This window comes from Pelecanus crispus, chromosome 1, assembly GCF_030463565.1.
Source record: "Pelecanus crispus isolate bPelCri1 chromosome 1, bPelCri1.pri, whole genome shotgun sequence".
Lineage (NCBI taxonomy): Eukaryota > Metazoa > Chordata > Aves > Pelecaniformes > Pelecanidae > Pelecanus > Pelecanus crispus.
In genome coordinates, this window is record NC_134643.1 from 122,860,911 (window position 1) to 122,932,190 (window position 71,280).

The window sequence follows — 71,280 nt, forward strand, 5'->3', positions numbered from 1 at the left end:
GAAGGAGGAAGGCGGGCGCAGGCCCGTAGCCGCCGCAGGAGTGAGGCGGCGCCCGCGCCGCGCCTCGGCCCGCCCGGCTGGGGCCCGCTCGCCGGCGGCGGCGGCGGCGTCCCCCTCCCGCCCCCCCGTTCCCCCCGGGCCGGGGCGGCCGGGCAGCGGCCGGGCAGCGGCGGCCCCCCGGCGGGCGGGCGTGTGCGGGGCGGAGGCGGCGCTTGGCGGGGGCAGGGGGCGGCGCGGCGGAGCCTGCGCAGCTGCTGGCGCCCTTTAAGCCGCGCCGCCCGCCCGCCCGCCCCGGTGTCTGTGCAGCCTGGGAGCCGCGCGGGCAGGAGCTGCCGCCGGGGACGCGCCTTCCTGCTCCGGTTCCCCCCCGCTCCGGCATCGCCGCCGCCCCTTCCTCCCCACCCTCTGCCCCGCCGCATCCCCGCTCCTCCCGCCACAGCCAGCTCTAAGATGCCCCGCTATGAACTGGCTTTGATCCTGAAAGCCATGCAGAGGGTGAGTGAGGGAGGGCGGGATGGGAGAGGGGAGGGAGGGAGCCAGGTGGGACCTGACAGCAGCCCGGCCCCCGGCGTCCCCTCGCCGCCGCCGTGTGCCGGCCTCCCCTCGGCTGCCGCCCGCCCCGGGCGCCCGGCCGGCCCCTTCCCCCGGGGCGAGCCCTGCCCTTCCCGCCGCGCTCTGAAGCGCAGTTGCGCAGCGTGCTTCGCGCTCCTGTGTGTCTTTCGCTGCCCTCTCGCCTTCCTCTTTTTTTTTTTTTTTTTTTTTTCCCCCTCCGCCTCCCGCTCCTTTGGAGAGTTTGCTTCGTTGCTCCTCTAGAGCCGCAGTCCCCATCTCTCCCCCCCCTCCCTTTTGGTCCGCAGGTAAGCAGATGCCGCACTTGGCGAAATAGATGCGTTTCCCCATCTCCCGTTCCCCCGGCCCTTGCCTGGTGCAAGTGAACTTGGACCTTTCCTTGCCCCTGTGTACATGGGTGCCAGCACCGTCCCCCTCTCCCTCCGCAGCACCAGCGCTTCCCACGGCCGTGTGCCTCGCTCCCCCCGCCCAGCACCTGCGGTGGCTTCGCTGGGTGCCTTGCTAGGTCGCAGCAGCCCCACGCTGGGTCCCCTCGCCTCTGGGAGGCCTTGCGGTGAGCCTGGGTGGGGGAAAGCAAGGACTTGCTCCGGCAGGCAAGCATCCTTTCGCGGGGTGCCAGCTCCCTGCCTCTCCAGCCCCCCCCCCCCCCGTGCCAGGGAAGTATATATATATTTTTTTTTTTTTCCCCTTCTTTTTCCCCCTGCCGTTGCTAACACCAGTTGAGCTCTGCTGATATGGCTCGTCGTATCGCCCACGGGAAGGGTTGCTAGCCGTTGCCGCTGTTTTTGGCGGCGTGATGATAAGCCGTGGTGTAAGCAAGTGAGGTTATATGATGCTCTTTCTATTTTACAAGAGCTGAATCAGTGTGGGGGGTGTGTGTACTTCTCGGTAAAAATAATAATAAAATAGAAACATCTCTGTGTAGATGGGACCCTTTATTTGGAAAATAATAGCTGATACTAGCCCTTCTCTAGTACCTTCCATAGCCTTGTTTATCTGCTACTTTCCAGCTTAATACCCAGTGCTGGTGTTGGAATGTAGCAGCACTTCTGCTGGGCTGTAACCCTTCTGATCTGACCCAGCGTGGACACGCTTGCTCTCACATTTAACCTTCATTTAAATGAACGTGTGTATTTGTCATAGAATAGCAGGAAGCTTAATAGCGTTGCTGTGTTTCTTTTGTAGCTACCGGAGCACGTCTTCACGTATTTCATGTGCTACATATACTAGTACATTTCCATTCATTTTACATGTACCATCCACATGTCAGGGTTGGCTTTTTTTTTTTTTAACTTGGCTTAACTGCAGAAGCTGTAGTGGACTTCTCAGGTGAGTCCTCTAGTGGAGAAATACAGCAACAGGGGAAAAAATTTGGTGACATTGCCGCACCACCTCACAGAGCAGCATTTGCTCTGACAAAACATGCTGCTTTTAGACTTGGGTTGTCAACATGTGATGTTTTTTTTTTTTTCCCCACACACACATCCCTCCCCATCAGTGTATAAGCTATAGGTAAGGTGATGAGATGTTTTTTGTATGCATGCTGTTAATGTGAGAGATGCATTTGCTATAAATACAGAGCAGGACAGAAAGCGTAGCAAATCTGACATAATACTGAGACACAAATAAAGTGACTGCTCTGAAAGGATACCATGGAGTGCTGCCTGGTGGAAAGGATCTTTGGTTCCTAGGATCTGAGCACAGACACGCAGGGATAAGCTTTTAGCTGTAAGATGCTTCTAATGAGCATCAATGCACTCAGGACTTAACATCTGCAGCCTTTTGCTCTTTGAAGTGTGACTCTTTAGTATATTCTTTCCTGACAGATATATCTTAAGGTGCTTTTTATCTCTGTTATTACATTAAAACACTTAAGTTTTGGTTCAGGTGTACTGCTGTTTTTAACCTACTCTTGTTGTAACTCTACAATTTAGAGAGTCTATCTCTAGATGCTGGTTTTTTGTTGCTGTTGACAGTACACCAGACGTAGGTGCTTTTTTGTGTTCTAGTATCTTGCTACTACTACCTTTCTTGTGTAATGAGAACGCTTGAGAAAAATTTCTGTAGTGGTTATATGCTACATGGTGCTGCTGAATCCTGGCGAAGGGGTTGCTCTAATGACCCCCATAGCAGTGCATGATCTCGTCTGTAATGCTAACTTAAATTAGTCAAAACATGGAGACCTGAATATGGGGCTAATAAAATAGTCTGAAATTACAGAGTGACTACATAACTGTTTCGTGTAGCAGCTGGAGAGATCATACACAGTCCTGAAAAAAAATTACATTGCTTCTTAACACTAGTGCTTCCTGACGAAGCTGCCCTAGGCAGGTGTTACTGTCCTGCTGTGTCAGTCCCTCTGCGGTGGCTGCGTGCTCCGGTGCCTACTTGAGTCTGAGGCCCGAGCCAAGTGCTTACTCTTCTCTCGGTGTCTGTGGCATCCTTCCTCACCTCTGACAGCTCCCCTGCCTTGCAAAAAAAAAAAAGTAAGCCCCTGCCGCCTGGCTTTCTTGCGCTTTAGCGCTGTTGTTAACTCCTGTGAGCTCCCTGGCAGCTTGAGCGCAAACCTTCTCAGAGCTACAGTCAGGTAGACTCTCGTGTCTCTCTTCAGAGGCAAACTTTGTGATTGTGGGGTTTCCCCCACCCACAATTGTTTTTAACAGTTACCTTGGCATTTTCATAGATCTAGGCAGCATAAATCCCTCAAATTAATTTTTGTTGCTGTAAACTCCGTTGCTCCCTAGCACTGCTTATGTTCAAGTCGGGGATCCTTCCTCACTCTTTTCTTGCATGTGGCTTCTGTTGTGAACCATGGAGTCTGTTGTGCAGCTGGTCTCCTCCCTACCCAGCTAGCCTCCACATGGTTACAGGGCGAGCATGACCCCTCCGTCCTGCCTGGTGCTCCCATGTCCCCTTGCTTCTTGGCAGACTTCCTCAGGCCCTCTTCAGCTTTCCTTTTGTGTCTTAAACACGCAACACCCAAGAGCTGGGGGAGGGGGGTTGGGGGGCAAGGGGAAACTTTTTACTTTCAAACTTTGTCACCAGCCATCTGCATGTACTTTTCACAAAATCTCATGACTTTGTTCTGAAGTCAAAGCTGAACAGCCATTCTCTGTCCTGTTTTGTAGGTAGTGTACGATCAATTAATTGACTTGCGCTAGAAATACTGTATTTGTAAATTGCCTGTGGACAGAGTCCTTGATCGGGGAGACCCCAGTCAGTGACTCTTAGGAAAATAGTAATAAAAAACCCCTAGAAGCCCCCCCAAAATAAGTAAGTAAAAAACTGCTTCTCTTGAAGTATCACTGTATTTGAACAGTGGCTGCAGTGAGGGACTTGGGATGTGTTACTCTGTGTGTGAGTATATAGAGGAGATGCTTTGGGAAAAGAAAGGTATGAGGCCAGTGAAATGACTGGAACTTAGGGTGGAAATAATGAATTTTGCCCACGTGTATGGCTTTCTACACTCCAACATGCAAATAACAAATAGTAACGGTGAGCTTGGAGTTTGATACCAGACTTGTTATCAGTAGCGTACAGGTGTATGTAAACACCACGTTGCGTACCCTCAAGAGCCTGAGTCAAAGACTACAGTTGTGGTGAAGGTAGAGGTGCAAAATGAAGACACAGCTGTTCATGCTCTGAACTTTACTATTCATAGCAAAAGATGAACTTCTCATTATTTCTGACTTTCTCCCAGGAGAGTCATCTTCAGCTTTCAGCGGGGGGATTATGGCAGAGCAGGACCTTCAGCAGGAGAGGGTAGTGACCCGCTACTGAATTAGCAGGAGTTCTCGCTTGCTGGAGAAAGGAGAGCTCTTCAGGGAGGCTTTCTCTTCCTGCCCTTGTCCTGCTGAAACTCCCTTGAGAGCCCGGGGAAGGAAGTGGGGGGGAAAGGGGGAAGGAAGAGCTGGAAATGGCTTCCTATTGCTCTGATGCTGTTTTGCAGACTGACCACAGGGCGGCAATGCGAGACACCCTCCAAGGAAAATTGGCAGCCTGGGGAACCTAGGACAGAGAGAAGGTGGCGGTATTCCCATGCTGTTCTTGCTGCTGCTCGACTCTTGCGAGTTGGGACACCCGTCTTCAACAAAACAACTTTGTAACTGGAACTGAAGCGAATGGACAGTTTGAAAATACTTTTGTATAAGAGTATTTCACCAAAAATGAGGAAGCATATCAATATTTTATTAGCAGCATACTCTTTTTTTTTTTCCCCACTTCACCTGTAACAAAGGACAAGTACATAGTATGTGTCATAGTCTAAAACCTAATTACCTTGTTTCAGCAAATACCTGGACTAGGGGACCCATCCACCCACCTCTGTAATACTGCAGTGAATCTGGGCTCTCAGTTTGACTGGTGTGTTCACACAACGTAACTTGTCTTCAGCATCTGTTTGTTGCCTTTGGAGTGGGTTGCCATGTTTCAAAAATGCCCTACCTGCTGTGGAGATCGTTAGCTATTTTAAGAAAGCCAAAGTAATGGGCAGTAGTGTTGCTTGACATCTTGACTATTACGCTTAATTGCTGCGTAGGCAGTTGCTGCAATTGGGCTTTTGATATCTTGGTTGCTGGGAAGAAGGGGGGGGTGAATGAAGGGGGTAGTAAGCAGGCAGATACTGGTTTTGTTTTATTTTCTTTCCTTTCTGGTGAACCTTCCTGTTGTTACAGCTGAATTGTACATCTTCCCCACCCCTCTTCCCTACTTAGCAGGTTAAAATTACACAAAAGTTTTCCTCTATCTCCTTTGACTTTTTTAGTAGGCTGAAACAGGCTCTTTACAGTATTATGCATATCAGGGAAGGACCCTTGTGTTGGGGCTGGTGCTGGAAAGAAGACCAAAGAGCTGGAACTAAAAGACAAGATTGGAAAAACCACAAGGTCTAGTGTTGCCTGTCCTGTAGGAGTCAGCTTTTTGTTTTCTGCCTTAAGCATTTCCATAAGAATAACTGGATTTTGAAGTGTGTGATATAGACAGCATTTGAGAATGATACCCTCTTGGCTGACATTTGCCACTTTACAATCTTAAGACTTGAGAGCGGTCCTCTTCTAACTTTCTGCCAAGTGTGGGATATGTGCCTGGCTTGGGTATGGGGACAGGTAGAGGATTATTGTCTTCTACAAAATAATTTAAGACTTTTTATAGCAGATAGTTGTTAGCTAGGTGAATTTGGCAAAGTTGTCCAAAGTGAGTACTAAGCTGATGGCAAGAATAAGGGGCTCGAAAGCCTCTTGGTTTATACAGGCTTCTGCAGTGTATTGAGTGATGTGCTTGGGTGAGTGTATGTAATGGTTAACTTTGCCACTCTTGTTCCCTGAGCTGTAGAGCTGCAAGCCTGAGTGCTGAGGCAGGGCTGAGGGCAGGCCCTTGTGTCCATGGCTGGGACTGGCAGACTTCAGTGGGATTCGGCTGGCCCCCCTTCAGTGGGCAGGAATGGTGGTGTAACCTTTAAGATACGACTTCTCCTCTTTGCCCCCGTTACCAACTTAGCAATGTGCTCTTCTTTCTTGGCTGTGTATCTCTCATTTGTTCACTGTGTGTATATATACATGTGGATGCATCATGTATATGAACAGGGAGATGCCTGTAAACTTCAGCATGAGAGCAGATTGTCTATCCTTTAACTGTTGAGAAAGAAGGAGAACCTGTTGTGATTAAAAAAACATTATTGCTCTCCATTGTTGTAAAAACCCTCAGAAGTGACTGACTCTTTAAAAGATGTCCATTAGATCACTTAGAATAAGCTGTTAAATTGATTCAAGTATGAAGGTGTATATATGTTTGCTTTCTTCAAATACATCATACGTAATGTATCTTGTAATGATGGAAGTTCTTGCTTTCTTTACGTATTCTTTCAGGAGCTGATTTCTCCAATTCCCTTGTTCCAGAGCCATAACGCTGGCAATTTCCACCCAAAAAATTACTTTGGTGATTGTTGATTATTGATCAAGTAACTTGTCTTGCTTTTTGTCAGGCTCCAGCCAGAGCAGGCTGCTAATCCTTAGAGCCACAGCTGTCCAGACCTCCTCTGCTACAAGTCTGTGGCAAAATAAGAGTTGCTTATGTGGAAGCAGTTGCTTGATAGAGCTGTGTATACCAGCCTTTGTGCAGCTTATCCAAGGGCAGCAGGAACCACTGGGCACCAGGTTGTTCCCTTCAAAACTGCGTGCCCAGTGGACCAGCAGGAATATATCTGGTGTGCATTCTGTAGAAGAGCTGATAAGAAGGTGAAGGCGGGGGGGCAGCGAGGAATAAAAGGGAGGGCAGATGGGCAAAATATAACTACTTATGTAGAAATGGAACAGGAAAGAGGGGAAGTAAAAATAAAATAAGGCAAGATCTGTGTAAGTGAAGGATGTGTACTGTGGGAGCACTAGTGCAAACAGTGGTGCTGGAAATGAGATACTAAAGAAAATGCATCACCCTTGGTGAGGAGAGGGGAGGGAAAGGAGCAGGTGGTGTAAAGGAAGGGTCATGAACCCTAGAAATATGATTGTGAGGAACTACGTAGGAACTATTGTTCTGCTGTTTCTCACTTTTTTTTTAATCGTGGTTTGTCCATTTGCAAGCCAGTCCTTGTGCTTCAGTTATGTAAATAATAATTAAAAATAAAGGTAAGTGCAGAGCATGGTTATGGGAGGGGAATGTGTTCAGTGGAGTTGATGTGTTTGAGACTATTAGAAAAATAAATCAATGTTTGGTAGCTTTTAATGTAGGTAACTGCAAAGCTTGACGTAAAATAGTGCTAGTTGTTTTATAACCAAGATAACTTTAAGCCTTGTTTTGGTGTCTTAAAATACCCAAGAAGAATCAGAAGTCTTGCAAGAGCACCCAGCAGACTAGGAAGCTTGCGGGGTGCTCAAATTCTAGGATTACGTATGCCCCTGAAACTTCTGTCTCGCCTTTCAATAAAAGTTGTGATGCTTTATGTCCTTGGAAAGATTGTGAGCAGCCATAAATGTGATGGGAACTTGGGGAAGTCCTAAATAAGCTTAATGAGTTTGCCCAGTTGCATGGAGATTGACAGTTCCACTCTCCTTTCTTACTCCCCAAGTATCTTCTGAAGTCTATACTCTCCTAGCCAAAATCCTCTTTGAATGGGGGTGAACCAGCACATTTTTCTAGGCTAGGAGTATGCCAGTTACATCAGTTACTACTGAATGGTGATAACCACCGACTGGATCACATTTTATACCTTGCAGCTGAAGAAAATGGTCATCTTCGGTAGTGGTAGAGATCTTACAACAATTTCTAATGCAGTGACAACATTTGTCCTCTAAGTCCAGAAAACTTGATTATGTGGTCCCAAGTCCTCTACAGAAATCAAATACTTGCGTGTTTATGCTTGTGTTACCCATTCTCTTGCTGTTGCTCTTAGTGACTAAGTACTTCAACAGACTTACTTAGGTAAATAGTACTTGCCAGTGGCAGTGAAAAATGTTTGTGCTTCTGAACTTTAGGTTGCCACAAGAAGGAATTTGAGGCTCAGTGTCCCTCTGCAGCTTCCAACTTAGTATGTCAGCTGATGTCTTGACACACTTACCTGGCAGGGAAAATTCTGCATGATGCCAGAATCTTCTTTTTCTTTTTTGCCATCTCCTGGAGGAAACACCCCCTCACACCTTCATTAAAATGGCTTGCTTTCCCTGTTTGCCCTGTGTGCTATTTACTTACTGTTGACCACAAGCCTCTGCAGTACCCTCTTTCCTCTTCTGCTTCCAGTTCCTGTGTAGAAGGAAGAATGTCATCTGTCTACAGTTGCAAAGAAAAGCGTGGTTTCCTTCCTGAGGGATGGAGCTGCTTATAGTGACAACCCATCTTTGGACATCTGAGCCTCTGGTAGTTATCTGCTTGAGGTATGGCAGAGGCAAGAATGATTCTGCCTGCTTGCCAGGGAAGAGTGGCCCAGTTCCTCAGCAGTGCTGAGCAGCAGCTGTACTTTCTGCCCTCTTCAGAGAACCCAGATGACATCTGTCACCTGTGTAAACATAAGCCAATTCTTTGGGCTGACAAGGGGAAAAGGAAGTACTTACCTACATACTTTCTTTAAACTAATAGTTTAACTTAGACTTAAGGTGATGGACTAGTTTTTCTTAAGACCCATGTAAGATGACTACAATATATCTAGGTAGGCATGGAGAAGATAGTCTGTCTTTCTGGTATCTGTTTACTTTAACAAATAAAAAGGTACTTTCTATCTACTTTCTTCTGTCCCCAGTTTAACCCCCTACTTCCCCTTTAGGTGTTTGGAGTTTTTGGAAGAACAGTGGAAGCAAATAAATCCACTATTCCTGACAGAGTGCTGGGGACTGACTCATGGGGAAAGAAACCATCTGAAAGTGAATGCCACAGGCAGTGGCATGAAGTGGCTTGCTGAGGCACTGCTGGTGATGTAGATTTCGGAAAATAAGCCATCTTCCTCTTGCTTTGCAGTTCAACAGTACTGCAGCTTCTATGGAGTGTTGAATGAGCACTGCAATAAAGCTGCATTCTCTTTCTTCTGCTCCTGCCCCCCCTTAATTTGTGACTTGGTGGGAGACCTAAATAGGTGTATACACTTGGGATGGGGGGGAGGAATGTTTAAAACAAAAAAAACCAACATCTAAATTGATCTACTGGTCTAACACTGCCAGTCACAGTGCTCTTCAGCTTCAGTTGGCCTTACAGTACTCCAGTTACTGCTTCTGTAATAGTCCACAGTAGCATTACATTTCTGACAGGCAAATGTAGTGTAGTTTTCTGTTTCTGCTGCTGAACTGCATGCTCTGAGGTCACTTACTTCTCTCATGTCTCCTTCAGCAGTCCTTTAGAAAAGAATCGAGAAGAGTGTATTGTGGAGCAAGCTGCTTTTTCTGATGCTGCAGTAAAATGAAGACCAGAACTGGAGTGATTCCTGAAACCCCAGAGAAAAAAAAGTGCATTATTTGTTCATAACAACTCCTTTGACTGACTGACTTGAACCTTGCACCTCAAATTGGACTTCCGTGGTAGTGATGATGAAGGGTTGCCTCTGTGGCACCTGTGCTCTCCAAGGCCAGCAGAAGTGTTGATGCAGCACCACTTTGGGGCAGCAGAGCACATGTGGCAAACAGGTTAGTCAGGTTGCTGCTGGTCCAGGTAACTTGTAAATGTGGTACTTTTCTGCTCTAGCCTGTTGAGCTGCTGGAAATGCCAGTCCAGACCTTAAGTCAAGTTATTTTTTAGATGCTATAGGTCAACTTCTGTCTCGGAGCTTTCCTGCTTCCTACGACATACCCTGTTTGTATCAGGTGGGATTTCTGCTTGGCTCCTCTGCCCCAGCTCCTGGTTTACAAGAGGAAAGTCCTGAAATGTTTAGGTCCTGGATGTTTAGGACTCTGTTGAACAACTGGCAAGGATAGCCCCTGCTTTCTCAAGGGCATGTACTACATATGGATATGTTGATATATATCAGTTATTCCGTGAAGAACATTTGTGCTCCTTTGTTTGTGTTCTAGAGTGCTGCAATAAATGGAATGAAGCTTTTTCCTCTTTTTTTTTTTTTTTTTTCCTTCTTTCCCCACTTTCCTCTGAGAGGTAGGCTACCTCAGATGACAACCCTGTGTTTACTGTGGAGCAGTGGACAGGTAGGAGCTCACTTGCGTATCTGTAGTAGGTAACCTGCAGTGTCAGCAGGCCATACAACTCACTCAAGGGGTTGAATGTTGTACAGGCCTGCTCAAGGCATGAGACTTTTATTCTTTTTTTTTTTTTTTTTTTTTCTGGGAGAGGGATTGTTAATATTTTTACATGTAGGTGTTGAGCCTGGCACTCTGGGTACACTTCTTCTGGGCAAGTGAGTTTTTCAGTAGGTAAAATGCTACTAGTATGAGTTAACATACTCCTGCTTGAGGAAGGTGGTGAAGAAAAATGTTGTTTCTAAGGAAGAACCTCAAAACTACTTGGAAGTCTATGAACAAAGTTAAGTATGGACTTAATTTGCTAACAAATGATAGCAGCGGACACTCCTGTGTGATGTGGGCATCTGCATCCTCAAATTAACCCTTAAAGTGTTGGTCATTGGGACTGACTCTTTAACTGTTAGAGAAAAGGGAAGTCAACTGAGAAAATTGCCATCTGCTGAGAAGAGAAATAGACTAAGCAGAAAACAAATAGTTGCTTTGGGGCTGGAGCAGTTTGATTCTGGCATATTTAAAGACCCATCTTATTAGAAGAGCACTCTGGAGAAAGTTTTCCTTTAAAACAATCGTACAAATTTCTCCTAAAAATCCCACCCTAAATCTGCTTCACATTATCTAATATCTCTTCAGGGAATTGGTTGAGACTTTTTTTTTTTTTTTCCCCCTCCCCCCCCCTTAAAGGACAGGCTGCCTGTTGGAGAGACATATGCATTGTTTCACCAAAGCTGTAGCCCTCTATCTTCAGACAAGAGGGAAGCACATTGTTTTGTGTCTTTGATATGATCCAGCCAGAAAACAGCCTTAGGGAAAAAAATTCACAGTCCTTGGCAGCAGCGCTGTCTTTCTGTCTTTTTTCTGTCAGTGCCACAATGTACGCCACTCTAGTAACTTGAGATTAAACTCGCATGGGGTGTCTCAAAAGTCCTTAAGACTTGAGGTCATAACTTGCTGAAAGTTCAGAGGGACGAGTCTCATTTTCATAATGAAAAAAAAGTTCCAGGGTTATTTTAGAATTAGGTCTAATAAGAAACTGGTGCAAGAAGCTACTTTAGTACAGTAATTTAGTGACAGTGCAGCAAATTTGTAGCGGCTACTGAAAACTTTCCACCTTCCTGCTCAAGCAAGCTGAACCCTGCAAAATTCAGATGTTGATTACAAAGGTGATGGTTCAGGTCTCTCTAGACCGCTTATTTCAAATGCATGGTCTGGCTGTACGTTCCAGTGGAAAATGCTCAAGAAACTTGACGTATTGTTTATTTTGGTTAGAATGAGCCCATTGTAGTTTGGCAAGTATCCTAATTGAGAAATGTCACAATTTATTCAAGGGCAGCTGCATCTTCTACTTACGCACTTTTCAGAGGGATTGAACATGCTTGTAATACTATGAGCTGGGTGCCTCTTCTATCAAATAGATGAAGTTTTAACAAATATTTTTTGTGATTTATGTGTATTACTATATAGTATAGTTTTGCAAGGTCATTGATTAACCTACAGGGAAGATGGTGGGAAGTGAACTAAAGTTCAAGTCTAACATTTTTCAGTAACAGAGCAGGACAATAGAAGAGGGAAAATATCGGTTATTACTGTTTCTTTAGCTTGCCCATTACTCTAATTTTCTGCATAGTAATTTTTCTTCTTTCCACCGTGTCTGAGTAAAATCTCTTCTTCTCCTTTCCTTAAAATATTTATAGTTTTGGTATAAACATTAAAATGTAGTTGTATTTGAAAATTTAGCTGAATGTAGTAAAAGATGCAACACTATTAAAGTGTTACTCAAAAGTACTTAAAACTAAGAATAGCACATTATACTTGTATTTGATGGCGTCATATGATCTGAAGTGTTTATAATTTTGTGTTGGATTAAACTAATAGACCATTTAACTTCTGCTGCATTTGTGGGTGCGGATAAATGTGAATTCTTCTATGGAAGAATTTAAAATACATCTGTGGTTTGAGGCTTATGATAAATTTAGCACACTACTGTAATCAGTCCATTTTGTGCCATGTCTCCGTAGTCTCTCATTATTGGCTATAATTCCAGCAGAATGAATATCTGTATTCTCATGTGGGTTTCTGGTGGTGGGGAACCCTTATTATCTTTTTTGATTCTGAACTACTTTTGAAAAACAGCCAGCTCATACAAATAACATGACTCTGAATTTCTCCTTAAGGCTGAAGTTGTGGTTTGCTGTAAGCTATTTTTAAAATACATCTGCCTTAATGAGAAGTGCACATTCTTAGATTAGCACCGTTGCTGCCTTCAGTAATGCACAAAGTAAGGCAGAGGGGGGAGTGTGTGCATTTGCAACTTTAATGATAGTTTTTATTATGGTCTATCTGAGAATCTGTAATGTTTTTATTTACTCTTCTTTAAACAAAATGTATATGCTACAGGGATGCTAAACAGGAAATCACCCAAATGCTAGAATATGTTATCTGGGTGTTTGTATTAATCACAGATGAATTAATAGCAAAATGTGAGCTTCAGTGGCAAAGCACTTCTCAAATGAAGTGGGAGGGGGAAATGCCTGAAGCTGATGCTTGTAAGACTTCTAAGGCTGGTGGACCCTATGGTCAGAAAAAAGATCCGGCAATTTATTTTTTTTTTTTTTTTGGCTGGCATTATCTTCACCAGTGGGTGGGAAGGAGGAATGGAGTCAGACCCTGTTCCTTACTCTGCTGTAATAATCTTGAATACTAAAGATTTGTGTTCTGATCTTTAGACTAAACGGGTTCTTTGCTTTGGTCTTCCCTTGCTGTGCCCATTTGGTGTAGGAAGTAGAAGAATCTTATGTCCAGCACTCTCTAACCCATTAAATGGTTTTGGGTGGGTATAGGTAAATGATACCTCCCAAGGTATAAATAGGAGATAGGAGCATCCTATCTCCATGGCCAGGGTAGGAGCCACTGTGCAGCTCTTCAGTGCCCCTTCCTTTCCTACCTGTCTGGTTGTCTTGCCAGTAAGTGTTTTTATTGTCCCCTTCCCTCCACTTTGAGCACTTCAATCCTGCTGGCCTAAATGAGTGCCTGTATCCTGACATGCTTTGGTAGAATTGGGTGTGATTGGGGATTCAGGAATATGGCAGCAGGGTATGCTTTGCCTCAAAACCTTCTACCTCTGATGTTAGTGCTCTTCATGCTTGGATGCAAATGGACAGTGCTGCGAACAGTGCTTCCTGGCATCCTAGCAACTGTGACTGCTACCGAAATCCATCCGATTCTCCCTCCTGTGCCTAGGGTGCTCCCAAAAAACCCTGAAACCACTCAGGTGTGGGTATCAAAAGGCACATGGCAGACAGAAATACCCTAAAGCCAGGCGTCAAGTGTAGTTTTGCCTTTGTCACTTGCTTGAATGGGACTTTTTCTTCACTTAAATTACATGGGGTATGTATGAAGAGCTTTCAGAGTAAAATGTAACCCTGTGATCATCTGTACCCCAGACAGGTGCAAACTTGTTTAAATAACCTTGGAATGGAATAACCTTGATTCTCCAGCTGATCTTAAATTTATGTTGTTTTTTGACAGCATTGTGACTTCACTTTGATTTTTAGCTCTAGCAGCCAGCTGGCATCTGAAGTGCATGCATGTGATGCCAGGCTCTATCAAGATTTGTGGGGTGCAGCGCTAGAGCAATACAGGAAATGACTAGCCAGGTTAATGCTCCTTAGTGGTGTTTTTTTGTTTTTGTTTTCCAAGGATTGTTTGAAAGAGGAAGGCCTGTTTAGTGGCTTGAGAAATAGACTTGTGAGACTCTGAAGAAAAATAAAATGTATTTCTGTTCCTTGCCTTGTTCTGGGGAATTTGGGTCATTTAATACTCCAGAATTGCTGCGTCCCTTAAGGTACTTGTAAACATTGAAGTTGACTTGTAAAAGGCATTACTACTTAGTTCTACAAATATTTAATAATGTGTACTATGGGTTGCATAAATACAGCAGGAAATATAAGGGGGAAAAATCTGTGGTGTTCAGTTTTGTTTACTAGACTTCAAATTTTTTCTCATTACTTCATGAAATTCTTCTCTAATTCAATCTTTGTCTTTTGTCTTTGCTGCCTTGCAGGGTTGGTACAGTAGGCCTCACTAAACTTAGCTGCAACTAAGAATTTCTCCTACATCAACTGAGTTAAGGCTGATGCTCTTGTGGAATGTGGATTAAAAGTGCGTGCTAAGTTCCAAATTTCCATTTGAGAAGCGGAGAAAGTAAATGTACCACAACCACCAGCATCAGGACAGCAAACCAAGGGACAAAGAATTTGATCCACAGTGTTGATATATGTTAACTGGTTCACGTGTTGCTTAAAAGACGTTTGCTGGGGGGCGAGAAGTGGACGTCAGCTGTGCGAAGTCATTTTGTTTACAAAAATGAGGGCTTCTTTGGAAACAGCAGACATTGCCATTGTGGCACTGTACTTCGTGCTTGTAATGTGCATAGGTTTTTTTGCCATGTGGAAATACAATCGGAGCACCGTAAGTGGCTACTTTTTGGCAGGGCGTTCTATGACCTGGGTGGCTATTGGTGCATCTTTATTTGTGAGCAATATTGGAAGTGAACATTTCATTGGGCTCGCAGGATCTGGAGCGGCGAGTGGATTTGCAGTGGGTGCATGGGAATTCAACGCCTTAATGCTTTTGCAGCTTTTAGGATGGGTCTTCGTCCCAGTCTACATCCGGTCGGGAGTATACACCATGCCTGAATACTTGTCCAAGCGTTTTGGAGGGCATAGAATTCAAATATATTTTGCAGCATTGTCTCTAATTCTTTATATCTTCACCAAACTCTCAGTTGACTTGTATTCAGGGGCACTTTTTATTCAAGAATCGCTAGGTTGGAACCTCTATTTGTCAGTTATCCTCCTTATTGGAATGACTGCACTGTTGACTGTGACTGGAGGTCTTGTGGCTGTCATCTACACAGACACCCTTCAAGCTCTGCTTATGATTATTGGTGCCCTCACACTTATGATCATAAGTATTACGGAGGTTGGTGGGTTTGAAGAAGTTAAGAGAAGGTACATGTTAGCGTCACCAAATATTACATCTATCTTGTTAACCTACAACGTTTCCAGTATCAATTCCTGCAATGTCGACCCAAAGCCTGATGCTCTTAAAATGTTGCGCGAGCCAACAGATGAAGATATTCCCTGGCCTGGATTTCTGTTGGGACAGACCCCAGCTTCTGTCTGGTACTGGTGTGCTGATCAAGTCATAGTTCAGAGAGTTTTAGCTGCAAAAAACATTGCTCATGCCAAAGGATCCACTCTGATGGCAGGCTTCTTAAAGTTGCTGCCGATGTTTATTATAGTTGTCCCAGGGATGATTTCACGAATACTGTTTGCAGATGATATCGCCTGCATTAATCCGGAACACTGTTTTCAAGTCTGCGGGAGCAGAGCCGGATGCTCTAACATTGCCTACCCACGTTTGGTGATGAAACTTGTGCCGGTTGGTCTGCGGGGACTGATGATGGCTGTGATGATCGCTGCACTGATGAGTGACTTGGACTCGATATTCAACAGTGCCAGCACCATATTCACGCTTGATGTCTACAAACTCATTCGGAAGAGCGCGACGTCTAGAGAACTGATGATTGTAGGAAGAGTCTTTGTTGCGTTCATGGTAGTTATAAGCATTGCCTGGGTCCCAATAATTGTAGAAATGCAAGGTGGTCAGATGTACCTTTATATTCAAGAGGTAGCAGACTATTTGACCCCACCGGTGGCTGCTCTGTTTCTTATGGGTATCTTTTGGAAGCGTTGCAATGAGCAGGGGGCTTTCTATGGTGGAATGGCTGGGTTTGTTCTTGGAGCGGTGCGGTTGATACTGGCATTTATCTATCGTGCTCCGGAGTGTAACCAGCCGGATACTAGGCCAAGCTTTATCAAAAACATCCATTACATGTATGTTGCGACAGCTCTGTTCTGGATCACTGGGATTGTGACCTTTGTGGTAAGCCTCCTCACGCCTCCGCCTACGAAGGAGCAGGTTCGGACAACCACTTTCTGGGCTGTGAAAAACAGGAATGTAAAAGAGAATGCCGCAAAGGGGGAGCTGTACAAAGCGCAAGAAAAGAGCATCCTCAAGTGCAATGAAAACGCTAACCATATCATTCCAAATGGCAAATCGGAAGAAAATATTAAAAATATTAAGCCAGAGGATATCAATCTTCTGGTTACTTGCAGAGATGACAGCAACCCAGTGAGTTCTGTGAGTCACTCTGAAGTTGAGACACCAGTTGATTGTTATTCAAATGGACAAGTGGCTTTGATGGGGGAGAAAAAGCATGAGGAAGAGGCTGATGAGAGAGACAGACATTTGAAATTCATAGATTGGTTCTGTGGCTTTAAAAGTAAAAACATGAACAAGAGAGCTGTTCGGGAGATGGAGGAAGAGACTGTTTGTTTACAAATGCTGGAAGAGACTCCAAAAGTTAAACTATTACTAAATACTGGACTGGTCTGTGTCTGTTCGCTTGGAATATTCATGTTTGTCTATTTCTCTTTGTGAGTGAATAGTGAACTTTTTAAGGGTATGGCTAAACATACAGAAGTTGATACAGGTCTCTGGAGATTTTTTTCGGGGTTTTTTGTTTGTTTTTCTGTTTGTTTGTTTTTTTCCTTTTCAAAGAACATAACTGCAACCCAGGCATTGTTTACGCTATAATTGTAAGATCAACTCAACTTTAGCCTATTTAGAGACCATTTGAGACATGTTTTCCTATCTCTGCTGAAGGCAGAATGTGTCGTGTGGTGTCTTTTTTTTCTTTTTTCCATTTTGTCTTTTTTTTTTCCTTTTGCAGTACTAACCTTTTGTATTTCCATGTATAAATATACCAAAGGCAGGCAGGTGGCTGTGTTTGAAGTCAGGCAGTTACAGAGCCCAGTCAGCATTAGGGTGCAGATAACAAGTAATCATTTACTGATGTGTAAAATCTAAATGATTAAAGCTGTGTTGAAAGATTTTTTTAAATATTAGGCTGCGATGTATGTCATAGTGTAGTTGTTCTTTGTAACATAGCTATATTACTTGGCTATCTTAGCACTTTTTAATTTTGCTCACTGCTTCTAGGTTTTTTCAGTTTCTCATTTCTCTTATGGCAACAACAGGATGATATTTTGTCTCATCTTGTAGCACTGAAAACATAATAGCTGTTAGTAGCTTTCTATAATTTTCTCTGTAAGAAAATGCTTGTAGCTTCATTTTTATCCACTGCAAATTCCATTACTGAAAAGTTGCTGTATTTAAAAAAAAAAAAAAGCAAAGAAAAACCAAACCAACCTGGAGATGACAAACTGGCAATGGAGGAGAGGGGAAAAGGAAAAAAAGAAATACTCTTTATTTGGGTTTTGTAGAATATTGAAACAGAAGAGTATATATTCAGCCTCTTCAGTCCCTAAAACTTTAGGACACAATTAGGGTTAGCCTCTTTTTACAGAAAAATCTGTATGTAGGTTCTACCACATGAGGAAAAAGAGAAGTGTGAGACTTGCATGTCTTCAGTTTGGTAAGCACACTGAAGAACAACTCTTCCTCTGCTGCGTACGTCTAGAAGGAAATACTCTGCAGCCCTACCACTGCTGCATACTGAGTCTGTAAGGGGAGAAAAACAAGTGGGAAGATAAGAGGAAAGGGAAGTGGGGGAAAGAGGTGGAAGTGGTCCTTATTTTCCAGAGCCCTTTTGCCTCATGTCTTCTCACACTTACCCTTTCACCCTGTCAAACATTTTTTTTTTTTTTTAAGGAATGACTCCTGAGGGAGCCAGGAGATAAGGAGCGCGTGTGGTTGTAATCTGTGTCAGCAATTGAGGTCTGCCCTTACGATTATTCAAAAGAAAAAGTGAAACTTTTCCCAGGCGATCACAGATGATCCGTGGGTCTTGAGATGCTGAGGTTCTTTTCTCCCGAAGGATGGATGCCCAAGGCAGGGATGAACAGTTTCTAGGTGTGCAGGACATGTGCGTGCAGTAACTCTGTGGAGCTCAGCAGACTGAAAGGTTGCAGAGCTTGGTCCACTTCCCCCTTGGTAAAGCAGGAGAATGTGTTGCCATCCTGGGTGCTCTCGCCCCTACACTAAACCAAGTCAGGGCTTGTTTTTGGGCGCAGAGGCCAGCCAACAGTGTGTGGCTGCACTCGTAGTGTTAAACTCCCTTACCCTCCAGGACAGAGTGGTCATATCCAGGCTTCCCATGAAAATAATTCCTCCGTTTGTCTTTGCTCCTGAGCTCATCTAGGGAATTGTTTGTGAGAGCGTGAACTCGCTGGGCCAAAAATGGTCTAAGGGACCGTGCTGACAATTCAACAGCATCGATTCAAGGGTCCAGAAACATTTCCTTGGCACAGTATAATTTAATAATATAAACAAGAACCAATACCTGTGGGTGAAATAGTTCTGTAGAGATGAAATTTGGGTTAATCCTGCCATCAGTTGCTGGAGAAAGTCTGCTTTTCAGTACAGTGGTGCTGTAAATAAAAACAAGTAGTTTTTAGTAGTATGATGTACAATACATATTTTCAGATAAAATCATTAACTTCTTTTGTGGTTTGTTTGTTTTTCTTGTTTTTAAATCATTTGAATCCCATTAATTCTGAGACTTCAGACAGAGGCCAAGATGTCCTACCTTTCTCCCCTTTGTTTAGTTGCTGCTGCTGGAAAGTGGACTACTCTAACTGGAAATACAGTAATAAGTGTAGGAGCAGTGTTGCAATATATGTAGAAGAGGAAAGTTACCATACCTGAGTCTTGATGTTAATACCAGTGTGACAAGACACATTTTCTTATTTGTGTGGCTGGCTTCATTCAGAAAAATATTTAAAATTCTTCATAGAATCATAGAATGCTTTGGGTTGGAAGGGACCTTTAGAGGTCATCTAGCCCAACCCCCCTGCAGTGAGCAGGGACAGCTTTAACCAGATGAGGTTGCTCAGAGTCCCATCCAACCTGACCTGGAATGTTGCCAGGGATGGGGCCTCTACCACCTCTCTGGGCAACCTGTTCCAGTGCTTCACCACCCTCATTGTAAAAAATTTCTTTCTAATGTCTAGTCTAAATCTATTCTTCTTTAGTTTATATCTGTTATTCCTTGTCCTGTCACAACAGGCCTTGTTAAAAAGATTCTCCCCATCCTTCCTGTAGGCCCCCTTTAAGTACTGGAAGGTCGCAATAAGGTCTCCTTGCAGCCTTCTCTTCTCCAGGCTGAACAACCCCAACTCTCTCAGCCTGGCCTCATAGGAGGGGTCTTCCAGCCCTCAGATAATTTCTTCTTAGTGGTAAAATTGTAGTATGTGAAATATGGTAATGGCATCTCAAGTTAATTCATTAGTGGGCTGAGCTGGGAAGAACGGTACTATAAGGAAGATGTAAAACATAGTTAATTGTTTCTGTGCAGGATACAGCAATCTAGGGCACAATTTGATCGTAGTGGGATGAAAAATAGGAGCTTGTGGAGTTGTGTAAAGGAGCGTAAAGTAAGTCTCAGTCCAACAATACCTTCTTGTAAAGGCTTTCAGAAAGCCTTGAAAAGGTGAATATGCCTAATTTGACACAGGGAAAGAGAGACTTGTGTGCCTGGCACTGTCCCCTAGTAACTTGGCATGTCTTTCTATCAGTGACTGGTAGTTGTATTTTCCAGACCAGTCCTCTTTGCTCTCAAATATTAACAAATGCGTTGCCACCTAACCTGTGAAGCCAGGTTAGCTCAGGGACCCTTTTGCTTGGCTGCCATTGCTTCATCTGTGCTTGCTTTTTTTCCCAGGGTGCCTTACATGGTTATGAAACTGAAGGCATGGCTTTTATTGCCACCTGAAGAGTGGTTTGCTTATAATGGCTTTTCCCAGCTTGTTTTTCCTCCTCTCCCCGCCCCCCCCCCCCCCCCCCAGTCATTTGCTATTTATAGAGAACACTGTTTAAAGAGTTATTACACAGGATGTCTACAGTCAGATCCATGGTGAAATTACCTTTTGACCGTGGTAGGGAGTCATGATCCTTTGCAAATGTACAGTGCAGCCTTTGACTGATCTGAGATACTCCGTCTCCCAGCTAATGTATTCTCACTTTTGCTGAACTAACAAGTTGCCACATTAATCACGGTGGTAACTGGCAGTCAGGCAAGATCTTAACAAAAATACTTTGCACCCCCCCCATCTTTAGACCTGTTATTGTGAAGAAGCTTTTAAGAGAAAAAGCACTGGAGAAATAATTTGCTTAAGTTGTTTGAAAATGTGTTTCTATGCTACTCTCTGCCTAATGCCGACCTCTTCAGTTGTATTCTGTTTTCATGTCTTAGAGGTCACAGAACTTGCTAATGTTCTTTGCTGCATATAACCACTCAATAAAAGGCCTTTATTAGGGGGGAAAAAAAAACATCATAAGGCTTCAAGCAAACTGTCAATTGGTGAGCCAAGTACCTTGCCCTGTGTTATGGACCTCAGTATAAGAAGTTGCTTGAGGGTTTTTTATAGCGTAAACAAGTCTTTGCTAATCTTCTGATCATGATCTGCATGGAAGAGGTGTTAACCCAGGTTAATACATTTTGGTTTAAACACCAACTTTTTGGTTGGGTAAAACTACAAAAGTGTCTCCCATAATGGACAATCAGTTCCATAAAGTTTAATGCCCGGTCTCCTCCTTGGTGGGACTGGCTAGTCGTGCAGGGGTAGACCCAGGAGGACATGTGCTTCTGTCTCACAGCGATTGGTTTATTTATTGCCTTGAGCTTAGAATGAGAGCCTTGAAAAACTTACTTTGGAATGACACCTTTTTTTGTTGTTATTTCCCTTAACTTATTTTTCTGTCAAGATATTTGAGTTTTCTCCCAGAAATTTGTTAGAAACCTTTTATTTAAAAATGAAAATAAAAATAAAAAAGGAAAAGGCTTCTTGAGAGCTTAATAGTACATTCTGGGAGACTATTCTTATTTAGTATTTTTTTTTAAATGAATGATTTGATGCTATTCTCTACCAAAGTTTGGGGTGTTTTTGTTGTTTTTGTTATTTTTCCTGTTAGCTTTTACTAATACCTGAAAGGAAGCGGTGAGAGATTGTGAGAAATTAAAATGGCCTTCAGTATATGGCTTGTGTATTTTCTACTTCTCTTCTGTGTTCCCCTTTCCACTCTAATCCCAGAAGGGCCAGCATGAGACTTCTGATGCAAGTCATGAGAGTACTGTAACTGAGTAGTGAAAAGGATTTCCCACAAGGTTACAGTGAAGCAGGCAGAGCCATCAAAGGATCTCTGTGCGAACAGTTAAAGCAGAAGATGCTTACAACTTTAAAACGTACAGCTTTATTTTTTTTATATATATATTTTTTTAAATCCTAAGATAAAGGAGGTGTTGGGAGATGCTCCCTTTCAGAGAAATACGTGGAAGAAGTTAGAGTTGCTAAGCTCTAGCTTTCATGAGGAAATCTTTGGATTTAGCATGTACAGTGAAGCAAAAATACTCATATGTTAATTTGGTATTCTGTATGTTCTGTGCCCTTAAATGTAATCGTTTTGAAAATAAAACTAACCTTGTTATGTGATGTTAAAAAGCAGACTTGTGTGCAATGTTTTAAATTTTTTTTAAGAAAATGTTTGTATATAATTAAATGGTTTAATGTGCTTTAATTGGCCTAAGGTAAAGAGTAGTCCTAGAATGTAAACATATATAATTAGGATTTCTGATTTCACTGTGAGATCTCTGAACTCTTGTTTTGCAAAGTGGTTTGTTTTGTTTACAAAACACTTTCTATTATTTCTTTTATGGTGTTGGTTTAAAGGCATTTGCTTCACTTCTGTTCTAATATTGAATTCATGGTATAGTGACATCTGGTGACACTTAGCATTATCAGTTTCACTGTGTAAAGTCAGACACTTTGAGCAAAAATGGTAATGATATGACAGTTCTCTGTGTCTATGAATACACGTTTTTAAATGAGGTGGTTATAAAAATAGTTGCTGTGCAAAATGTTAGTAGTCTTCTTCAAGAAGAACGCAAATTTTCTAATATCACTAGAGCAGTCTCTTCATTCATCTTCTTGTTTTTAAAGCACAGTGTCAAAGTGATGCTGCTTTACCTTGTATCTCTGATATGTTTTTTTAGATATCTGTGAAGTATTTGTTTTTTGTTGCTGTTGTATTTTTCTGCAGATTTTATATAAAATACCAGTTAATGAACTGCCTTTTTGTGTTTTTAACTATTCAACTAAAATACATTTCAGACCAAAACCAAATGATATCATATAGCATTTGAAACCTGCCTTTTTCCTTGTCCCTTGTTTTTTTGAAATAAGCCAAATGGGCATGTAGATAAGATCACTATAATGGATCCAGGTCTCTTTTGGTAAAGTGTTATTTAAAGGTCTGTCAAGATCTTATAAGACAATATACTGAAAAAAATTATTGTAGTAGGAATATAGATTTAGAAGTGTTAATGAGATTAATACAGCTTAATTATATTGTAAGTTGCTACTGTCCATAATGACAAGCTTTTTGTCATAGAAACGATGTATGATAAATTAATTTTGGTCTAGTGTATAGAATTATCATAGTGCTATAAATCTTTGAAGTAAATCTGATGCAAAATTTTCATAGTTAGCGTTGCTGGCCCTGTGTATACTGTTCTTTGTATACTGTATGCATATTATTTTGCCTACTGCATTAGTCTTCAAACTAAAACTCTTATTAGAGAGTATTTGGATTTGGACTGTGTTTCTTGCAGTTTACATTCCTTTACCATGGCATTTTGTCCTGTCTAAAAGTATTGTATGGAAATGTTTAAAACTTCTGTACAAAGTTTCAAATAAAAATAGAGGAAAAAAACCCAAAACAGAATAGATATTTGTGAAGCTATTTTGGAGAACTTGTCCATAATTACATCATATGTATTCTTACTTGCAGTCAGTGTTGCATCCCTATAAAGATACTTCTTGTTTTGCCCCCATTATTAAAAGGCAGACCTCTTGAAGCAGGGCATGGGCGTTTGGTTAGAGAAGTAAAAAAAAAAAAAACCAAAAAAAAAAAACCCCAACCAACCAACCAAACTAAATTCTTCTTGCAGTTTTAAAGAATCTAAGGATCCAAAACTTGGTTGTGGAATCTGGCTGCAAAACTTGAGGCCAATTCATGTTGTGGGGAGGTGAGGCTGGGGGTGGGCTGGACTGATCTTTCTATGACCTGAAGCTCAGGATGCTGGCAGAGCAGGGCTAGCCACCTGAAGCACCTTGCAGAGGAGCAGCTTGCATGCAAAACAAAATACAGGTGAGCCCTCATTTAGGAGAGTAGCCTTGCTGGATATTGTGCAAAATTCTGTGGTGCTTCCCACCCCTGCCTTCTTTAAATGCCATGTTCAGCTGCTGCTTAACCGATTCTTGAGTGGGACAGGCACCTTCTTACTTGGTTCTGGAGTGTCCTTAAATACCTCCAGTTGTGCTTCGGTATCCTTCTGGGACTGCCCCAGCCTGGGTGCCTTGGTGTCTGTCTTGTGCTTATTTCTGACTGCAATCTAGGAATCAGTCCTGGTGCCCCAGTCCTCCAAGGAGCCTGTGCCAGCAGTCATGCTCTGAGAAGGAAGTGTGTGATGCCATCTTCTCCCTTGTAGGAAGCAGTTAGAGCTTGTGGTCGTCAGTGCTTAGATAGTTGCCTTTGGGGAGGGAAGGATACCTTCTCATGATTTTTATTTAAAAAGATTGAAACACTGGCATGGTTCTGGAAGCAGAGACCAAACATGAGTCTTCCACTTCCTTCTCCCCCTTGTCCCTCGCCCATAAGGATGTATTTGAACTCATAGCCATGGAAAGTGCAGTGTGAATCATGACTTCTTCATTGGCCAGTGGTGATAGTTCAGCAAGGAGGGGGGCAGGCCTGGTGGTTAATCACCTGTGGATTGGGGATGAAGGTGTCCTTCTAGAGATGGGATGTTGGCATCTTTTAGAGATGGGTACGTTGGCAAAAATTGTGGGAAGGACACTAAAGCCAGATTTTCAGCTGCAGAGGAAATGTTGCATCTGTCAAAATTATTCTTGGTATTCTCTTCTTTTGCTGCTGTGTTTTAAAAGAAAAATGGAAGCTGTTGGTTGGTTGGTTGAAGGAATGGGTACAAAACATCCTTGGAGAGGAAGCTTTGGATTTGGGATGAAAAAATAAGCAGAGCTTCCGGCCTGCAGACTTGGTTTGGATTTGTGATTTCCAGGAGTGGGAGGGAGGGAGTGGGACTCCTGTGTTTTTATTAGTTAGCTGTTAATTAATTGGTTATCTAATTAGTTTATTGGGTGATTCTCTCTGTTCAGTGAGCAGCTTTCCATTTCATTGATTTTAAAAGAGGCTCAAGAAGCCTCTTTGTCACCAGCTGGTTCCATTTGTATTAGTTAGCAAAGACTCTGCCAATCCCTAATTTACTGATGTCTGAGGCTTTAATGCTTCTTTGGGTGTGGAATCCTGGCCCAGGCAAGTTGTGGGCAGGTTCAATAAATGCTGTAGCAGCATTTATTTTGAGGGTTCACTGGAAAAAAACCCAAGGAAATGGTGGTAATGAGTACTCTTTGCCTGTTGGCTCTGCAGTGAACTCTCCCTCCTTGGATGTGGCTGTCCCAGTTTGCCCTGTGCTTGTTTCCATGCCAGGAAAGTGAACCAGCCAGGAGGTTTCAGCTCTGTGATTTCTTCCTGCCTGTCTAGCAAGCACGTTTAATTAGATTGTGCATAGTGATTTTTCTTTTTCGATGTTGTTGGTTTTTTTTTTTTTGAGGTGTTCATAGCCTGATAGAAGTGAGGTGACAATTTGACTTTATGGTTGTGATGCTGATAACCCTTAAACTTGTCAGCAACTATTTTTAATACTTATCAGAACCATGAAACTAGTTTTCTAAGTTAATTTTGGGTATCCCAGTATATATGCTGTGGTGCACAGGAGAATTTGAGCAAGAAATTGTCAAGGTTGACTTTCAGTTGTGCATACCAGTTGGTCAAAACAGTGCAACTTCCACCCTGAACACTATTCTGGTTTGGAGCTGAAGAGAAGTTGCTGTTCTGCAAAAGCATGAGGATTTAAAAATTACGGCTATGGTCCTAACACACTCTTTGGAAAGTTTTTTACTAACCATGTTCAGTTTTTTCTTAGCTCTGACTTTTCTTTGTTCTTCTACAGCAGTAAGGATGTGTGTGATAGGTATAACAGCAACATGTTAGGAACCAGATCTCTAGTCCTTAAAAGATTCTCTCATAGAAGGGAGCTCTTCAGTGGCTTAGACTAGTCTGGATGGTGCTAGTGGTACACCCTAGGTCTGGAGCATTGGGGACTTGGTTGGAATATATCCTGACACCCGACTGCTACAATAGATGCTTTGGACAGTTGCAGGTATTTCTCCCAAGTCTGGACTATTTCTGGCACTCTGAGGCTGGACGCCTCCAACCCAGAGAATGTGAAAATTAACTGTATTTGGCCTTCACAGCTGTGACTCTCAAGCAAACTAGTGTTTGTCTTCTGGAAGCCATGCCGTTTCCTTTGCTGCCGTGCAGATTTCCCCCAATTACAGACATGTGAAAGGCTATTTGAAACATGCTGAAAGTGCCCAGAGCAATTACACTGGAATAACCTCTGCGGGTTCAGAGCTGCCTGTGCCGTGAGCAAGCTATTGCCTGCAGGGGAAGAGTACCAGGCTCAGTATCGCATGGCAGGGAGGTGGCTTGGGTTGCGAACTCTGGTCATGTTGTGTGCCGTTTCCAACACACTGAAGCCCTTCTCCTTCTTCATACCACTGACTTTGCCCCTGAAGCATCCAGGGAAGAAAACGGTAACAGCAGCAGGGTGATGGTGGTTTGATTAGTGTCCCTTCCCCAAAGTGCACAGAAGCTGGTGAATGGAGGTGCCAGGCAGCTGAAGGAGCGATTAGCTCTGTGTCCAGGCAGCCTTTTCTTGTTGAACACTTGGGACAAGGGGATGATGGGCTTCAGCTTACCTTGGAATAGCAGCCATCACTTTTGGACCCTTTCTGTCAGTGTCTGTAAATCTTCCAAGCTGGTGTTAAGTATGTGGGTGAATAGAAAAGCTTAAAAGGAAGTTGATGAGAGAAAATACTAGGGGAGACATACACACAGTGTGTGGAGATGGAAACAAGGCTGAGTTAGAGGGGAGAGATTGAAAGAGCGAGCTTATTTGGGAATAGATACCTTATCCAGAATTAAAATCCTTATTTAAAATTAGTCTTGAGAAATTTAGTAGTATAGGTGACATGCTTGAGAAGTAAGCTTCCAAACTTAAATTCCAACTTAATTCTGGTGCTGGGTTGTATGCGTTATTTTTCATCCACAGCCTGTTGTCATAGGAATTATGTCATATTAAACATCTTACTAGGTAAAATTGCACCACAAGACCTCTTATCCAGAGGAGACATAACCAGCTTTCTCAAGAAAGTAAACTGTAAGTCAGCTGTAATCTTGGAAGATGGGGAGGAAGAAAGAGCAAAAATTCTGCTCTCCATGGTGGTTAAAATCCTGAATGCATCTAAAAATACTGTTGTGCACAGGTTTTCTTTTTTAAACTTGTCTAAGGATGCTTTGATGCAGATCTTGATTAGACTAGGCTGTGCGGTTAAGTCTGGCTTTACATTTTGCTTACCTCGGGGTCTTCTGAAGGTGGATCTGTGAGGTTGGGCAATTGCAGTCCAAATGCTTGAGGAATCAAAGGGAAAGTTTGAGAAGTCAGAAGACGTTCCAGGGTATCTTAAAACTGGCCACTCATTGCTTTGGGGAGAGGAATTGGTGACCTGAGTTGACAAACTGCAACCATGTATGCCTTCGCGAGGTGCTGAGGAAGAGGTTTGTCAGCGAGAAGTACGGAGATGGTGAAAGAAGCACTGGCTTCTTGACTGTGGTTCCAGCTTCTGTATCACAAGACTGGAGAAGGTTTCTTTTCCTGTCGCCTTCCCCTTTTTCTGCTCCTACTGCTATCTTTGTCCTCTTCATTGGGATGTCTTCTGGTTTTCATCTTAAAGACACCAAAGGTGGAAACAACAGGAATTGAATGTGAGTGAGTACGTGCGTGTGCATGCATGTCAAAGGGCAGGGAGAAAAGGTGTTTGAAAATAACTCCGTCCATGTTTGGGTGGTTTTCTTTTTTTCCTTCCACTCTTGATTATTTAAGCTTAATGAGTACATAAAGTAAGCTTGATGAAATGTATTCACATCTAAAAGTCATGAGAGGAACAAAACGTACTTGTAATTTCTGGTAAGCTTGGTCTTAGCAAGTTTCTGGTAAGTGGACTTCAGCTGACCAGGAGTGTTAAATTGAAGTCCATGTTATAATTTATTGTGGTTGAGAAGAAGAGGGCACGTTTCTAAATGGAGTTTGAAGGAAGGTGTTTAACTGATTCTGAATTTGTGGCCAATTGTTACGTTAACTGTTTCTAGTAATAAACCTTGAAATGGCCCTGAATCATGAAGGATTTGGTTGCTGTTTACTTCAGCTTCTAGAGTTCTTCTTAGAAATTACCAAGACTATCAACTCTAAAATGAATTAAATTCAGCTAAGTTTAGTGTTGAGACTGATGTGTTAATTCAGCTGTGACTTGGTATTTATAGGGTACTTGTATTGCTTGGTTTTTAGTTCACTTTCTTTAATAATTTCCTTTGATCTTAAAAGTTGAGTTAAAAAAAAAAAGATATATTGTGGAATTTAGATTCTTTGAAGAAAGGTGGATTTCGGAACAGAAGAGATACTAGCATCACTGTGATTTTAAAAGTTGCTGCTGCTTCTGCATCCAAATCCCTGGGCTTCATATTCGCTTCAGGTGAAGTTGCTAGTTCCTTGGCTTGTACCCTGTTAAAATGCAAATTAAAGATCTGTTTTGAGGATGGGGTGTTATTTTTCATTCAGACTGAGTCAATTTTGATTACTCCCCCAAACTTATTTTTGGTGACTTGCCTGCTATAACTTTCTCACGATTTGCCAAATCAGTTTCTAGAATAGTATCATGCCTTTTTGTTCAATGTTTGTTGGAAATACGAAATGGTTATCACGTCCTGGAGCACCTGGGTTTCCCCCATTTGTTCCTTACTCTGTATCAGGAAAATTGTACTGTCATAGTTAGCGAAACCTCTGTCCCTCCCTAGTGCTGCCCTATGTTCAGCTTTCCCTAGACAGATCCCTCCCCACCCCTGCCTGGGTCTGAAATTCCAGGCAGGTGTCCAGGGTCCTCACATTTTTGTTGCTCAGTTTCCAGACATCCTGATTGTGCTCATTGGTCACGTGCAGGCCGTCTTTAGCAGGGGTGCAGCATGGCTCCCACATCTTCTGTTTGCTTGATCTACTGCTTTTATCTTTATTTTGATCTTTTCTGAATAGGATATCTCCTTCAGTGGTTGCACCCTACCTAGGACTGCTGTTCTGTGTTGTTTATGCTTTTATAGTAGTTGCAGCTTTGCATCTTGCACCCAGAGTTCAAGTTTGTTTCCTAGGCAGATGAAAAACAACCCTGCCACTAGCTGTGCTGTATGCCTGGCTATGGTTTTTACTAATATTAGCACTAATTTTTTCTTTGCTGTCCATTCTTAATCTGCTGATTGTTTTTTCATCTGTTTGCTGTGTCTTCTTGTGTACTAAAACAGGGTGTGACAATTAAATGACTCTTTCCAGCTTTCCCTTGTTTCTCATTGCAAAGCTCTTCCTCTTTCTTATGCCAGTGTTGATCTTGGAGAGTTCACAAACGTGTGTGTGGTGTTTTTTTTTTTTTCTTAATAATTTTCACTATTAAGTTTCTAGTGTTATTATTTTGTAGTAAATGACAGTAAGGAGTTGTTTTTCCCCCCAGTTTTGCTGCTTTTGAATTGCAGTTTTCTTCTAAACATAGATTTTGCATTCTTTGATTTCCACCTCAAGTAAATAATCTCAGAAGAACCTTTTGTAACTGTTTAACAACCAAAAAAAAGAGACATAATTTTATCCTACTATTACTACATTGAAGGGATAATCAAGCTAATTATGATGGATTTCTTTCTGTTTATAATTTAAGGAGATGGCCCACTGACTTTAAATGCTTCCTGTTGAACTGAGTAAGTGGCCAGAAGAACTTGAGTACAGTCCTAGCCCTAAAACTAAGTATTTGGTGTCTGCTTCCTTTTCTCTCTCTAAAGACTCTTTTTGAAGGAGCTTTCGTGACTTGAGAAGTCTTCTTATTTAGCCAGTTACGTTTTTTTCTGTCCCTTTGACTTTCTGCCTTTCGTGTGCTCCCTCTGGCCAGCTAATGAGATGGAAAATTGAGCAGTGGTGCAGAGTCCTTTCACGTGGCTCTCATTCCAGCCGCAGCATTGTCCTTCCCTTTACGATTGGGCAGGTGGCTCCATGTTTTTTAGGAGACATCAGCATTACAAAAGCTTTATTTCAAGCCCTTGCCATGTTTCTGGTCTGTCTCCAAGCTGTTCTTTGCAGCTTCGTGGCTGATGACCTCATGTCTGTTTGCCCTCCGGTAGAACAGAAGATACTTTTATCGTCAGAGTATTCCCCATCTTTTTTCTGTTTGCCTATTTTTAATACACTTGCTGGTTGCTATGTGAGTTCTGTATGACAGATAAAAACCATGCTATAGTTTTTATTCATGCTGGTGGTGTATAACTTCTCAAAAAGAGGTGGTTGGTGCAGTGTTGCAGTACTTGCTGGTTATTACTGTGCATTTGTGGCTTTGATCCTGGGCAGTAATTGATGGTGTGCCCCCATCCATTTCCATTTGCGCGGTCTGGTGAGATGCTGAAGAAGGCTGTGCGTTAAACAGCTTTGTGCTCACTTGGGTGATGATTATGCTAAGCTGAAAGACTGGCAAGGAGAAGGGAAGGAGCCAGAGGTATGGAGGAAGTGCTTAGGGCATGGTGTTCAGCTGTAGTTTGCATGACACCTGGGGCTATGTATAACTTCATAGGAATAGTGGAGTTTTAAATAAACTGGACTTTTTGTGGAAGGGTGCCTGGTGATCTCGATGCACGTAGTTCCGGCGGCATTGGCAGCAGCTGCGCGCGGTCTCCCTGGCAGTGCCGCTGCCTGGTGAACGTGGCTGCAGTGATCCTCATCTGTGGAGAAAGCCAACGATACACAGGAAGTGTGTTTTGTAATGTACCTCTGTTGTGATTGTTTTGCCTGGTAGATACAGGGTTGACATGCTAGTTAACATGTTTCTTCTGAGCAGCTGTAAGTTTAAAAAATGTGGGGGTAGAGGAATGGGGAATTTTGATCTGTAGACAACAGTCCTCCAGTTACTTCTTTTAGGTGCAGTTTTCCAAGGAAAAGCCCTTGGACAGTCTGCAGTGACCTCCCTCCTCTTCCTTCCATGGCTTGATCCGGTCCGTAGGGCTGTACCTTTCTGAGAACAAGGTAACTACTTGTGGCCGAATGATAGTGAACTATGTTCACTAACAAAGTTCACCAAGTTCATTAAGGGTGAAGCCAGTTGAAAGGGATCTGGCTTGACTATGCACGCAGGAGGGGGAACCAGAGCTAGAATTACATACCAGGGCTTACGCACACTTGTTAGCACTTTCTGCTCTCCTCCAGCATGGATATCCTGGCACTGGCTTCCATTTTCTCCTTTTCTCTCCCCCATCTTTGCTTCCCCACATCTGTGGTACTGGAATTAGTGCTGGCTGTTCAGGAAAAAATGTTGTGGCTCCTGGGTTGGGAGCCAGGCAATACCATTTCCTACGTCCTCAACTGGTCTGGCTCTGAGGCAAACCAAGGAACCTGTGTCTGTGGATATTATGGTTAGCAAAAGCTTGCCTATATATAGTTTGGTTGATGGCTTTAGGCAAGCTATGATAAACCATGATCTTTTTTGGAGTGGAAGAATGAGAGGGATTACAGTGACAAGCTTTCAAAACCAACAATTAGTTTATGTTTTCAAAGTATGTCCACAAGTGGGGAGGTTGCAAAAACGCGTAATATTTTACAATCCTTAATGTAGAAATCTGTGGCTTTCTTTTCTTGTTCTTTTTGTTTTGTTTTGTTTTTAAATATATGGGACTTGATCTTAGGCTTCATTGTGTTTAGAAACTGCACATCATGTTGGACATGCAGCCACTCAGGGAATGTGCTGATCTGTTGGCATGTATAAAAGAGACAAAAAGCTTGTGTGTCATTTGAGGGTATGAGGGATGTAGAGGAGTAAGCTTACCCAATAACTTTTAACTTCAATGTGCATGGTTGTTAAGAAGGGTATGTCAGACAACTCCACCACTAGACGTACAGCTGCTTGTCTAAAGGTCTCAATTAATTAAGATCTCTATTGAACAGAGCTCTGTTTATGGATCAGCATTTTTTATGCAAGTGGGAGACAAGTAGCAACAGTAAACTTAACAGTATTTTTATTCATTGACCTGACAGATTTCTCCTGTGTAATTGTCTGAGCACCATGGAGGCTTCTGCAACCTAACCGCACACAGCAGGCACAGTGGGAGAAGACTTGAATGGCAGATCGTATTGCTTTCCAAGAGTGTATTTTCAAGCCTAGGGTTGGAAGCACTACAGGTGTGCTGCAGTTCACAAAATATTAAAGCTCTTAGGTTAGCTGCCCTTCCTCTCCTAAAACCGCTCATTTCCCTTACTAATGTGGGCAAGTAAAATCCTAACGGTCAGTGTCAGATTCTTGTTTAAAACGTAAAACCTTTTAGACAGTAATGCATACCTTGGTGCCTGCTTCACAAACTCAGTTGTTCTTGTTTTTCTCTTCTTTCTTGAAGCCATATTTCTGGTTTGGTTCTTACAGCATTAAACTATGGATATCACTAGCAGCTCTGTTACCCTAGTTTTTGGCTTGTCTGTGTGAAGCTGCTGCTTCACAACAAATGAGGGTGTCTCACCAGTAGCTCCTGATTTGGATGGGTTTGAATGCTGAGATCCTGTGTTGATGGAAGCATAAAAACTGTCTAGAGTTTGGGCCAGCTTCTCTCACTTTAGTGCCGTGTAGGTTGAGCTAAAACAGCCATAAGGAGTTTGGGTAGAAATTCTTCATGGGGAAAGTCTTGAGAAAAGAGCCTCTGCTCCCCACTCTCCCCTTGTGTTTTGGCATTTGGGGCGGGACACAGTCAAGTAAAGCCGAGCTGCTACCTTTCTATGGCTGTTACTGATGTTTCTCCAATAGCAGAAGTGTGAAAGAACACTTTCCACTATGACAAAACAACACATGGGTATGACACAGAAGAAGAACTTTTGTTCTATGCTCTCTCCTAGTTGCTGGCATTATTGTGAAGACACTATTTGATCTTACTTGGCTTTTTTTGATTCTGTTCCTCACCTTCAGTCCTGTCAGCTCAGCCAACGGATTTGACAGTCACCCTTCGCACTCCTTGAGTACTGCTCGAAGTGCTAAGGGAGTAACGTGCCATAGCTGCTGCTTCAGAGTTCTTCTGTGATGGTATTTGCTTGTCCTTGGGTTTGTGGAAAGAGAGGACTGCATGTGAGTGCTTGGTGGTAGTTGTCAGACATATTAGAGGATGAAAAGTAATGCAAAATATGAACATAGAGAGAAGACTAAGAATCCAGTCTTGGAAGAAAATCCTTGTGGGATACTCCCTAGTATTTGAATCTAGGATGCAGAAGTATTTGAGAGATAAGATAGATTTAAAGGGGGGAATGAAAGTATTAACATGATCAGCATCATCAGCTGTAGCATCAACATGCGAGTGCCTACATGATTTTACGGAATCAGTTTTATGCTATTTTTCTAGCAAAGGGCTGTATAGTTGTGGTCTGCCTGTCCATCTGTCAGTCTCTCCTTCCTAAATTTTGAACACACTGGTTTTGTTCCAGGTAAGCTCAAACGAGTTTTGGAAATCTCAGAAATTCAGACTCCTGTAACATTTGTGGGAATGGCTTGCTTGTGGCAAAAGGCCAAAAAGAGAGTAAGGAGACATAATTAGTTCTGCAAACGTTTTGGGGAAGGAGGTCCTAAGCATGAAAGGTGCTTACTTGAAAGTCTAATGAGTGATAATGGAGGCAGCCATCCTAAGTCAACTGAAAAATAGTGTTATTCCTGATTTTGAGCTAATATGATTTAAATTAATATATATAATCCATAAAATCTCTTAATCCCTTCATCCTAACTTTTTGCACTGTGACAAGAGATACCTTTAGTATTTGTCTGTTGTGAGAAACAATGCATTGAAGAATTTTGGCAAGGTAGCAATATTTCTTCACATGTGGACATACTTGTCTGGTCCCTGCAATTGTTTTACAACACAATCTAAAAATATATTAAAAAAAAGCCCAGGATTTTTGCTGACCTTGTAACTGTTTAGGCACTTTGTGTTGAAACGAAATTTCCCAAACAGTTTATACAGCTGGAGAGAGGGGGATAAAATTTCTGATTGATACTGAGGGGGCAGTAGGTGTGATCACGAGATTGACTCTTGACTGCCACAGGGCAGTTAGGCCATGGAAACAAGAAAACGTTTCAGGCCGTTTGTACTTCAGGTCTTTCAAAGAGCAGTCAGTGTTGCAAAACCTCATGCACTGAACATCTCTGCTTTGCATTTGGAGGCTCTTTCATATCCCCTTGTATCCTCAGGAAAAGGAAAGAGAAACTTCACACGCCGGAGCATGGGCTGCACTGCATGTTGTGAGATTCTGGTATCACCTTTTCCCACCAATTTCCATTAAGGGATCTGGATATTAAACCACCCTTTTTCTTAGTCAAGTTGTACATCTCTCCCTTAGACTTAGGAAACTAACTTTCAGTCATCTTACACATAAGGTGATTGAAGGCTTACACAGGTTTTATTCTGGCTGAGAAGGGACGGTGAAATGATTATGGTGGTCTGATTTAACAAAATCTGAATAAAGCTGAAAATCAGCTCTTTCATTACTTTTCCATTTACAGCTGTTGCAATCTCACCGGACAAGTAGACTTGGGAATATATCTTCATGTGAAATGTTGCAAGGAGCGCAGAAGAAAGCTATACAGTTTGGTTTGTGTTCAGTTGGACATCCATTTAGGTTCCTTTCTCTGTAGGAGATCTGTTTCTTAAAATACTTCTTGTTGCTGAGAGTGTATAAGTTTGCAGTTGTTTTCAAAACACTCTGATTTGTACTTTATTAACATTTTCATAGATATTGTTGAGTGTCATTACTGAAATGATTCAGCACTCTGAAGAGCTCTGATATGCAATGAGCAAGAAAACGTTGCATCTGTTTTACCTACTGTTTTTTGGCTTCCTGTCCCTCAAACTTGTTTTTTCTAAGGAGTGAAAGCTCTGCATGTTAGACTAATTAGTGCACATCAGTTCCTTAACTCTTAAAAAGGCTTGGACGTTGGCTATGGAAAAGTGATGAGACGTGCAGTGATGTAGCCAAGGGTCCAAGTATCTATTACGCACGTGCAGTTGAAATGAGCATATAAAATGACTTCGGTGCTAATTGCCTCTGTAGCAAGCCATGGATTAGTGTTCCCCCCACACTGTTCACTTTAAATATTGCAGTGAACAATATTAATGAGCATCGATGGTCCAGGGACCTTAAAACTGTTGCCAATTCATAATTGCTCTTTGCCACATATATTTACTTACACCTGTGCAAGGGTCAGCCAAAGTGACACCAGGTGAGTTAAATTCATTAACTATTTCCTTTTTCCTGTTGTTGTTGGGGCCTGACTTTGAAATTGGTGGAAACTTTGCTGTTGCTGTAATTCACAGAGGAATTGCCTGTTTGTTCTTAAAAATTTTCTTCCTTAGGAGGAGGTCTGCTTCTGCTTTGCCCTCCCAGGTTACGGAATGATCTCTTCCAGCGCTGAGCTTTGCGAGTACAGGTGTCCCTTCTAATCGCATAATAAGAATAACTAGATTTGTGTACATTTCCCGCTCTTTTTTTTTTTTTTCTTTTAAAGCCTGAGACTGCAGCTGTGCTGAAGCGCACTGTTGAGGCTCTTATGGAGAGAGGAGCTGTTGTGAGGAACCTAGAAAACCTGGGAGAAAGGTCTCTACCTTACAAAATCTCCAGGCACAAGGAGCGCCACAGAAGAGGAGGGTATGCCTGATGTGTTTTTCCTTAAAATCTTTTAAGAGCTGCTTTACAAATGTACTTATGTACCTCTCATTGTTTGGTCTTCCTTGTGCTTTTTGGGAGCACACGTCTGTGATCTCAGTGAGGTGATGTGTGGCTGTGTATGCGTGCATTCCGCTTCAAGTGGTTTGTGTTTTTTATTCTGTGTGGTGTTGGCTTTTTGTGGGTGTTTAGTCATTGTGTTATGAGTAGCCTGAGTCCAGGCCTGCAGAACTACTTCCCCCAACACACACAATGTTATCTTGTTAGTTAATTTTTACGTAACTATTTTCCAAGCCAGTCAAGCTGTTTACTGATGAAAGCCATACTTAATCTGCTGGTTGCTAATTGGCAGGATTGATTCTTTTTCTCTAATGCATCTGAATTAAATGTTAATTACCATGTGTACCCTGTAACACTTGCTTGTGTTTCTGATAAGTTTTTGTAAAAGGATGTTAAAGATGACTGTGTGGCTTACGGGAAGTACGATAAATGTAAGTGAAGCTGTGAATCGGCATCTCAGATGTCGGGCTCCCCCCGCAGTGCAGGAGGAAGGTGCCGTGGACCGCACCCCCTGCTCGCTGACGCCAGCGTGTTGTTGCTCCTTGAGGCTACCTCCGAAATGGATGCTGGCTCTCGCAAGGACTGAGACATGTTGCTAGGCAACCCGCACTGCGCTGGGGCTGCCTGTGGTAATCAAAATAACAATTAGCAACACGATCCTCCTAATCCCTGTAATGCAACTGTGCATAATTGGATGGTTGGCCAACCTGCCTACCTACTATCTTCCTTGAGGGGCGTTTGGCACTGGGGAAGGTGAGGTGACTCCAGAGGTACACCTTTTGTGAAGCCCTTCTTGGATCATCTCCACAGGGGTGGCTCATGGTTGTACTCCCTCTTCTGAGGACCTGTTCGTTCTCCTGCGAAGTGGGGTGGTGACAGCTGCCAGTTAAAGCAGACTGACAGAAAGGGTAGGGGAGGAAACCTCCACCACATGCCTGTTACTTAACCGAAAGCAATGTCTTGCACTCCTGCTGCATGATGTCCTTCAAAACATGGCTTGATCCTACCAGTATTGCATTTTAGGATGAAGTCTTGTTGCCTACACATGGGAGCTAATCAAAGCCTTGTCTCAAGACAGAATTACTAATTACTTCAACCTTCTGTTGGAGTAGAAGCATTCATAAACGTTAACAGCTTTTCTGATGACTTCAGCAGAACAACGAGCTGGTGTTACTCTCCTTGTACAGGTGGGGAGCTAAGGCAGAGGGACTAAGTTCCACCAAATTTGGATGCTGAAGTTAAGACTTTTAGCCTCTAGATTACACACACACACACACACCCACCCACCCCAGTATACTTAGCACTCTCTAACATTTCACCAGTTTGGTTGACAGTTTCCTCGTGGCTTGGGTGGCAGTACTTCTGCAGATCAGGTCTTGGGTTCTTCAGCAGGGAAACCAGGACAGGAAAAGACAGTAACCAGAATCACAAGAACTATGTAGCAGAGATGAATAGAAGCCATTTCTCCAGGGGATCTTTCAGACGTGTAAACTAGCTTAACTCATTTACTGTAGCAGATTTACCTACTTAATGAGCAGGATGAGGGGATCTGTAGACTATAACCCTCTTCTTTGCAGAGTCCCCAGAGCAGACATATTTTGTGTTCTGAATGAGGCAAGGTTTTAGTAGCAAATAATTGCAATGCATGTCTTGAAGCCATCAGATTAATGTCACCATCGCTATTCCTCCTCCACCTCCCATTTCAAGTGTCTCTAAATATTTAGCAGTCATTCTGCTTGCCCTGGTTTTGGATCCTCTGTATTTGTATATGACAGTTCCCTCCCCTAAATTGCTTGGCTTCTTGAAAGGGAGATGTGATTGACAGAGGGTACCACAGGAAATAGTTGTTTTGTGTGCTTTTAATTGGAGAACTCAAATTCGGAAGACACAAGTTGTTACAAGGGGAAGCAGCAGGCAATTTCAGTACCTGGTAGTGTGGGAGAATTGTATTTCTGTAGATTTTGCTGGGGAAATTGCAGTTCAGTGTACGGGTATGGTGGGTTCCTGGTATACCATCCAATATTTTATATGGTCTGGAGAAGAAGTTACTCAGGATATTAAACCTAATCTAGGAATAGGAAGTGAAAAGTCAGTTCTTGATCCACCTTATAGAATCAGTCAGTTCTACTTTACAGCATCTGTTAAAAGGAATATTTTTTTTTTAACAGGACAAAGTTAAAAAGACAAAAAAAAGGCTCTTCAAGATACCTCACTAAGCTGAATATAAACCTGTACTTCCTAAGAAATCCTAAGGTCTTTTCTTCTTCTTAGCCAATTTTTAATTCTGTCTATGTTCCCTTTCTTAGCAAGTTGGTGCGGAGTGGTGTATTAAGTAGTACAGAGTGTGTCACCTTTTCCTTAGTCTGGGCCTTTTCTGAAGTAACTGAAAGGGTTTCTGTGAGAGTGCAAATGATACTGTGTGTCTGGGGGGAGGAGAGTGTTGAATCTTTCAAAGCTTTTCATTTTGTGGTTTTTTTTTTGTTTGCTTTTTAAAATTTTATTTTATTGTAGTTCAGTTTTGTGATTCTCAGCAGAGCTTCAGCTGGCTTATTTTCCAATAGTATGTAGATGGTGGGAGTCTTAGGATGTACGCTCACTTTGTTACTTCCTTGGACCTCCTGGCTGGTGAATTCTATGAAAATTAGCGGAACACAATATTCGTAGCAACAAATTCTATGAAAATTAGTGCAATACAATAGTCGTAGCATGGGTCACAGCTTAATAGCGTGTGTCTTAGAGACAGCTCTTGTCCTAGTGACTGCTGCACGAACTGTCTTCCTGTCACTCAGAATGCCATAGAATCCCCCCGCCTGCGTGGGGTGTTTGCCTGAAGAACAAAACAAAGTGATCTTCCTCACCAGCGTAGCGAGCCTAGATTTGCTCCCTTATAAAACTCCCAGTGCTATCCAGGCTGTCTCTTAACCTTAAATCAAGGGCCATCAATAGGGCAGCACCAACTATTTGCAGGTCAACTGAGACGTGCTCTTTGGCATGCCTAGTAGTCATCCCTCTCCCAGACTTCTGCTGTACATTTTCTTCATTTACTTAATTCCATCTTCAACTACAATTCAAGTCTTTATATACAACGTATCATAAAACTGAGGGATTGACAGCGAAAGGACACACAAGTGCGATGTGCACAGCAAAGCTACTGCTGGACTTAGCCAGGTTTTGGTAGTGTCTGTAATGAACGGTAAGGAATTAAACTGGAAAATACATGTTCATAGGTCAATAGGGAGGATAGTTGTCTCCTTAATAAAGCACTGTTCGCCTTCTGAGTTCTGTAGTGCTTCAGCATCATCTGTCTCGGATATACTGCATTACAGATACATTATAAATTTAAGAATATCCAGGAGACGTTACAGAGAATGAGAATCTTACTGCCAATTGATCTGTAAAGCTGAGATTTTTCAAAGCCTGCCATAGGGGATTGTGGCCCACAGCTGTCACTGGAATGAGCAGTTTTACTTTGCCAGGCAGCTTTGAAGACCTCGGATCATAGATATAATTGACTTGTTTCTTCTCAGGAAATTATATTCACTGAGCAGGTGGTGCATGTGCATTGAGACAAATTCAGGTCTTTCTCTTAAATGCATCTCTCTTGGCAGAAAACACCCTCCTTTTTTTAGAGACCTAATATTGACAGCTTTTGCATTTAAGTAATTATGGAAATAGTATGTTTCAGGAGCTGTGTGGTTATGTCTGAAGAATCAAACTTTTAAATCACTGGCTTACTGATATTTTAAACTGAAGTTGAATTGGCTACTAATTCACATTTATGGTATTAATTACCGTAGTAGAACATTAACATTTTGTTTTTAAAGTACTTAAGAGTGCGATTCAAGTAACATCTCACAAAATTGTAACAAATACTATTCACCTTATAGATGAATAAAATGTGACAAGGACACATTGGTTCCAGTGTGGGTTAGGTATGTAAATTTAGTTGAGGCATTGAGCCTGAGAGACTTGCCCCTGGCCACCGTGTCTCTGAAAAAACAGTGGAAGAATGTAAATAAGGATTCCCAACTTTATCTCCTAATGGGCAATAGATTTGTGCCAAATATTTGTTCTACTAGCCACTACTTGTTTATCATTTTTAATGAGTTGTATTTAAATTGCTTTTAGCATGGTGCATTTTTTTGTATTGTATTACATGTGTCAGGAGGTGCTTATTTCTGGAACAAACAAAAGTGAACTGATTTAAATAAGGTGTGTACTAGTATTTGAATTCGGGGAATGTTAAACTCGGGATTTGTTGGCTATTTAAGATGATACAGAAGCATTGAATCCCTCAAAGCAGCTTTCAAATAAAGGGTCCAGACTGGGGCTGGGCGATGACATTGCAGAGCCATTGCTGCATATTTGGTCAGTGCTAAACTGGAGAATATTGCAACTGCTTGTAAAATGATAGATCTCAGTAGCACAGTCTGTGGGTTTGCACTTTGTGGCATACCTGTTTTCTTTGGCCTTGCCAGGCTATGCCTTAATCATATGCTTGTGACACTTCATGCTTCAGGGCATCAGATAAAGGAGGTGGTTTGGGGGACGTGGTTGATATGTGGGATATTTTTACTTTAGGGAAGATGGTACAAGGGCAGCTGCAAAACAGATCTTTAAAAAAAAAATAGGATTCAGACACTCCTTTGGGAAGGTAGTGGCTCAAACTTTTTGCAGACCAGAAATCTATTAAACTGGAAGGAGCTATGAGAGGGGCTTCGAGGAGAAGAAAGTGGCCAGGTGTAACTGGGTTTTGAATACTGGGTATCTTGCTATCCCCTAGAGATTTGTTGCTAGTGATTTTATTTCCCCTCCAAATGTTGCTTCCATTCTTTTGTTATCTCTGTTGTAGAAAAGATGATATACATCAGCCTTGTCAGTGCTCAAACTTAGTACGGTTTTGTAAATCCACCGGTAGAGCGCTGTGGCCTTTCCCTTCTACTTTGTTTTGTGTATGTGTGTGCTTTCCCCTATTAAATGTACTGGTAATACAGTAATGTTTTTAGACCTTTCTCCCCACATTTTTATTATTTCGTTTGCTTTATTTGTAAGTTCTCCAGCTAAACTGTGTGTAATTCTGATTATTCATAACAATTTCCATGTTCTATTTGCCAGTTTTTCATTGCCTTGTTTTTTTCCCTTTCAAATTTGATTTTGAAAAGATGGCAATTTTCTTTTGTTATTTGCTTGCTTGTCTCTTATTCTTTTTGTTTTGCTGTTCACTCCCAGTTATCTCATCAGCCCACTTGTTCTCTGTAATAGCAAACTTCTCAGGTCTTACTTTTGTTCTTGCTGAATTGCATTTTGGGAGATTATCTTAACACGTGCATGGGAAATTTTTTGTAGGAGGTGTGCAGGGACCCTGGTGATTGCCAGGGTCCACTGAGGAGCACAGGGTATATATACCAATAGCATTTAATGGGATCAGGGGTCAGAAAATCCAGGTCATGATGTTGTGCTGTGGTCTTGTTTGTGTGATGGGAGAAGGTGGCAAGGCAAAGAGGTCCTTTCCCAAGGACGCAGCACGATGAACTCAATTTGGCTTCCAGGCCCTGCAGTGTTGCGATAACTCCTCAGGAGCTGGGAGCACCAACCTTCAGTACTGGCTTCCCCTCTGCTACAGCAGGGAAGGCTTGGACGCTGTCCTGGCCTTCCCACAAATCACTCCCACCTCCTCTGGGTGGTTTAGGGTCTGCAGCAGTTGGCCCTGCTGTGGGAGCACCTTGTGTTTTGCCTTCATTACATGGCGCTTGACGTAACATCGCTTTGCCAAAGCGCGTGCTCAGGAAAGGGGGCATGACTCTCCCATTTCTCGGTGACTCGGTGGCCCAATGCACGAGAAATAGATAGTTATTAAGAGGAGTATTCCAGTAATTGAGCATCATGTTGTTTAAGAGATTTGAATATTTTTGAAACAAATCTATGTAAATTATGTTACATGTTCAAACCTTTCCTCGTTCCATAAAGTATCTGAGCTTAGGAACTGTACTTGCACAACAGATTTTTGAACAAGCAGCTTGTGACAGAATAGTATTCCATGCGGACAAGAGATGCTAAAGTGTCTTCCAATAACCCACGCTGTCTGGATACAATTTTGTTTACTTTAAGAGTAAAATAATAGTTACCCATCAGAACTGTTCCCTGGAGTGTTTACAAGTTTTAACAACCCTTCTCTTCTCCCCACCCGCTAATAAAATACAAACTATTGCATAGTTAAAGGACTTCATCCTGCAGATAAATGTACTGATGTGTTTAGCTTCGCTCAGGTGGACTCTTTTTCATGAGAACTCTTTTTCAATTTTTTTTTTTTATGGCTATTGAAGACCAAAGAGGAGGAAAGAAAAACAGATGAAAGAGGTTGCAAACAAAAACAGATGAAAGAGGTTGCAAGTTTTCCTTTCTTAGTGCCACCAAACTAAATTTATAGCTAATCCACAACCTGTGTTGTTTGTTTCTGTTCAGATTTTAGAACATCTTGATCTGTTTCAGCAAAAAGGAGTTCTGGATCTGTAATGCACTTGGATGAGAACAAAACTGGTTTGAATATTTGAGTATTACGCACATTTGTAGTAGTTTCTGGTAAATTGATTGTCTTCTTCCACTAGATGGGGCTTTCTTCATTGATGAGTTGAACCATTACTTTTCCTTAAAATGCTTTTGTCCACATGCACATAAGCGTGCATGTGCCTCAGGTATCAGAGCCCTGATTTTTTTTTTCTCTGACTGTATCTGTGGGAGCGCAATTTGCAGTTTTGGTGCTTTTCAGAAGAAATGGCACAGAGCAATAGTTGGTGATGTTGAGGCGCCAGTATTGTTTTCTGATGCAGTAAATTCTGTAGCATCCTTGCGCAAGCATATTGATTAAATGGGATGGCCGCTCTTAAATAGTGGGCTTGGTGGGATAGGAATCGGTCACCATTTTGGTGGTTTTTAAGCTGTGAATTATACAAAAGGCAGAGAATTGACACAAGCAGAATTAATACTCACTACATAACTTCATCCCTGCTCATAACAACTTTGCAAACTTTTCAAATGCTGCCCAGTGAGCATGACTTTTCAAATACTCCAAATGTGTCAGGCTGGTTTACTCTTTTGCAGTGTAACAGTATTTTTTTTTTATTTTTCTGCAATGCTGCAAAATATCTTTCCATTATTTAATTCGTTTAGTAACAGGTATCTACGTATAGAATTTGGCAGATGACATTTCTGAAGACTGTGGATGGTAAAATGTATTCTTCCCCAAAGTACTTGCTCATTATGAATTATTTGCATCATTGCCATGGCACAGTCTAGTTACTAAGGTACCAGCTTTTGGTTTTGATCTGGTACTTCCCAGTTGCTGTCCTTGTGACTTTCAAGGGACATCCATCTATTCCATACCTGTTTTTAAAACCTAAAAAGTAACACATGTACTAGTCCTTCCAGCTACAAAATGATAATCCTTCTGAGCATGAACTTGCCTGTCTGCCCTGCTGAGGAAGGGTAGCTACCGCCAGTGTTGAGAATAAAAGCAAACTACCTCTCTTCAGACCAACGCAGTGGTCCCAAAGATGAAGTGATTATTCAGGTAGCAAAACAATTTCATTTATATAAGATTACTTTAATGAGAATGAATGTCCAGCGGTGCTCATGCGAGTGCCACAGCTTGCTTTCCTCCAGGCAGTTTCCTGTTCCCCTGTTCGATGCTTCACCTCTGCCTGTTCATCAGAACATTTTCTTTCCATTGTATCTTCCACCTCCTCACGGGGGAAGCTTACAGAGGCTTACTGCCACTATGTAAAGGAGAAATTTAAGCATACAGACATTTTTTGGGCACAACCACGGGACCACACAGCCTCTTCCAAGTCCACCATACATGTGTTTTTCCCTCTCCTCCCCAGGCTGACAGAGTCGTATTTCAGGAGCATTTGAAAGTGAATTTTGATCCAGGTGCTTTTTGGGGTCCTTTGAAGCCCTAGGCTGTCCATTTGAAAGCAAAATATTTGAGTATCTTTAGGACTCAAGGTTCAAACAATTTCTGGCTTGAATATGTTAAAAAAGATAAATGAAACCTGGCTTTCCCCTCCCCCCCCATATGCAAAGGCATGTTCTCCTTTGTTTGCGATCATACAATTTAAAAATTTTTTTTTTCAGTTATTGCATTGTTTTAATATGTTTCAGTCTGCTCTCCTGTATTTAAATCATCCTTCTATTTACAGTGTAGCAGGATGACAAAAATAACTGTGGTCTCGTAGTGAATCAGTGGAATTTTCCTGCATTTCTCCCCTGATGACTCGGCTGACTCCTAGAGAGCCTAAATGCTTTTGCATTTTTGCTTGCAAGAATTAGGTGGTTTCCCTCCTGCATTCCTGTATTTTTCCCTATCTTTAGGTCTCACTGGGATTTGGTTTTGTTTACTACACAAACAGTAGTAGCTACAGCGTTGTGTATTGGGTCATAGATCACTGCCTGAAGTTAAGGTTGCTGCATGCCTTATTGAGGGTGGGTTAAAAAAAAAAACCCAACCATGGCTCATGACAGCTGATTTAAATGTGTATCTTTGGGGGGAAGGGGTTCCAGATCTCCTCAGGGATTGCATTGTCAATTGTGTTTGGTTGTTGCTTTTGTAGCAGTTAGTTTCTTCTCTTTCTTTAATGAAGAAGTAGTATTTTTTATGCTGGCCCTCTTTTCCTTCTCTCTTTTTTTGGTGCAGGAAGGCAATCGTTGCTTGTTAACGTTGAAGAGTGGTGGTTGTTTTTAAAAACTTGCATTGTCCCCAATTACTGCAGTTTTGTATCCTCACATAAAATACCTATTCAGCGAGGAGTCATAAAGATATGCTGTAACAGCTCATCCTCCCATCCCCCCCTTCTTCAGTTATCAACAGTGCGTCAGTGGAAATTTCCACCCTTTGCTAATGTGAGAGAAAGCACAAAGTTGCAAAGCAGCCTTTGGAGAAAAAAAAAAAAACCCTATTGCCGTTTTAGGAACACGATGAAAAGCAGCATACCACTTGCAAGCAGAAATGAAATTAAATTCTCGAGAAATGGTGGGACTAAAATGGTGCAGCAAAGAGCACGGTTTGCAATACGAATGAATGCTCTTGCTAAAGGAAGGGGGCATGAAAGTGGTGGTGGATCACCAGCGAGAGTTTCTCCCCCCATCCTCCTTTCTGTTAGTTGCAACTGTGAGAGGATTTGGAAGGCTTCTTCCCAAGGAGAAGAGTTAAGTGTCATCTGTTAAATTTACCAGTGGCTTTTAATGGCTTTAACAGAAAATACGACTTTCCCTTTTTAAGGGGCGTGCATCCTTCAGAAGTTGCTGTGCAGTATTTGTAACAAATTGTCCAAGCTTAAAAATTGTTTCTCTCCTTAAACATTTAACCGGGTGGCATCTGTTAATTCTGGAGACCAGAGAACGTTCAGTTTTCCGAATATATTGAGCCGAATCCTGTTCCCCATTGAAGCCTGTGAGGATTTGCAAGGAGGACTGAGCCCACCAGAGTTCCTCCAAATCCTTCCTGAGGCAAGTTATTCCTCTAGCTCTCAGGAGCCCTGCTGCAGTCAGAGGAGCGGCAACTTCGCTGACGTGACCTGGCACCGGTCCCTTGGCATCAGTGACGCTCGGCCACAGCCCACACGAGCTGGGCATCTCTTCTGGAGGACTCGTTGCTTTGGTATGGGCTGCAGGGAGATTTTTTCCATCATACCCCTCACATACCAGAATTCAGTGCTTCAGTGTGGCCTTTCTGAAAAAGGCTTCAGAGCTGAATTGTGGCTATTAAGATTTTCAGGATCAAGGTGTCTGGCTAAGGAGAAGTTTCTTCGCTGTGTTTTCCACAGGTGGATTCCACCCCTGTGCAGTAATCCAGCACACGCTGCTTGAGTCATTTCTGGCGCAACGGGTCTGCTCTGTGTGTAACATTTTTGATGTAACGCATTTAGCTGGATGAAACTGAACTCCATGCAGCATGAAGAACACAAGGGTGTCTGTTGTTCGTGACCCCATCCTCCTGTATTTCCTGTTCAGACTCACTTCAGCAGAGTTCAGCTTCTGGTCCTGAGGACTTGCCATTCAAGAGTACCTTTATGAAAGTGGACTGTGAAGTATGATGTTCACGCTATAGTTGACTTAGTAAGAATCCATACCTCTTGCAGAACAAATTCCTGTCTGTTAGGTACAGTTTTTAAATCAAACTGGGATGCTTGATCCTGCTTGGGTAATATGACATCATTTAAGGCATATCACTTTCAGGTTATACCAGTGCTTCATGGGGAGGTGTGCTTGAGTGGACTAGGAGGAAAGGGGAGCTTTAATAAGAGGATGCGTAAAGGCTAAAATGAAATAGCTAGGTGGGAAGTGTACTGTACATTTAGCCTTTAATGCTAGTCTTGGAAACGAGGTGAACAGTTAGGTCTCTTCAGTCGGATTTCTGAGACAGTTGTGCTGTCTTTTTACTATACTATAGTTAGTGCCATGCCAAATAGAGACAAAGTGATTGAAAAGGGTTCTGGTTACAGCTCCATTGACCATGCTGGTTCATTCACAGCATTTCAAGGGAGGAGGGATGACCACTGACACAGCTCACTCATTTTTTGCATTAGTATGATGGCTGGCATTAGGTCGCTCATAACTTGCAGGAACAATAGACATAACATTGCTAATGAATTTAAGGTACGTCTCATGGTAAGAGACGGGATCTGAATCTGCATATCTGAGATGAATTCAATGCGCAGTGGTTAGTTGTGTCCCATGTCTGAAATGGGGCTCTTGAAGTGCAGTAGACCTCTTTGCTTGTTTGGGTGTGCTGGTGTTTTAAAAGCCTCTTGCAAAATTATAGTTGAGCTCATGAAGAAGGTTTAGTTCTTCAGCAAAGAGTTTATTGCAGAAGTGGACTGAGTGACCTAAGGTATTAACAGGCAGCAACGTTCTCCTTGCCATAGGTAGATGGTCAGTTTTTTCTTTATAGATGTCAAAGGCAGCTGTGTGGTGGACATGAAGTGCTTACATGGGGCAGTGCGTTTTATACGTGCTGTGCATGTGTGGAAGTAAGACCTTTTCAGTCCCGCCAAGGTCAGCACGACAGTATGTTCATGAAGTGCCAGCTGTGCAAGTGGGCATTGCCTGTATGTGGCTTCAGCTTCCACCCTCAGATTGAAAATTTAAGACACGTTCACATCAGAAATGTGCCTAATTTGGGATAAGTCGCTCTCGCTGGGTTTCTTTTGCTGTTTTGTTTTCATTTCCATTCAGCTCTGAAGCAGAACTTTAAAGGAAGAAATGTGCCTGTATGTATATAAGCTTGAGATGTTTCATACTGGCATCTGTTCCCCAAAGAAGCAATGCTGTGAATTTGAAGAAAAATGCATGTTGTGACTGAAATGAATGTGCCACCGTACCTTTTTTTTTTAAGACCATTCAAATCAAGGTATGGAAATGAATGGAATAGGTACAAGAAGAGCAAGCTCTCTTTAATCTCCTTGGGTAAGCAGTGTTGTACAACAAAGAAAAGTTCAGGCTGAGCCTGCTTCAACTGAACTTTTCTTATTTGAAATCAAGGTAATACTGAGCTTTTATTTAAAACAATTCTGGTACCAAAACGTAAGAAAAAATTAAAAAGTTTAATTTAAGAAATCCCACAGAACGGTTACTTGAATTAAATTTGTTGCAGTACAGGTATTTTTTTTATTGTGTGTATGTTTCTCATTGCAGGTATTTTTTGATAGACTTAGAGGGCCCACCTTCGATTGTATCGACCATGATGGATCATTTAGGACGTGATATTGATGTAATTAGACGTACTTTTATAAAGCATCCTGTATCAAAGACAGAAGAATGCAGTGGCATAATCCCAGTCAACTATGAAGATAAACTAATTGCCAAGAAGAAGTGAATATTCCAAATAGCATGTTTGAAACTTTTTAAAATTTCTTTTATTCCTGCTTTGGAAAACAATTATGATAACTAATGTCCATCAAAAATAATCAGTTTTGGCCATGTTATGTGTGTGGTATAGTACACTATCTTAAGTTACTGTAACATTTGAGGTTTTCTTTTTGTTTCAAATAATTTGAATAGACTCAATCTGTATGCTTATCTTGATATTTGAGAACTCTGAAAATGGATTTTCTTTTCTTTTAGAGCATTACATTGATAATGAAGATTTATCCATCATCAGAATGCTAAAAATAGCATTCTTTTAGAAAAGACAGATTACTTCAGAATATTTACATAAGAGATTAAGAAGTCTACAGTGTAAATATAGCAGTATAGGATGTGATTTGTTGGAGGGGTTTTTTTGCTTGTTTTTGGAAAAAGGTAATAAAAGCGTGATTAAAAATAAAACTTGACTCATTTTTTAAAAACAGAAAAGGTACAAGAAAAAATAACTTACACTGCCAAAAGACACATCATGCTTCTTTCTTTAAGGTAATAACTCTGTTCAAAGTACAGGTAAAAAATTACTTTCTATAGAAAAGACCAGAAACTTCCAGGTGGCAGCTTAGAGAATAACCATGGTTATATATGAACAGAAGAATAAAAGATGCTTTGTTTTACCATCACCTAGACCCAGGTGGACATTTCAAACTGAGAAAAATGTCAGGACAAAGGTCTTAGCGTATCATCTACCTTTCTTTTGCTCTTGTAAAAACAGGAGAAACAGCAATGCATGTGAAAGATGACACCAATGTAGTACAACCTCCTGCAGGTCTGACATAAATTCAGTAGTTTCCAGAGGATTTCCATATTTCCCCCATGCTACCAAAGGAATGCATTGGCCATTGCTCCCTAATAAGGACTGTGTGTATAATTTTCTGTAGGAAAAAAGAGGATGTTCTTTACCTGAATAAGCTTCATCTAGAAGCTGACTCCCACGCTCCAGCGTTACGTATTGCCAAAGGGAAGACCAGTCTGGAGGCCAAGGTCAGATTCCCAGAGACCTGTGACAGGCAGCTCTCCAGTGTGTTATTTCATCACAAATTTGTCTGTTCTGTTTTGTGGAGGTAGCTGGGTCATATTTTGGGGGGGATGCTGCTTCTTTTTTTTTTGATACAGAACTTTGGGGGAGAAAGAAACGAGCTTTTCTTCTGAGTATCTTCTTTTTTTTAAAGAAAAAGCGATTTAGAAAAATGAAAGAGGAAATTTTCTTTCTGTGCATCTTTGTTTAGGAGACATAAATGCGTGTGTGTTTGTGGGTTTGGTGATGCCGTTATCCCATCCCTGTGTGTTGTCCTGTCCCCCGTCTCACCCCCCTCCCTCCCTGCCCCCCGCAGTTTTTCTGGTTTTAAGTCTGCTTTTCTTTTACGAGCAGACTGTCACATTTTGTCTCTTCTTTCCTGGAAAAGATGTTGGGAGAGTGGAGAGAATGCATTACATGCTTACTTAAGCTGGATCTGTATTAGGTGTGCTTTTTTTTTTTTTAGTTACTGCCAGTTTCAATCATGTGGTTGCTGTGTGCACCGGTGCCTGCTCCAGGCAAAGCTTTTCTTGTCAATGATTTTTGCTTGTAGGACAGACCTTCCTTCCATACGGGGGTGAGCTTAGCCAGGAGGAGCCGTAGGTTTGTAAGTCAGTGCTACAGGTTTGGCTCCCTGAGCTGCCCTTTCTAGTGGGCTGCTGAAAATTCAGATTTGCAGCATAGAAAGTGCAAACTACAAGTAGGGAAGTACAGAATACTTTAAAGAATGTATTTTACTCAAAAGTTTCTCAGAAGCTTTTCTTAAAAATAGGAATTGAACGGAAAGCCTGCAGTTTAAAGTCACTTTGCCTCTGGCTAGGACTTTGGGCTCTAGATTTCATTTGAGTAGAAAGGAGAATATATAAGGTTTCAGCCTCACAAAATGGAGAAGATTGTCAACAGAGGCTGTACACATATAAATGTTGTATGTTTGTCTTTATTCAATTTCCTTTAGCGTAGTATTAAATTTTGCATTTACTTTGTTCCAATTTCTAGGCTGATGCCTGCATTCAGTAGGAAAATCCTAGGTGCTCATTAGAGATGAGCCCGTCAGCTTATTATTAAGTATGTGACATTATTTGTTGTGAATTAGGACCTTTGGTCAGTCAGACATTCATGCCCCTCTTTGCTGTGGGGCCCATTTCTGATCTTAACAGAAGATTGATGGATGTCAAGAACAGAAGACTTGGGCTCCTGAGTCCACCTCATGCCAAGAGTGGATCAGCAGTAGCACATCTCTCGGAGCCTCAGCTGATCCCAAAAGAATACAGCAGTGCTGGCTCTGAGGGAAAGTGGTCTCCAGTAGGCCACAAAACAAGGTGTAAGGAGATGTTACCAAGCCTGTTTTCCTGCCTTCTGAAGTACTGAATGTGCAAAGGGGAGTGACCAAAAATCGTCTTTGCCTTTGGGATAGAAACACTGACCACTGAAACCAGCGGCCGCAAGCAGAGCCATGCTTGCCGGACTGGTGCATGGTTGTATAAGCACTGGTGCTTTCTCAGCAGCGGGATTTATTTATAAAAAGTCTGCTGAATAGCTGGCTCTCAAGTGGATGTACTATTTTCTTCATAATTGATAGTTTCTAATATGAACTTTTTTTTTTTTTTTTAATAGGGGGTGAGGTGGGGGAGGCTAAGGAAGGAGTCCTGGGTTGCAATTTGTTTAGCCCAGTCAGCCACCCAGACTGGTAGTTAGCTATTTTGGGAAGCTAATGCATAACAGTGTGCGCCTTCTCTCTCAATAGCTGTAAACCCAGGAATGGACGCTGGAGTGTATCAGAAGGTTTGAGCAGTTCTGGGTTTGAGCAAACAGTCTTGAGTTGTGCTGTGGAAGAAAGTGAGAAACTGTACCCTGAACAGTCATAAATTCTCCCTGCAGAGGAAGGGAAACCTTAGCACGTCTTTCAGATGTGTGTGCCTTTTTGATCGTCGATAGCTGGTTTGTCCCACTGGGCTGTAAGCAACTCTTGATCTCCAAGAATAAAATTTCAGGACGCGATGTGGTGTCGCTGGAGAGCCAGAAGAGTCTGTGCAGCCAAACCATGGCCAAATACCTAAAATGTCAAGCTCCGCTGGCATTTCCAAAGGCCTAAACAGTTTGAATACCAGTACTTTAAATTTTGTTTACTAAAGAATCTGATAGCGAAGCTCTTCAACCCTTCCTTAGATTACATTCCCAAGCGTATAAAATAAGTAGTTTTATGCTCCTAGATACTCTGTTTTTCTTGTTTGTGGATTGTGGAGAAACACTGAGTTGGGTAAGTATTAAAATAACAACTGGCAATTTTCCTGGCTCAGGAATGTTTTCTCCCTCTTAACCTTCAGCAAACAAATGAGCACAAGTGGTTTTATGGCGAAGATCTTAGGTATGTCTTCAATCACTCCTTTTTCCTGATCTTCTCTTTCTCAGCTGAGTCTTGCGCTCTGGAGTTTTCTTCAGCAGTCTGCAGGCTCTGCACCATCAAAGCACTCGGCGCTCTGCTTGCAAAGCACTCGGTGCGGCTGCTGGCTTGACCCCAGGAGGTTTTGCACATGCAGTGATTTGCTCCCATGGACCCAGAGCCTGTTCATCTTCCATACATCTGACTAGCGTGTCAAAATCCTGTTTGTTGATGGTGTGAGCTTAAAGAATTTCAGGATCCTCAGTGTCAGCAGAATATTTCTGTCACTAAATGTTTTAATGGCGCTCTGAAAATCATCCTTCAGCTGGACTTCTGAGGAATAAACAACAGGAGTAAACCGTTGAAGCTGCAGGCTGAGCTGGGTACAGCAAACGCAGGGATGTATTGCTTTGGAAATCATCCGAGGAGCAGTTAGAATGGCAACAGTCGACATGACTCATGGGCTCCTACTGTTGAGTCTAGGCTTTGATCACTGAAACACATCACCTGTCACTTAATGAGATCAGTTTCTGTTTAGTAAGTTGCTACACTGTTGTGAAGGAAGACTTTGAAATGAAAAGCAGTCCTGTTGGAGGCTTAGAAATTTCCCTTAAGACATGGCCAGTCTGCCACACGTTATTTCTGCTCAGAGAGGCTCCTAGGATCTGTCCAGCACTGCCAGTGGCTCCAGCGTAAATGTTCAAGAATCATAAGGCAAACCCCCAGGTGTTTTGAACTTGTGTCATGTAATCATGGGCTTAAAAATCAGAAGTATTGTTTAAAATGTGAGGTTCTTTCTATTGGCCTTTTAGATTTTATGATTAATTTTTTTCAAACTTTGTTGCTGGCATGATTTTCATGTAGCACCTGACTGAAGAGCTGTCGGAAAAATACAAGCTATAGCAAATGAGATGCTTGGTAAATTCATTGCGACTGGTGCTATGTCCCTCCACCCACTGAAACAGAACAGGGAAAATTAAAAAGGGAATCATTATTGTGTCCTTTCCTAGAATTCTGGGGCTCAGATAGGATAAAAGTGAGAATTGATGCGGAGCCAGAACATGCATTTTCCCAACTGCTGCACGAAGGGAAGATTAAAAATGTGTTACTCTCCGTGACCTGCGTAACGTGTTGCTTTCTTAGTGCTGCTTCAACAGACCTTTAAAAACACGCAGGCTGCAGCTGGTGGACTACCTTAGGCTAATGCTGCTCCTCTTCGCGCAGCTATTTGTGCAACGCTGCGGAGGAGTGGGAGAGTCACCATTTACTGAACGCTGGTTAAGAGGGGGAGTGATGCATTGACAGATTCCAGTTCTGGAGTATTCAAGGTTGCCTTCCAAAAGTGTTTTTAATGGGAGGTAAGGCTCACTGTAAACCTGGGAGAGTTTTCGTCCCTGCTATTTTTCCATTGTGCTTAGACTGCCAAGTCAGCCTTGTTTAGAGGATGCTAACTGGCACATAGAAAATCTGGCTTATTAAAATCTTCAACATGTTTATGTTGAGGATAGTGTTGGGGGATAGCGCAGTTCCACTGAATCAGTAAGAGGCCTCTGGCGGAGTTCTGTAGGAGCAGATGTGCCCTGACAGTGCGATGCACTTTCTCCCAAGGGGAATCCTTAGCCACCTTAGGAGGGTTTGCAGACTTTTGAACTTTTGTTGATGAAGACTCTCATGACGCTTCTGCACAGGGGCTGGTTGGTGCACCTTGGAGAATGCCTAACACGTGCAGGGCTCTCACGGAGCTTCTGACTGTGGTAATGAGGTAAGTTCAGCTCAATTTTCTGCTGAGGGCTGATGTGAAAGTTACATGCAGGGAGAAAAAGGCTTTAATTTTGAGTTTCCCTTCACAATTCACCTTGGAAGCAGCAGTGGGGTGAGGCAGGGTGGAGAAGACTTGTTGCATACTCAGTGTTCTGGTAGGCTGTCTGCTCCACTGTTTTATGTATGTGACAAGCAGAATGAAAATGTCATGTATAATCTGTTCTGTCTATATGCATTGGTACCTGGGAGATATATGACTGAGGAAAGTGTAAAGAGCAGGATGTTTATTATCTTATTAATGCATGGGCATCATTCCCATTCCCTTGCTCAGTGAGTGGGAATGTCGTGAAAGAAATACACTCCTTAAATGTCAAGGAGGTAGGCACCTTAGAAGTGCTCGAAGCCATAGCACCGGGGTGGAGGGGTGAATGGGGCCGAGCATCCCGTTCAATAGTAAGTGGCTGCAGCCATGGTCATAACAGACCACACTGGGTGAAAAGTGCGATGGAGAAGGGTGTCAAAGGAGTAAAGGGTCTGCGTGGAGAAGCTGAAGGGACTCAGGCTAAATACAGGCCACAGAGGCCTGTAGGAATGTTGGGGGGAAAAATACCAAAGCGCATCACTCCCTCCTGCCCTGAAGCCATCTGTGTGTTTGCACAGGGGAGTACTGGAAGCAGCTGGTGGGTATGGGTCTGTGCCCAGCGTGCTCAAAAGTGTAGACACAAGACTTGTGCTGTGTCAGCATGCTGGAGGAGAATCAAACCAAAATTGTTTGATCCTCCAACTTGCTAACTATGAGGCAGGGTAGGGTACTGCAAGTTGTACCAGCCACTGGAAAAGTGCAAATGGTTTGCTTTAGTAATCCCCGTAATCCCCTATAAATAATGCCCTCCCCTATATTGATGAAAAAATTTACATAACAGCTACACCCAGCCAAAAGGGAAAAAGTAAACAAAACAAAAAATGAACTAGTGCACTCGTGATGCTGGTCAGATTCATCTGAGCCGCATTAGGAGAGCTTAGGATTCCTGCCAGAGAAAGGAGGACTATCATCAGGAAGGAAAATCTGCATAATCTTGGGCGGGAAAAGTAGTTTTCAAGAAACTCCAGACCCCGAGGCTTGCTTTGTTTTGCAGGATGCAGGCTGAGCTGGAAGGTGGGGGATTGGTATGTTGGGTCACGCTCAGCTCCTTGTTGATGGGACTTTCACCCTGGGGTTTCTACACTGACTGGCCTCCAGGTCAGTAGCGGCTGCCCCCACTTTGATGTGGTGGCTCTTCCGTGTTCCACGTGTGCAGAGAAATCGCTACTGGCTTGCTCTGGCACCCTTGTTAAGCTTCCCTGAAAAGTGATTTCGTGGATCAGGAGATAGAGCTGCGAAGGGTTTCTCTCCCCAGGCTGGATATACTGGCAGAGCTGCTGGGAGTTATTTACACTGTGGCTGAAGGAAACTTTATTCTCTGATTAGAGAACTGCAAAGGACTGTCAGCTGCTGATTGATGGGCCCAAGATTTGGCTTTAAAAGATGTGTGCATATTTGTTCAATGTACACTTAGATTCTTGGGGTTGTCCTGAGATCTTACTGTGTCTCAGGCTGTGCTTTGGGCTGCAGTCCACAGGAGTCGCCTGCGATTGACAGAGTTGACAGTGATGCCCATTTGGTGGTTCTTGGATATGCCATAGGGGTTATGGAGTGCACAGAGAGACATGACTAATAAGTGCTGGTGCTGCACCTGCCTTTCTCCTTCCTCCTCTCCTGCCTTACCTCCTGAGAAGCACTCCCCCACCATCCTCTGCTAGCCCTGCCTAGAGACTGCCAGCTCGGCCGCCTGAACTTCTCGTGAGACCTGGGCTTAAATGTTGGTGGCAAACCAGAATGAGGTGTGGGCAGGTGGCCTGTGGCAGAGATCAGGGGTGTCACAGCCGCTGTTAAATGGGTAGGCCAGAGCTGGAGTCACTTCATGGGTCCTCATATGTGCCTCCTTCTCCATCCCCAAAGACAAGTGCATCACCTTGGTTGGCCTCGATGACCTTAAAGGTCTTTTCCAACCTATATGATTCTATGACCTGGGGTCTCCGTGTGCTGGGAGGTGCATTCCCACACCAGGTGGCTGGTGCCTGCCCGAGTTGGAGACAGCATTGGGTAGGCTTGTCCCTCTGCAGCTCCCTGGCTTTGCAGTTTGGCTTGCTGCAGTCCCCCCGCACTGGTGCACTGGCTGATGTGCGACCTCAGAGGAGACATGCTGTCTGTGGCGGGGCAAGGAGCAGTTTGAGCGTGCAGTGGTTTGGCCTGTGCTGTGTTATCCTGCAGGTACGTCAGGGGCTTAGGTGGCTCTGGGAAAGCCACTGATGAGGTTCCCAGCCTGCTGTACCAACCAGGGGGCTCTCATGGCATCCCTGCAGACAGTCTGAGGCCAGGGCAGCACGGAGGGTCAGGGAAGGGGTGCCAGGAAGCATGCCAACAAGGCAGCGTAGACGCAGCCAGTTTTTCCAGTTGAAGAAGGCTGCAGCAGGTTTATCTGAAGGCTTTCTGTGTTCAGTGGGTGAATCACTACCGAGAAGTGTGGCACTTCTTGTGTAGGTCTGTGCCGCCGGCTTCTCCACAGCCTCCGCTGACACTGAGTAATCACTCGGAGAGGAGTGGGGCCAATGACTGTGAAGATGATTGTAAATCACAGCATTATAATTGCTCCTGCACGTGACATCCTCTTGACCTCTGGGAACTCTAAAAACAGCTGTGGTCTAAAACCCCCAGTTAATTGCACTGTGAAGAGCAAGAGCCCCCTCTGAGTGTTATTATGATTTGAATTACATGGTCCTTAAATGCTGGCATTTAAGAAAGTACAATAGTGGTCTTCCTATTTCCATGTGAGAATCCACAGAAATGTTATGGGTTCTTTTAATGGTAAATGTGGCCAACCCGCTGAAGCCAGTTGGAGTCCATGGTAGATGGTTTTACCAAAAGTATTTGCGAAGGTATTTTTGTGAGGATGAAAATTAAGAAGTCCAGATGGTCATCAAGGTATCTCATTCTCGCAAACACATGCGCATGCTTTGTTTTATTCCGATGCCATTGATTTGTCCTTGGACCTGGGTGAGAACGTGTGTTTACTTTGCGTGCCCTGTTGATTTCAATCTGACTGCTTACTTGCACAAAGCTAAGTGCATACCTGAAAATTTGCAGGATCAACAACTTGCTTGATGTCATCCAAGTCCAAAAACCAGAGCTTTCTGCAGAGTTCTAAAAGATTTCTAAGAAACATTCCTTCGAAAATAATAGGTTGGGTTTTTTTTTAATCCTGAAAATAAAGTCTAGCAGGTTACCCACATACCAGTTATTTGCTCATTCAGATGTCAGTTTTCCCTCAGACCTGGGTGAAAGTAAAAATTTTGGAAGATTTTACTGAGAGTTCAACTGTTTTGACTTTGATCAGTGCTAGCAACAGAGTTCTTTTAAAAAAAAAAAAAAGGAAAAAGCAAGTCTTGGCAGAGAGAAGACTCTCTAGGTGGGCCAATTAACTTTAATGAGTTTTCTCCTCTTTGCTATGTGTGTCCATTATTTGAAAATACCTTGTAGTGTTTGGTTGAGAGCCTTCTGGAGTTTATGGAAAGCCTGCTGGCGTCTCCAGGCTGGCGTGTTGTAGGCACGCTTAGGGAAAGATAAAGACTTTTTCTGACTTCAGATAAACAGATGCCATTTGTTTCTGACATCTTTCAAAGTTCTGTCCCTTGCTTGGAGGTCAGACAGAATTTCAATGGAAATGCCCGAATCCTCTTTTTTCCCTTGTCCGGTTCTTTGTAGGTTTTCTACAGTACTTTTTACCATAAAGAAGTTCAATTTTGTTTTTTAATTTGAGCCTCATTTTCAGAAAACAAACCATTTCAAACAGGGTATGTCAATCCTCTTTGTTTTATAGGAAACTCTGCAGTTCAGAGGTACTTGCACTTACTTGACTTTCAAGCTGTTTCAGGTGTCTTTCTATAATTAGGTTAATTTTCACATACTCTTCTATGCTCCTCTCATCTCTTCGTCAATGCATTCCTGAATCAATTTCTTCTGAGGTCTTCTAACTGAGCACTTCTATCATTGTCCATGGCCAGTGAGCTGTTTGAGGAACTTCCTATCATGTCCTCTGCAGAGATTATGGAGGAGATCAGGTGAGGTGTACAGCAAGTCTCAAAGTATTTCATTAGAACTGCACTCTCCTGGCTTCATGGAGTCATACACACCTGAAGGGCCAGAAGTTGCCTTAGATCATTTAGTTTAATCTACTGGCTATCACAGACTCTACTTATTGTCATACTCCCACCTGTTTTGAGTTGACCCAACAAGTTCACTTTGGCATAGATTTTCTCTCTGAAAGGTAGCCCAACTTCAAATGAAGATTTCAAGTAAAAGCTAATCTAGTCCCTCCTCTGGAGAGCCTCTTTCACTGGTTAATCACTCTCACTCTAAAATATGAGTGGTGTTTCGCCTGGCTTCCTACAACTTGCCATCTGTTTGAGAGAGGCAGGTTCCCACTTTTGGGTTTGAGAAATCCATAGATTTAGTTTCTGAAATGCATCTTCCCCTTGTCTCATAGACCTTAAAAAAAAAAGAGAAGATGAGATCTCTGATTCTCCACTCTCCCAATGACATGATAAAAGCAACCAATCTCTTTTAATATCAAATATTGTTAAGGTAGTGCTTTTTAGATGCAGGGCTTTTCCAGATCTGCCCACTGCCTTTGCCACTGTTCGTACCATCTCTGGTGTTGCTTTTGTAAACAAGCTTCTCCACATCCTCCACTGTTGGAAGAGTGAAAGAAGCACAAAGTGGAAGGTGTAAGCTCAAAAAAGGCAGCATGAGGCACTGTGCCTGTCACCTTCAGAAGCAGAAGTCAAGAGGTGTTAATAAGAACGCTTGTTTCTATGTCTTGTACTGCTCATGATTATATTCTCTGATGTGCAGCTTCCCATTAGTAGGAACAGTCTTATGAGACGCTTTGCAGGAAAAGTCATCTATATTTATATAGCTATTATGTTTATTTGTAGCTTTGTATATATTACCAGCAAGTAAGTCTATTCCTTCCAAGAGCCTTTCCCTGGAGGATCAGGAGGCAAGGTATCTCATTTAACAGGAGAAAAAGGGAGAGAATCTGGGGAAATGAAAGATACCAAACCTGGAGTAAGGGAAAGAAGGATAGCCAAACTTGATATTTTTCAGTAAAAAAAGGGAGAGACTTGAAGCAAAGGAAAATAATTAAATAGTTTGAGAAAACACTTGACTAAAAAAAGCAAGTGGTCTAATCAGGAAGAAGAAAATTCAAGAGAGAGTGAGGAAGTAAATGAATTTTAGAAATAAATCATCCAAATTATGGCCTTTGGCACTCTTATATTTGATTTCCTAAGTTGTTCATAAATGGTTTGAGATAAAAAGGTATAAACACAGAAAATGCATGTGTAGCATCTAGTTACTTTAGGCTGTGTGTTCACACTTTAGCCTGAACTCCCTGTTCACCCTCCCTATGTGTTGGCTTTCTCTGGCCATTACCTGGAGTGCAGCAGATTTACCACTACAGCTGAGAGATCTGCCTGACTAAGGTGGCCCTTGTGTGGTCCACCATTTCCAGTTTGCTGGCAAAGGACTCTGTCAGCCTTCAGGACTGACTGCTGTGTATTTGGACTGGCGTTCCCAAGAAAACCCCTGTCCTCTGCAGGTGGGGCTGCCGCAGGTTGGACTAAAGGTAGGAACACAGAGCAAGGCTTGACGGCCTTGAAGGCCAACAGCATCCTGGCTTGTATCAGGAATAGTGTGGCCAGCAGGAGCAGGGAGGTGATCGTCCCCCTGTACTTGGCACTGGTGAGGCTGCACCTCGAATACTGTGTCAAGTTTTGGGCCCCTCTGTAGAAGAAAGACATTGAGTTGCTGGAGTGTGTCCAGAGAAGGGCAACGAAGCTGGTGAAGGGTCTGGAGCACAAGTCTTATGAGGAGTGGCTGTGGGAACTGGGATTGTTTAGCCTAGAGAAGAGAAGGCTGAGGGGAGACCTTACTGCTCTCTACAACTACCTGAAAGGAGGTTGTAGTGAGGTGGGTGTTGGTCTCTTCTCCCAAGTAGTTAGCAATAGGATGAGAGGAAATGGCCTCAAGCTGTGTCAGAGGAGGTTTAGATTGGATAAGAGGAAAAATTTCTTCACGGAAAGGGTAGTCAAGCATTGGAACAGGCTGCCCAGAGAGGTGGCGGAGTCACCATCCCTGGAAGCATTCAAAAAATGGGTAGACGTGGCACTCTGGGACATGGTTTAGTGGGCATGGTGGTGTTGGGTTGATGGTTGGATGATGATCTTGGAGATCCTTTCCAACCTCAATGATTCCTAGTTTTTACTTTTCTTAAAAATGATCCAGCCACCAAGCCAGGAAACATGAAATTATTACTCTCCCCTTAATTGGTTTAGTGGTGGACTTGGTAGTGTTAGGTTAATGGTTGGGCTGGATGATCTTAAAGGTCTTTTCCAACCTAAATGATTCTATGATTCTATGGAAAGAACCTGGATGGTCAGAAAAGGCTAGGGTCTTGACTTCATATCTAATAACCTGGTATCTGAACCTAGGAGAAACTGTCCTGCCTCAGATCACTTCCTCTTGCACAAGAGACTCTTTCCTTATACTGAACTCTTGGTGCTTTTCTGAAAGCTCAGGCTTGCTTACTTGGCTGGGAACAGATACTAGGGCTTTAGTTTCACCGTAAAACAGAGTTTCCAGCTGTTTGCCCAGCAGTAAGAAGTTAACCAAAATCTGGACGCCAAAGCCCATAAGCCAGGTTCTGATAGTCTTCTAATGCCTTCCCACAGCAACCTGGGTCTGTGTTTTTTTGTTTTTGTACTTACGGCCCATTCACTGTCTGTATGCCTAAAGCTGCTTGCTGTCATATGCATACCTACCTAGCATTTCAATCGTTGTATCGTGAGACTCCATTTCTGTACTGCTCTGCTCTCCTCAGCCAGCTGCAGAAGATGCTGTCCTAGTCTGCTGACAGTGGACCAGAGGATCACACTGGGTTGTAGCTAACTACGGCAGGGAACACCCTTCTGGAAGGGTCACTCAGATTCCATACTTGTGTGGAAAATTGCCTGGCTCCTGGCATCAGGATGCTGTGAGAACATTGTAAAGCTGGAGAGTGCCCACTGCAAGGCAAGCAATGGTAACTATGGGTCGTGTAATTCTCTGCCTACTAGTTTTTACTGAAGGGAGTTTGTCCCACTGTGAGTCCGTAAGCTGTTCACCCCAGGATATCTGGAATTTCGAGCCTCACAGGCATGCAGGCACTTGGCTTTCACTGGAACTCCTACCTACATATCTTATATGGCCAGGACCTGAGCACCCTCCAAGTCCCTGCATGAAATCTGGGTCAGTGCAGTTCCAGTATGGCCATGGATGTTTAGATAAAAGGTGCATGTAGCTCTGCAGATGAATACTCAAGAGCTGCTATATCCCAGCACGGGCAATGGAATTGCTTGAGGGCATGCTGTTACTTTCGTTAAATTATCTCCTGCTTTGTACTGCTGCTTTAAAAAAAGGAACAGGCAGGAATGTGCTAATGTGCATGTGTGCTTACACAGTTTTTGCAGAACCAGCTGAGTTTGTAAAACTCTTTGAAAAACACTTGGCGATGAAAGGCTGCATCTGAGCGTGTGTCATTGTAACCCATAGGAGCTTTATAGACACACAGAAGTGAAATTAACTGCTTATTTTAAAAGCAGGTGCCAGAGTTTCCCTTCATATAATGCTCTGTCATTCTCAGGTTGTGAGAAAAGACCCCCCCTCGTTTCTCCTCGTCGACTGCTCTGCTCAGGGTAAGATTTGTCAGATGCTATGACATGAACAAGTCTTCCCCCATCACACCACCACGCTTTAATGAAATGGTTTCCTGTTAAATAAGACACAATATTAAGATACAGATCATGCATCCTCCAGCTTCAAACGTTTATCTCCGCCGAGGAGATGTGGGGTTTTGTCACTGCCAGACGCTGCCTCCGACCTCAGCCCGCTGCGGAGTCTGTCTGGAGCAGGTTCTCAAAATCCAATCTCGAGCACGGCAGGGGGCTGCTTCTGGTGATGAAGCTGTTTTCTCTTCTCCAGCCTTCATTAGGAGAATTTCTTCCATTTATGTAAATGGGCTTCCTTACATCTCAGGCTCTCTGCAAGGTGGGGAAAGAGAGAAACCAAGCATCCAACCGACTCTCGCTTGCTTCCTGCCAGCACCTTGTGCTGTTCCCAGCGATAAGCATGGAGATGTTCATCCTTCATGTAAGAGTAAAGGGTGGCAACAGCCGTGCCCAAAAAGCCTCATGTCCACCTCGCTGCAGGGCTTGGCAGCCAGCAGCAGGAGGAGGCCTTGGGCATGTGGCAGTTTTGGGGTTTGCAGGGAGAGGCAGCCATGATGTGAGTGATACCTGTCCAGCAGCCTCCTGACAGTGGGCACTTCAGGAACTGCTGTCCACCTGTTTGGACCCTGAATCTAAAGTAACCCTTTGTTTTGTTTTGTTTTGTTTTGTTTTGTTTTGTTTTGTTTTGTTTTGTTTTGTTTTGTTTTACCTTGGGGTTTTTTTTAGTTGCTTAGGACACCAGTTAGGTAAGTCCTGGCAGGGCCCAAGGGGCAGGTGGGGATATAATGGCTGCCATGCACCACTGCGCACATTTGCAAATGGCAGGTTGAGGGCCCAGAAACCTGGGCCCTTTTTTTTTTTTTTTTTAAATACCTAATTAAATAAAATCTGCCTTGCAGTTCTGGCAACAGAAATGCTTGAGTGCTCTACTCTGCTCTGGTGAGATCTCACCTGGAGCATTGTGTCCAGGTCTGGAGCCCTCAGCACAAGAAGGACGTGGACCTGTTGGAGCGGGCCCAGAGGAGGGACACAAAAATGATCCGAGGGCTGGAGCACCTCTCCTATGAGGACAGGCTGAGAGAGTTGGGGTTGTTCAGCCTGGAGAAGAGAAGGCTGTGGGGAGAGACCTTATTGTGGCCTTCCAGTACTTAAAGGCGGCCTACAGGAAAAATGGGGAGAACCTTTTTAACAAGGCCTGTTGTGACAGAACAAGGAATAACAGATTTAAACTAAAGAAGAATAGATTTAGACTAGACATAAGGAAGAAATTTTTTACAATGAGGGTGGTGAAGCACTGGAACAGGTTGCCCAGAGAGGTGGTAGAGGCCCCATCCCTGGCAACGTTCAAGGTCAGGTTGGACGGGACTCTGAGCAACCTGATCTGGTTAAAGCTGTCCCTGCTCACTGCAGGGGGGTTGGGCTAGATGGTCTCTAAAGGTCCCTTCCGACCCAAAGCATTCTATGATTCTCTCTGAAAAATGCCAACATCTCAGTGCGTTACTTCAGCATGGGCCTACTGCTGGCTCTGAGGAGCTGCCCGCCGTGGCCTTATCTTCCAGGAGGAATGTGCCTCTGCGCGACTGAAGCTCAAGGGTGTTTTGCCTCTTTTCTGTGCTTTGCAGCTGCAAATTCCAGTTTTATCTTTGCTCGGCAGTTTGGTGGGTCCCTGTTGGGTTGCTGGAACAGACGGACAGCATTTCGGGCTTTTCCTTTTTGTTGCAGAGGCATTGGCAGAGCTAAAGATATTGCATAAGTACTCGGGTATTATCCCAGTATATTCCAGGTCACCTGAAGGTTATTAGAGAAAACTTAGAGATAAGGCATTAATTAGTAGTAACACAGAAGTGTTTAAAAACCAGAAGAATTTGGTATAATATATTTTTTATCACTTCCTTCTCTTCAATAAAGACATTTTCTGAGCAATTTTTTTTTTTTTTTTTGCTGTTCTCACAGAAGTGGTCGTATCAGCTTCAAAGAAAAATGCTTTCATCAGTAAGATGGAGCCAGATTTGGGCTCAAAAATTACAGCAGAATGAACTGGATTGCTACTGTCTTCCTCCTGCTGCACATTTTGTTTTGGAAAATAACCTAATTTTACATAATTGTAATGTTCTTTTTTATTTCAAAATATTTTTTTTTCTGCTTTGTTTTGTATTTTTCATTGTTTTAAACTATTTCTAGATATTATATGCACTGTTAGCATTGATGTAGTACATACAATATGACATGCAGTTCAAACATTCTATCACTTAAATTTTATTTTTTATTTTATTCTAAATGTTATTTAGAGTAGCTTCTGCTCAGTGCTGACTGAAATATTTTATCTTCCTTTCTTTTCTGTGTCAAAGCATCAAGCTATCCTATGAGAGAAAAAAAGATGTTTTGATCGGTACTAGGCAGCAACTGCCCTTAATGGTTTTAAAAAGAACACTTTTTGGTAGAATAGAAGGATATTTAAATTATGATATGTCATATTATGACATGTCGGTATTAGTCAGTGCATAATTCTATTGATTAGTCATGAAATAACAGGAAATGTGAAGTAAGAGAACTTCCATAAAATAGAATATATTTTAAAATGAAAATTCAAAGTCCTAAAATTGACTCTAGAAACCAGAAAGCTCTTAATTCTTGTTTTCCTCCAGATTGCCCATTTATTGAGAAATTGCTGAAATACTTGGTTTTATCCTTGGATCAAAACCAAATTTCAAAATGTCAAACTTTGATGAGAAAAGAAGTTCTGAGTTTCAATCAGCTCTGAAATGAATGTACACTGTTGGAACTACAGTTGTAAGATGATCTCAGGTAATTTTTTTTTTCTTGTCCATATTTTATGACTTCACGCTGCTATACAGATATTGCATAATATCAATGATCGTCATACATGGAGGATTTTACTTTTGTGAAGCTTGCTCGTAGAGATTTTATGAGTAGAATAGAGTTCTGTTTATGGTAGAATTTAAAACTGCTAAAAAGCTCTATACAGCATCTGCGACACAAGATCGGTTTTAAGTATGTACCTAAGTTCCTTTTGACAGCAAGAGAACTTAAGTATGAGCATACAGATAAGCAGATGATTATGCTGGAAAGGCCATCACATTCCCCTGACCTCTCCTTTCCACTGAAATGCTCGTGGTATTAATGCCACTGCAGTTGCATCCTGTGCCAGGTGGATCATCTGAAAACCAACCTAACAGGGCAAAAAAGATCTGTTTGCTGATGAAGTGGTTTCCTGATCTGGATTACTGTTTGGCTACTTGATTTCTTGGTGCATGAAAGCCCTGGGCAGGGAGTGGGAGCATGTCAATGTGCTGTGGGGTAAAGGCAAGAGCCAAGCAGCCTCAGCCAGTGGCAGCATAGACTTGTACTGGATTAAAGTAACCATGTAAGCACAGCCTAAGTAACGTCATACTTTGTTTACTTGTGTGCATAAGACTGTTTGGGCATACTGGTTCCTGGCGAACAGAACAAGTACATACAATGCTGCGTGAGAGCGATGGTTACAGATAAACATAACACCCATTTCCTCCACCCCCAAACAAACAAGTCCAACGTATGTATCCTTTTGTGGCCAAAAAATGTGAGCATTGAGAGTGCAAAAATGGGAGTACCATGTGATAGCCAATGTCTATCTACTTTTAACTCTTTCACCATCCCTCTCCTGTGACAGCACCTGGTGAATTAAAACTGCTCCCTGCATGTCTATTAGATAGCGCCCCATGCAGTGTAAGTGAATGGAGAGTGCTGATGAGCCCAAGCCCTCTGTACACATGGGAAATGAGCTGCTGATCTAAGCAGATAAGGCCTTGCAGCTGCCAGGATGACAGCAAAGTTTGCTTAGCTTCATCTCTGAGTGCTGGGGCCACTACCTGTCCCTGCCTGTGTAGTGGCAAGAGGGTGGGAGTGTCACCTCAGCAGCCTTGGCTGCATTTTGGAGTTTCTGGCAACTGCAAGCATTTTACCCTTGGGTGCTAATAGCTAGGACAAGTCACAAATGCCCTGCAGAATGTCCAAGGAGAGATTTCAGTGAGAACATGCTCTCAGTTTACTCGTCTGGATCCTCTCAGCTTAACATTTACCACACTAGGACTGGAAAGATTGATTCATAAGACCGGTACTCAAAACATTTTATCTACCATCACATTAAAACGCATTAAATGCACTTAGAGTTAATGGTGTTAGATAACTGAATAGCCCCAGTGGAATTGCCCTCCAGTTTTTCGGTACAGTCAAGCCATCCTGTTTCTGGTGCTGCAGTTAAATATCGTTGTATTCTCTACCCCTTCACACTCCTCCAAGCTTGTCCCCAGCTATTTCTCACACCTCACTGCATAAAGAACTTACTTTGTCTCTGATCTGATGGCATAATTGCCTGTGTGAGTGCTCCTTAACCTGTTCCAATCAAAGTGAGTCTACTGTGGCAGCAAAACCCTACTGTATAAACTGTTTAAATTAACTTAGCTTATTTTGACGGAGTTGGCAGATGGAAGAGGACAACAGGAGGTCAGTGATCAGTAGTGACTTCTGTGATGCTGACTTTGAAATGAGATGACCAGTGCCTTTTCCCAGCTGTGCCTGCACCTCTGCTTATGTAGGAAGATGGAATGATAATCTCTCTGCACTGTTCTGCAGGCCATTTCTTCTACAGCCAAAATATCTTAGTTCTTTGACTGCACTCAAACCCTGAGGCAGGGTACCCTGGACTCATCTGAAGTGGCACATATAGACCTTTGCTGAGGTGATGCAGTTCTGGCAGTGTTCTGCAACAATGAAAGACAGTTTTCCCCTGCACTGTGCATTATTTATGAGCATTAAATTTTTCTTGGCATCATATAGCTACTGTCCATCCCTCTGGAAAATCATATTGCCTGACTAACCTAAATAACTGCGCACCATTTGGAAATGTTGCTGCCTCCCTGCCTAATTCCCTTTCCAGGTCATCAGTGCCTGTGTTTAAAGACAGCGGACCTGGCGTGACACTGGAAGGGTCTCATTGCCACCTTTGGCCATGAGGAAAATCAACTCTTGATTTTCACGTCATTGCGTCCTGATTTTTAGATCATTTTTGCCGCATGAGATTACCTGGTCTCACAGCCTAGGATCATTTTGTGTCTGCAGAGCATGGACACCTGAGTGAAAGTCACTCTTTTACAATGGCATAGAGAGCCTCAGCAGATTGGCTGATGAGTACTGCCTCATTAAACTGCAGTGAATCTATCACATCCACCCCACACCTGTAGTGACTTCTGCAGGGCCTTTGTTGGTGGTCTTTATAGAGTGCCTGCAAAGCTTTGTCAAATGGTTCTCCAGTGCCTTTACCAATATGTTCTAGAAAACAGATGACACGATTTTTGTAGGACAGAAACCACATTTGTGAGAAATGACCATGTCTGAGTGATCTTCTGGGGCTATCTTGTTCTCTTTTTAAACTATTTTAATCTGTGAGGCCTAGTGGTGTGTAACACAGCTCTTCAGCTTTCTGAAAAAAAGGTACAAAACTGTGCTGTCATCCCAGCCATTGAAACAGGGGCTGTTTTTAATGAGTTTACTTACTTCTGTAAGAACCTGACTTGATTTCACCCAGACTCATGAAGGTAAGCCTAGAAAGTGTGCTTTTTAAATTCATTCCTGTGCTCTAGCATAAGCCACTATTGCTGACACATTCATCTCCTAGTCAGACTGTTTTAGGAGCTAAGAAATGCAGGTTTGGGACAGGTATCGTCTCAACATCTTTAGTGCTAAAGATGGGTGCAGAGGAATCCTTTAGCGTCTCAGAAATGTAGTCTCTGCTGTGACTGTTTCCTTAAAGCCTCACCAACCAGTGAGTGCCCAGGTTACTTCACACATTTCCTGGTTCAGATTTCATTTCAGATTCTCATTTCAAGACTCAGAGACACGGAGGCTGTGTATATGCTAGCACGTGGTGATGGCCAGCAGGAGAAGGCCTGCAAAGCACCGTGGTTGGTGCTGATGAGGATGCAGGATCCACACACTATCAATTTCAAGGGGCTTTTATTTTAGATTTGTTCTGGCCTGGTCCCGTAACGTGACCATCACTTAGCAACTGGAGCACTTTCAGTGCAATCCTGGAGTGCATCTTCTGGTTTAGTTTCATCTGAGAAGAATCTAGATTGTCTGCTCTGAGACATCAGCACAGCATATTAAGTGAAGATGAAGAGATCTGCTTCAAAAGCATGCTCCTGATCTGAACTGAAGCACTAATGTAGACAAATCCTGAAAGGACCTTTAGTTGATTCATTTTAATACTTCGGGCTATTTATTTTTCAAACTCAATTTTGGCTCTTCTGATTTCCCTCTTGTTTTTTGCTCACAGTCATTTATCACTGCCTTCATTATGACTGGTTTTCCAAACATGCAACTGCATGCTAGTCCAGCCTGAATAGCCTCTTGAATTTTCCCATTTAGCCATATGTTATTTCCTTAGGGCCTTTTATTAATGCACTACCATTGGTGATGATTCTGTGTTGGCCCCAGGTGGCTTGTTTCTTTTCCCTCTCTAATTTCAGTGATTTGTGAGTCTGAACACAGTACCTCTCCAGCTTCACACACACACACACCCCTCCCCCACTTCATGTAACAATTATACATTTATGGATGCATTTGTCATAGTTGATTATCTAGGACTTACAACATGCTTGTTTCACAAGTGTCATTTCTACTCTATTGTTCCTTAGGTCCTTGTTCTCATTTGCTTGGAAGCCAGACAGAACAAGCAATTACTGTCAGCTGCTTTACGATTGAAATGAGGGGACCGGCTTTCTGAACTGTTCCAGGAGATGGAGCAGAGCTGGTGCACTTTACCTTGACGAAGAACCTTTGTGAAGTTTATATATGGTCTCACAGAGGTGTGAAGGATGACTGTAGGGAAAGCAGTTTAGTTGCTAGGAAAAGTCACCTGAAAGTCAAATGGTCAGAAGTGGATTGAGAACTTAACTAAGTCCCATTTATTTTCATGATAAGTTTGTAGAAGACATTTGGAACTAGATCTTGCTGGCTGCCTGTCACCATAGACCTTTTAAAGTTCACTTTTCAGAATGCACATATCCAGGTACATTTTGCAGGTGGATTTGCGTATTCCAGCCTGGCAGTTGCACGCACTGTTAGATGGCTGATTATATGTGAGCAATTCACTGGGTTATCTCGTTTGTGCTCAGCAACTGGGAAACTGCAGGCAGGTATCATTATAAGAACTGGCTTCTTTACTGAAAAATTCTTTTAGTCCTGGCATTTTCCTGGTCACCCTTTGCAGCCTGTGAAATCAAGAAGTGTGTCAGCTGTCCAAAAGAAGCCTACGTTTTGACTCCCAAATTCAGCCACTTTTAACATCAAATCAAAATTGCCTAATTATAGGCCTGCCTACTACAGTGGCTTAACTGAAATCCTGCTTCTGTGCATGAGAGCATTTTCGTGAGCACATGTGGCCTGGTTTTGATGGGTGCAGGGCACCGAAAAGACAGTTCATGAAATTCTGGGTTTGGCCTGACTCAGCAAATTTGTACCGCAGTGAAAACACCCTTAGGCTGGGAACAAATGTGCTCCGGCGATTCCTTGTCCTTGTGAGTTTGCCTGAGGTAAGGTGTCTTTCAGAAGGAGTCAGTTCCTCAGATGCTTTCCCACCTCTGCATGTTTTCACTGATTCCAGGGTAAAGGGTTTTTGTAGCTTTGTGGCAGAGGTGAGCCTTGCTGCTGTAGGATTATTTGTGTATCAAACAGCAGGGGCTGCAGGGCAAGGTGGGTAATTTTGGCTCCTGCTGTTCCTCCTTGGCCGTCCATAGGTGCCAGTGCGTCGTTTGATCTAATTCCTGGGAATGCTGTCTGAGACAATCAATCCCAATTTTCTTGAACATGCTCAGCTTCTAATTAAGGCTCAGGAGGCAGAGAGATCTAGTGCAGATAAGGTGTGCCTCGTTTACTCCTTAACCAAATGGGTGTACCAAAGGGAAGTGATGCTGCTTCAGGTACTGCAAGCTGCTCTTCAGACCCAAGGGATTCAGAAGCATCCATCTTGTCTGAATTTTTCATGTTGTTCTGTAGGAAAACTGTAACAAGCTCAGGTTTCCCTTACAGCTGAGCCTTTGCTAAGGCAAAATTGAATTAATCTGTTCATTGCTTCTTTATGGCCTGATAAATAGCTATCACAGCAAATGGATTAGGGCTGGTTAATGCTGGATTTTTTCTTTTTTTTGTGTGTGTGTGAGAATTCTCAGGCCTTACATCCCCTCTCTTAGCTGGGGGTTTTTCTAAATGAATGAGGTATCACTTGAGGTTGAAACCTAAACTACTGTTCCCCTCCCTTACCCCCAAGGAGGGGGGACTAGTTTGATTAAGCTAGTCCTCTTGACTCGAAACCTCATTGACTTGGATATTAAATGACATTCCAGATGGGACCACACTAGGAGCTCTGTGCTCTGTTCTGGGCATCGCAATACCAGAATGGGCCTCTTCTCACTTAAATTTCTCTTGTAATGTGGGCTGTGCGGTGCTGTAGGGCAATGTTTGACCTAAAAATGAAGGAATTATTTTCATATGTCCCCAAGAGTGGCACTTTCAGCCATGGTGAAGTAGTGTCATCTTAAAACAATTGATTAGAAGAAGTGGTGGCATCTTTCCCAGAAACTGCACTCCCTGGCATGAAACTGTAGGATGTTTCCTTGATGTAGTAGACTGCATGTGGGAACTGTGAGGGTACAGTGGACAAGTTGAGTTTGGATTGCTTTCAACTAGCTGAACGTAGGAACTTAGCTGGGAACTGACTGTGTCTGACTCCATCAATGCAGCTGAGTAAAGTGCAGTGAGTAGAAATCAATGGAGAAGGACTACAGACTTGCTGAGGCTTTCTTTATTATATTTTAAATGCTTTTCTGAGCTCACCTAGCCATGTGCTCTGGACATCCAACCAGCCAGGTAACCTTCCTATCAGGTGTGGGCTAGTGGAAAGGGCTGTGAGGGGTTTAGCTCAGTAGCTAAAACACAGTTTGTCTGTGTGGCCTGGGCCAAACACCACAGGGCTATGTGGCAGGCTGAAGCTGTAAACTGTAAGGTGCTTAGGGCAGGGACATGCACTGAAACTGGATCTACCGTATACCAGCAGTTTTGTGGTTGAAATCAGCAGGGCTCCACTGCGTTGTGATGCGTATTTCCTGAAACAGAGAAGCAGACCTTCCCTTGTTTCACAAAGTGCTGTTTGCATTTATGGTGGCAGGCAAGTAATGCAGAGCAGCCCCTCAAGGTGTTTTCATGGGGCTTGTGAGTGGTGGAGCAGCTGCAGGCAAACAACACAAACAGTTACTTTGCTCTCTGCACCCACCAGCAAGTTGGTGTGAACTCATGCCAGTGCATCCGGGCTGCTGCTAAGCAGGGGTAATGTTTTTGGCTGGGACAATGTGGTACGTGTAATCTTATTTTAAGATTTGCTGTGCTAAACATTTAGATTCCCTTATTGGGACTATTGAGAAAACAGAAGCTTAATCTCCAGGGAAGTGCAACATTTCCATGGGGCTGAACCACCTTCCCTCATTCCCTCCTTCGTTCTTTACTCCCTCCTCCCTTGTCTGCTTCGCAGCATGCTGTGGAGTGAGTTAAAAAACACACACTGCGCAGAGAAAGTGAAACTGTCAGTGCATTAAAATGGGTAGCCCAGTGTAGTAAAACGCGGCAAAGCCTAGCTGCAGGCAGCAAGGCAGGGAATTAGCCTCGTGCTGCTAAGAAATAGATGTGTTTTCCTACAAAAAGAAAACTGTAAATCTCTCTCTGTGATATGACAGAAATCCTCACTGGGATGGAAATACAGTTACTAGGGCGGCACAGCGTCTCTGTCCCTCCTCGACACTTGCTCTTGGACACATCATGATGACTTGAACCAGGTCATGAAAACCAGGTGTGGAGGGGAGGGTCTCTAGGCTCTGAGAAGTGCTGGCCGGTTTGCAGGGGATGTGACTGCCCTTTTTGGGGAGCTTCGGCACTGCACCCGCATGTAGGAAACCCCCACGCTGAGCTTTCTGTTTGCTTTTATTCCAAGTGAGGGGGGAGGAGTTTGGGGACCTGCATTCGGGGGGCAAGGCTAACTCGTATTCTGCCTGGGTGCGGTCTTTAGCTCAGGGATGACAAATCTCTGGAGGTCTACAGACAGAGTGTTGCTGTAATTGTTTTGCAGATGCTGAGGTGAATGTGTGCAAATTTTGCACTTTCAGCATCCCCTTACTCCTCCTCCATTTCTCTGGTCAAAGTGAACTGGCCTTCTCTGGCAGCAGAGCTAGGCTCAGCCTTGCCCCTCCTGTCTGAATGCTGTTTGCTATCACTTCAATGCTATTTGCTATCAGTTCAATATCAATGCTATTGCTAATCAGCTGTTTGCAGCAGTGTAGAGCTGGATAAGAGTTCCTAGCACCAGACTTGGCTCCCTGGGTTTTGGGTTGCATTGTATTCAGAAATTTTCTTTTAAAGCTGTTCTCACATGCCATTACAGCTCGAGATGGCACCAAGCTTATAAGAAAGATGATCCCGTAAGATATAACATTTACATGAACTCTCATCCGACTGCTTATGGGATTTGCAGTCCCTGAACTCCATAAACATTTTACCTCTGATTCACGCTTGACCTAAAGCTTATCTAGAGGCTTGAATCCTGCCCTAGGCTAGCTCTCTGCCAAGCTCAGGCAATGGAAATTTTAAAGTAGGTTACTTAGAGACATGAATATGGACTTAACCACAGCAGCAGACCAGTGCTTTATTTCTGGAGCTGCCTCTTTTCATTGAAGGCCACAGACAAGACTGAAAAAAATAAGGCTGTCCTTGGAAAGAATGTGTGTGTTTCTATTTGTCCTTATCTTCACCAGCATAGCTGCTTAGTGTCCAGAAAATGATCCTGTTCTTTTCAAAAAGATGGTTGTGCTATTTATCACAGTGACTTTCTGTTGCAGAAAATTCCCCAGACTGGCTCTGGACTTCTTTGAGAAGTATTTCCTTTTACTAGTTCCAAATATATGGAACTGTAATCTCACCAAGTGTGTGCTTGTTACTCTTTTATGGTATTATGGTG

At 42.9% G+C, this 71,280-nt stretch overlaps 2 protein-coding genes across 2 annotated transcripts; both read left to right on the plus strand.

The window, feature by feature from the left end:
- Nucleotides 1-390: 390 nt before the first annotated feature.
- MRPS6 (mitochondrial ribosomal protein S6) lies at nt 391-47,578 on the plus strand. Its single transcript, XM_075720391.1, has 3 exons — nt 391-495; nt 35,060-35,199; nt 46,969-47,578. The coding sequence occupies exons 1-3, from the start codon at nt 451-453 to the stop codon at nt 47,147-47,149; spliced, it is 366 nt and encodes a 121-aa protein (XP_075576506.1). The 5' UTR covers nt 391-450; the 3' UTR covers nt 47,150-47,578.
- Nucleotides 14,312-16,948, plus strand: SLC5A3 (solute carrier family 5 member 3). Its single transcript, XM_009478049.2, has one exon. The coding sequence runs from the start codon at nt 14,595-14,597 to the stop codon at nt 16,734-16,736; it is 2,142 nt and encodes a 713-aa protein (XP_009476324.2). The 5' UTR covers nt 14,312-14,594; the 3' UTR covers nt 16,737-16,948.
- Nucleotides 47,579-71,280: the final 23,702 nt, after the last annotated feature.

Excerpts from the sequence above, each read along its gene's own strand:
- MRPS6 (XM_075720391.1), top strand. The coding sequence starts at position 451 with ATGCCCCGCTATGAACTGGCTTTGATCCTGAAAGCCATGCAGAGG. Across the intron at positions 496-35,059 it reads TCCTGAAAGCCATGCAGAGG|CCTGAGACTGCAGCTGTGCT; the intron begins GTGAGTGAGGGA and ends TTTCTTTTAAAG. Across the intron at positions 35,200-46,968 it reads GAGCGCCACAGAAGAGGAGG|GTATTTTTTGATAGACTTAG; the intron begins GTATGCCTGATG and ends TTCTCATTGCAG.
- SLC5A3 (XM_009478049.2), top strand. The coding sequence starts at position 14,595 with ATGAGGGCTTCTTTGGAAACAGCAGACATTGCCATTGTGGCACTGTAC.